The sequence below is a fragment of the Gastrolobium bilobum genome, unplaced genomic scaffold (assembly GCF_033153095.1).
Source record: "Gastrolobium bilobum isolate Gb01-03AN ecotype WA unplaced genomic scaffold, APGP_CSIRO_Gbil_v1 utg41191, whole genome shotgun sequence".
Classification (NCBI taxonomy): domain Eukaryota; kingdom Viridiplantae; phylum Streptophyta; class Magnoliopsida; order Fabales; family Fabaceae; genus Gastrolobium; species Gastrolobium bilobum.
In genome coordinates, this window is record NW_026896792.1 from 1 (window position 1) to 56,979 (window position 56,979).

A 56,979-nucleotide genomic window follows, 5' to 3' on the forward strand; every position below is an offset into this window, starting at 1 on the left:
TAATCAGCAAGAGACTCTTCCTTCTTCTAGTGGCTTGGATAATGGAGGTAAACATAGAAGACCTCCAGATGCTCTTACGTTAATGAGGAATTTTTATCAAACTCACAAGGATTCTATCCCTTTGGATAATTTGGATGTTTTGGGTGCGACCTCGGTCTATACCAATGCTCTTTCTAAGGGCCAGTTTCTGTTCTGATAAATTTAAGATTGTTTTTATGAATATTTTGACCTGGAATTGTAGAGGGGCTGGGAAAAGGAGTTTTCCACCTCTAATTCGAGATCTTTCTCATAGATACAATATTAAAGTTATGGCTTTGTTAGAAACCAGATTGAGTGGTGTTATGGAGGATAGAGCTATTCAGCGTCTTGGTTTTTCTGGTTACTTTCATCGTGATGCTGTTGGTTTTTCTGGCGGTATTTGGGTGCTTTGGAACACTGATGAAGTTTCAATGGATGTTCTTTTTTCTCATCGCCAACTTGTTCATACTAATATTTGTTGGGTAAAAGAAAATAGAGAGGAGTTCATGACTTTTATTTATGCAAGTCTGCGAAGATAGGAACATATTCAGCTGTGGGAAATTCTGTCTTCACTGTTTGATCAGTCCACGAGGAATGCGGCTTGGGGGATAGCAGGTGATTTTAATACTTATTTGTATGAGTATGAGAAGCTAGGTGGTAATGGGCATAACTGGAATAGCATGAGGGAATTTTGTGATTGTTTAGATGAATGTAGCTTGTCTGACATTGGCAATCAAGGTCCTATTTTCACTTGGCAAAGAAGAAATCTTCAGGAACGTCTTGATAGGGTTTGCGCTAATGAAAATTGGAACTTGGTTTTCCCTAACCGTGTGGCTTTCAACTTGCCTTTCTTTGGCTCAGATCATCGACCAGTGTTATTATGGGAAGGTCAACCTGCTATTTATCCGAGAAGGGAGCGTCCTTTCCGTTTTCTAGTATCCTGGTTAACAGAGAGCACTTTTCATGAGGTGGTTAATGGATGTTTGTCAAACAATGTAAACTGGATGCATGCTATGGAGACATTTCGGATTAATGCTTCGGAATGGCATAGAAATGTTTATAGGATTGCTCTGAAAAGAAAGAATGATTTGCATACAAGGATTAGAGGTATTGATAGATGTCTTAGTTATCAGTACAGTCATAGCCTTGAGATGTTGCAAAAGGATCTATGGAGGGAACTAGACAAGATTTATCTTCAAGAGGAAATCACTTGGTTTCAAAGATCGAAATTGAATTGGTTTGCTCTTGGAGATAGGAACTCGTGTTTCTTTCATTCTGTGACGGTTGCCAGACGTAGGAGGAATCGCATAGATACGTTGAAAAACTCGGAGGGAGTTTGGATTGGTGATCAGCAGGTTTTAATGAAAATGGTTGTTTCCTTCTTTGAAAATCTGTACACAAAAGATCCATGACCTAAACCGGCTTTTCCAGTTCGTGGCTTTTTTCCAGTTATTGAAGCACATGCTTTAGACACGATGAGTATTATGCCCAACAGTAAGGAGATCAAAGATATAGTCTTCTCTTTTGGTCCATACAAGTCGCCTGGGAAGGATGGGCTTAATGCTCTTTTCTTTCAATCTCAGTGGGATAAGGTGGGCGAGTCAGTTATCTCTTTTGTGAAAAGTGTGTTCCTTCATCCGGATAATATCAAAGAGATTAACCAAACTTTGATTTGTCTGATTCCTAAGATTGATGTGCCTGAATTATTTAAAGATTTCAGACCTATTAGCCTTTGTAATGTTACTTACAAGACTGTAACTAAGATTGTGGCTAATATGCTGAAATCTCATATGGCTCACATGGTTATGCCTAATCAATGTGGTTTTATTAAGGGTAGACAAGGAGCGGATAATATCATTGTGGCTCAAGAAACCATCCATTCCATGAATAAAAAGAGAGGAGGTAAGGTTTGGATGACTGTCAAAGTTGATTTAGAAAAGGCTTACGACAAGATTTCTTGGGAGTTTCTGAAAGACACGCTTGTGGATGTTGGTTTGCCTGAGAATATTATTTCTCTGATCATGTGTTGTGTCTCGTCATGTACAATGAATTTGTTATGGAATGGATCAACTACGACAGAATTTTCTCCTAATCAAGGTCTTCGTCAAGGAGATCCTTTGTCTCCTTATCTTTTCATCCTTTGCATGGAAATACTTGCTCATTTGATTAATGTAGCAGTTCAGGAGGACGTTTGGAAGCCTATCAGATTGAATAGAAGGGGACCACTGCTTTCCCATATATTTTTTGCAGATGATCTTCTGCTCTTTACAGAAGCCATAGAAGGGCAAACTGTTATTATTAATAAGATTCTTGATTGTTTTTGCAGGTGCTCTGGTGAGAAGGTTAGCAAGGAAAAAACAAAAGTCTTCTTCTCCAGAAACGTTAATCATACCCGAGTGCAGAATCTAAGCCAGTTGATGGGCTACTCTCCTACAAATGACTTGGGTAAATACTTGGGTATTCCTCTTCGTCATAGCCATGTTACAAAGAGTACGTTTGGCTATATCTTAAATCGGATGCAAGCTCGTTTAAATGCCTGGAATCAACGTACTCTTTCATTGGCAGGAAGATCAACTTTGGCTAGGTCAGTTCTTACTGCAATTCCTCAATATCCTATGCAAACTTGTATTATTCCTAGTGGTACGTGTGATCGTATTGAGAGTGTAACTAGGAATTTCATTTGGGGATCAACTTCTGAACGAAGGAAAGTTCACTTGGTTTCTTGGGAGACGGTCTGTTTGCCGAAGAATGTAGGGGGCTTGATTTTCGTAAAATTAAAGAGAATAATATGGCTTTTATCATGAAGCTAGGTCACCGTATCATGACTGATCGTAATTCATTATGGGTTTGGGTCCTTCGTAGCAAGTATAAGGTGGAGGAGAGGCTCATTCCAAGTATCTCGGCTTCAGTAAATGATTCTGGTTTATGGAAGGCTATTGTTAAGTATTGGCCTCAAACTCTAGAGAATTCTCGTATCATTTTAGGGGATAGGGTTCATACGTCTTTTTGGATGGATTCGTGGGTGCCAGGATGTCCTCAACTTGTTTCTCTGGCCGTTCAACCTATTCCTCCTATTATGACCCATTGGTCTACGTCTCAATTTGTAACTTGTTATGGTAATTGGGACTGGCCTTTATTCCAGCACCTTCTTCCTACTTCAGTATTAGACAAGATTCGTAGTGTGCTCCCTCCTACAATGGATTCTTCTCCGGACCGTGTTATTTGGGCAGGTAGCCAAGATGGGGTTTTTTCAGTGAAATCAACTTATAACTATCTCATGGGTACCTATCATTATCATCAGGATAGGATTTGGAAGGTAATTTGGGCTTGGCCTGGTCCTGAACGTATTAGACAATTCTTATGGCTTCTCTACATAGGTTTTCTTTTAACTAATGTTCGTAGAGTGCATCGTCACATGGCTACAGATGCAGCGTGTCTGAGATGTCATTATAATCTTGAGGATAGTTTACATGCCATTAGAGATTGTCCTGGTGCCAGGGAATTATGGGAGCATTGGGTTCCTTTTGATAACCGTAGTGACTTTTTCTCCATGGATCTTCACCTATGGATTCAGACAAATCTAGGATTAAAAGGTCCGTTTCAAACTGATCGAACTTGGCCTTTGTATTTTGGGGTGATAGCTTGGTGTTTGTGGGGGGAAAGAAATAAGGTGATCTTTTATCAAACTAGCACCTCAAAGTATGGTCTCATTAGACGCATTACCTACACTTGTGGTAATATTCAATTGGCTAATGAAACTCTTATTAAGATTGGTCATCAGGAGCTTAGAAGAGAGGAACGTCTTATTCACTGGAATTTTCCCTCTGAGGGTTATGTTAAACTTAATGTGGATGGTTACAACATAGATAGTGGGCAAAGGACTGCATGTGGTGGAGTCATAAGGGATGCTGCTGGGAACTGGTTAACTGGTTTTACAAAATTCCTTGGGAGTGGTATTTCTACTTCAGCGGAAATTTGGGGGTTCTTGACAGGTATGGATCTGGCTTGGCATAAGAGATTTAGGAGAGTCTTTGTGGAGGGTGACTCCAAAGTGGCTTTGGAATTTATAAGAAAAGAGTGTGACGTAAGTCATCCTCTTTCTGCTTTAATCATCCGAGCTCGTAGAATGCTTCAAAGAGACTGGATTATTCAGCTTAGTCATACTTATAGAGAAGGCAATTTTGTTGCTGATTGGCTTGCTACTCATGCACCTCATCAGGATGGACAACTGATTGTGCTGGATGTCCCTCCAACGACTTGTTTGGAATTGCTTCGTAATAACTTGAGGGGAGTTAGTCTCCCAAGATTGTGCCCAATATAGGGCTTTTTTTGACGTTGCTTTAGTTTTCATTGTATTTCAAAAAAAAAAATTTAATAAAATAATTTTGGCGCTTATGTAATTCTATTCGACTTGAATTGAATTAATTGAATAATTGATAAATTAATAAATAATATCAAACAAAAAATTAAAAATGATGCTAATTTTTTTCTTTTATTTTCTTTTTCCTTCTTATCCAAAAAGGATTATTGGTTACATTTTGCCTTATATTAATCACTTTATTGTCACTGTGGGCCACCACATTCATCACACTTCAGTGGCACCAGAAAAAAAAAAAAAAAGAGGCAGTCGTTGTGTCAGTGTGCATGTTCACAGCTACTACTACCAATGTGTGTTCAAATCAATATATGCCACGTTCGACCCCTAAGGGCTACAAGTCAACGTGACCCACTTGATTTGTCACGTGTCAAATTCTTACTGCACCGTTATAAGCCATTCTATAACAGCCTGATAGAATAGCACCCAGAGAGTGTGTAAGCGTGTGTGACTGTGCACACTATCTTACACTGCACCGCCTCGTTCTCTCCGTCTAAATAGCTTCCACTTCCTCGTTCTTCTTCGTGCATGTCTGCAAAATCGAATCTCAAGTCTCTGAATCTCTCAAATTCTCAATCTCAACACAAACACCTTTTGGTCTCTCCCTTTGCAGTTCCTAACTCTGTAATCTCTCTCTAGCTCTTGCATGTTGGTTTTTCTTGTGTTTTTCGAACAAACCCATATCAGGGATTTTTCTGGGGGCGAACATTTTTTTATTTTTGATTGATTGGTTTTACAGAATAAAGAAAAAATGATATGGGAAAGGGAAAAATTGGATTTTTTTTTCTTCCAACGAAGTTAAACCCTTATTGTGGTGTACGGATTATTGATGGTAGGATTTTTTTCATTTTCATTTTTAGTTTTTGGGTTTTTCGATCAAACTGACATAAGGGTTTTTTCTTAGATTAAGTTTGGATTGTTTTCAGAAAGGAAAAAAATGAAATGGAAAAGGAAAAGTTTGATTTTTTTTTTTTTTAAGTTAAACCCTTGGATTTTGGTTTACGGATTAGTAATGGGAATATTTAATTCTTCGGTGTTGTTGTAAATTTTTTTTATTAGTTTGTATTATTGTTAATTGGCTTTTGCTTCATGGTTTTCTGAAATTTCGAATTTTTTTTCCCAATTGTTGCAGGTGTTCGTTTTGCTGCCAAGGTTACATCACTGAAAGAGGGGTAATGTCTAGAAACTCTTTTCCTTTATAATTTTATGTATTCTACAATGAATAGCCATTTGTGTCTGCGGTGATTCTTTTTATGACCTTATAGTTATAATACTTTGGTGTGCACCTATAAAATTCCTTGATATTTAATGTTTTATTCAAACATATTGGGTTGACTTGCATTTGGGGTATGTGGTTTTGTTCTATTGCTTGAAGCTTGTCTTTTTGTTTCTAGTTTTTAAGTTTTGGGGAGAAATGGGGAGGGGCTGATCTTAATTTACCCAGTGAGAATGACAATTGAATTTAGAGTTTTTACAGCCTAATCCATTCTAAATAATTGGAAAGTTGGTAGGAAAATTTGATATCTAGTTTTTGATAATGATTTTGTCATATTTAATCTGGTTGGATGGAGGTTTTTGAGTAGTTTACTGTCATGTCTTAGAATTCTAGCTTATAAGGAATAATTTTTTAGGTGCATTTTCATTCCAAATTTTTGGTTTTGATATTAAAATCTAATTTGTACTTCATATTTTCTAGAACTGTTTTTCTTGGTTGCTTTAAATCAGACTTCTTACCCTATACAGTTCACATTCAGCAATCTAATTGCCGGAGTTGCTTTTCTTACAAGGAGTCAGATTTCTTTGGGAAATTTTCTGTTCTTTTTAATCTTCTAAAATGGATATAAACAGATTTTTAACATATTCTACTTCCATATGGCCCATCAAGACATGTTCTTTGATTCTTCCCCCTCGAAAATAGTGAGATTTATGACTTCTACATAAGATTCTTTCAGATTTCCATGGCAACCTTGGTATGCAATAAGTAATCCTGTTTTCATATATTTTAAGCAATGCTGTTCTGCAAAAGTCATAAGTTGTTTTATATAATGATTTAATTTCCAGAGTAACGTTTGACTTATAAAGAACGGTTAATGCTGTTGTGTAAAAGTCAAAGTTTCAGTTCATGCATTATTAATAAAAAATTTCAGCTATCATGCTTTAGAAACTGCGGGCACTCTTCCATGAACGTTTTGGGTGGAATTGTTGAAATTATCAAGTCTGCATTTCAGTTTGGGTATGAAGTAATTAAGTGTTTGCTGATGTGTCTTGTAACACCCCGTATATATCCGGTAGTGTTATCATTACATCGTATTAAGCTACGCTTAATTAAAAATGTGGAATATCTTTTTCTTTTCCAATTATGACGTCATTATACTTAGCCAAGTTGATTACTTAATCAATTTCATAAAATATCGCCTGAATGTAAATTGCAATAAGACATATACTGAAATACCTCAATATATAAATAAAGTGAGTATCTAAATCACAGATCTACATCACGTAGTCCGGACAATATCCTGATACATTATTACAACTCCAAATCAACTAAGACATAACTAGTCTATGTGTCATGGACAATCCCCATGCTCACCAAATCAACAGCGTCTCAACAAGATAATCATAAACATAACATGAAGCTCAAAGCATAAAAGCAGCATGCATATCCAGCATCCAACAAGTCGGCATATAATATCATCAATATCTAACTCAGCTCCGGCCTCCTGCCGCCTGAGGTCTCAACATTACCCGAACCTGAAATAAGCATTCCCCAAACGTGGGGTGAGATCTCTAAACTAGAAATCTCAGTAAGACATGGGGTCCTCAAGGATCTTCCACCCCAAGCTCACTTACATGTGCAATATAAGTTCTAAAAGCATTTATATCAATGTCAGTTCCAAAACTATGCAGTGCAACAGATATTCATGCCATGTGTGTCAATACTATTCTACTGGCCAGAGAAATGTAGGAATACGCCTATTACCCACACGTAGTTCAAGGAACACCGCTTGCACCTCACCCACAGCCTCACCGTCTTGTATGTACCACATACTCAGGCTTACCGTATAGGTGGAACACCACATGCATATCATAAAGGCACTAGCATATAACAGCTCAACAGCATTTTCAAAACATCAAAAGCATGTAACACAGCATGCATATAACCATACCCCCATGGGACATGGTGGAACCACAACATGGCTAAACCGAGGACACGAAAGCTTACCTTGCAAGCTCACTATCCAATGCCAAGAGTTCTCACAGCTCAAGTCCAACACACAGCAGATCACAATCTGATTTAGGACCAGCAAGTGTATCAACATACATAGCTCAAAAGCATTAACATAAAGACTACGTTCTCCTTTAACGATTTACGTCTTAAGGCTTCCAACGAAGCCACAAGCCCTTAATCACATGATTCTGACTTAGTTCATTAATTACAGAAGTTCAACTTCATCAATCTAGGGTCCACAAACCCCCAATAGCCTACTGTACACACAGCACAGCTACTGTTCTTCGAAATCCCAGAATATCCGGATATTCCTCGGGGCATATCCGGATATCCAATATCCGGATATCTCTTTGGCAATATCCGGATATCAATATCCGATATCCAGATCCCCATATTCGGATATCAATATCCGGATATTTCACGGGCAAATATCCGGATATTTCGCGACAGAATGCAGTTTCTGCATTTCGCGAAGATATCCTTCAAAGGTACCATTTTTACCGATTACAGAAGCCTAAACATGCATTTCTAGGTGTGTTTGACATTACCTCAAGTTAGGTTATCATCTTTTAACCATTACATGCATCAAGGTTCCATTTTTAAGCATAAAAACTCATGATCAAGTTGAGGTACATACTCAAGGCTTCAAAGCAGAAACAAGGGCTGCTCTTGGAGCTCACAACCAGCTCCAACAAACTGACTACACAAGACCAACGAAAATGCCACAAAGCTTGGCCCTTTCTTCACAAAGGAAGCTCCTTGAAGCTTCACAAACCAAGAAGATGACTCCACAACCCCCAACTCAACAAGACAGCACCTCAAGCTCACTAAGAGAGCAACACAACTCAGAACATAAGCTCCTCTCCCACTCACAAGTGACCATCACACCCAACCATGGTGCTAAGGATGAAGAAAAGAAAAGACTTAAAGCCAAAGGAGCCAACTTGCTCAAGAAATGGAGAAGAAAACCCAAAGGAGCAGCCAAACTGATCAGCCTCTCAACAACTCACGCATAGAAGTCTGTTTTCTAGGGTTGTGTGCCCTTAATAAGAGTATTTATAGGTCACTTAAGCATTAAACACACAGTATTAACTTTAATTGCTACGCTTAGTATTTTAATCCCAAACTTTGGATTCTTAACCTACTCAATTTTACAAGAATTATCATATTTTTATAATATTTTTTGGAGCACCTTTCCGGTACGCGCTTTTCACAGCCAGTATCAGTTTCTGGCACCAGTTCTTATTATTTTGACTTGAAACTCGTTTTACAAGTCTTACATATCATTCTAGTAATTATCATGCACTTATTATAATTTTCCGGGATACTTTTTCGGTACGCATTTATACCGATTAACAGAACCGGTATCTGTACTTTTCTTCCGAAAATCGACTTTCAACATTCTTAATCACTTAACATAATTATTAAAGCCTCTTAATAATTATTAGGGTTAATTATGGAATCATTTCCTAATTTAACATAATTAATTACTTAATTTCCTTAATTAACGGTGCGAGTTCTTACATGTCTGAACTGCGATTTCGGTAGAATATGTTTATTGGATATTGTCAATAATTATTAGCTTACAGCCTCATAATTTTCTTGTAGACTTCTACGATAGATTTTCCTTTTTCCTTTTTTTTTTTTTTTGCGAAAATTACCTTCCTGATATAGAATGATTTTGCTAATAGTAAAGACTGTTTTATATCTCTGAATAACAGGCTGTGTTGTCTGACTTCTATTCTACTAACCATCCTATCTTAAAAGACTTTCTTCTTCCTTTTTTTTTTAATAATTTTGTCAATATAAGTAACCATACTGTAATTTCTAGTAGAAAACATATTTGAAAAAAGGAACCATTTTCAACACACTATCATTCATTTGTTCAAGGCTTTCATTTTGTTTGCCCCTCATGGATGCATTTTTTTTTTATTTTTTTTTGTTAAACTTTATATGAAGGGTGAATTTTTTGAAATTTAGGTATAGCTTGCTGCCAATCGAATCCACTGCCTAGTTTTTTCCTTATTTTTTCTAGTGTTTACCCAAGTCTAGTTTAGTTACAACCTAAGTCTATGTGTATTTCACTGTATTGATAATTTAATATTGTTTTAAAAGTTAGGGGTATTAACTATTAAGGAAAGTTTGTGAATTAGAAAACGTTTACCCTGAAAACAACGATGATTATTGATGATTTTGACAAAACGACAACTATACAATTTATTCCATTACTTTTAGTATGAATGCAGGTATTGACTATGCTTCGTCCTACATCCGTTTTACGTTGTCTTTCTTTCTTTGTCTATATCTCCTTTTGTCACTTTTCGAAAACCTTATTTCTCTCTAATTTTTCGACATAAAGATAATTAGCCTTCGGTTCTTAATAGCAGCATTAACTTTGGTTTTGAAAAGAAAAGAAAAGAAAAGAATAGTCATAATTTCTGTTATATTTTATTTCTATTTAAATTATTTCTTGTCATTTTGATAAGTGTGTACATCAAGACCTGCCATTTATGCTGGGCTCATATTATATCTGTTTATTTTCCCTACAACCTATTAAGGTATTGTTTTTAATTTAATTCTTGCAATCACTTTTTGTTTTGAACTTTTAATTCTTTCAATTCCTGCCAGTAAGAGGTTGAAACCAACACAAGTTTTGCCTACTGTCCAAGTTCCCTACCAAGAACTCTAGATGAAAAATATAGAACCTCTACACTCTTTTATTTTCAATGCTCTTTTTCTTTCTGGTGTGGCACCAGGTTTAGATAATTCTCTCATAATACTGGTAATTTGTTTGTGTCAAGGTAGTTAATATTGTGCATATGCTCGTAAGATTGGACAATTTTACGAGTTTTGTCTGCCCCCCATGATCCCATTCATACCCTGGATTGAGTTCTGGTAGGATTGCATTGCATAACCGTGAGATTGTAGGATTGGGACGATTTCACCAACCTTGGAAAAACCTTCGTCCCAAACACCGACCCACCTGACTGAAGAACCTGTACTTTACCCAGTTTTTAATCCCATTCCATTTCTGTTCCTATTCTGTTCTGAAACCCTACGATCCATTTCGTGTTGCTGCCTGCTGCCTGCTGTTGCTGTTTCTGTTAGAAATAATATTAATTTATTATTATTAGAATAGTCTAGAATAGTCTAGATTGTGGGCTTGGCCCATTAGGTCTTTTAGTCTCTATAAATAGAGAGCCTCCTTGTACAGACTTACACACTTGAATATACAATATATTTCAGATTCAATTTGGTATCAGAGCTCTCGATCTGAGGGCTCTGCTTCCGCATATATATCTTTTCCTTTCTTTTTACTGCCGTGCATCACACCGGCAACCATCCTTTCACACCTAACCCTTATTTAGTCACAAATTTTTTGCCCTCAACCTCGTATCATCAGGAAAAAGATCGTCAGCCTCCGTTCATCGCCGGAAACCGCCACAAAACCACCGTCCGCCACTGTTCACCGTCGTCAGACTGCTTTTCCGGCGACTTTTCCGACGAACCACCACGCGATCAGGAGCGGCTCAGGGAGGCGACCCTGGCTGTCCAAGCCGCGTGTTGATCGGAGCATCCACGCGCCGGTGGAAGTCTCCGGCGGCCGAACCACTGTTCCGGCGCGTGAGCCACCGTCCGGCCACCGTTCCAGGCCGGACCACCACCATCTTGCTCGCTTCCTCACCCTCTTTCCAGATCTGGTCTCCGTTCGTTGTGGGTCCCATCCGTTTGAAAGATATCAGTGAAAAACCCGCTGTTTGGACACTTTTGTGCAACGTTTTTGCGCGATTTCTTGCTTTCTTGTAGTTCTTTGCTATTTTTTGGTCATCTCCTTTTATTTTGTGATGGAGGGCTCAAATAATGCGTCCAAAAACACGACTGGCATCATCTCCAGTACTACCCAATCTCCATTCTTTTCTCGGGCCACTGATTCCAATTGGAACAGTGTACGCGGTCGCAGACCTGGCCGCAGACAGAGGCCTCGTTGCAATTATTGCCAGAATCTTGGGCATTTTGAAGAACGCTGCTATAGGAAGTACCCTCATTGGAAGCCATCGACTGCCAACTTTGCTCAAACTGATGTTACGCCACCTTTAACTGGATTAGTAACTCTTTCAAGTGCCGACTATGAGGCACTTCTCAAGAAGGTTTCTTTTTAGCATCCTACTCAAGACACTGGTAATCATGTTGCTTGTTTTTATCAATCATCTCTTGGACCCTGGATAATAGACTCAGGTGCTACTCATCATCTTTGTGGTAATAAAGATCTCTTCACTTCACTTTCTTATTCTAATAACCTACCACCTGTCACTCTTGCTGATGGCACTAAGGCTCCTGCTCGTGGAATTGGGGAAGCCAACCCAACTCCCCTTTTAACTTTGAGTTCTGTTTATTATATACCTGGCATTCCTTTTAATTTAATCTCTGTTAGCCAGTTGATTCATTCTCTTTCATGTACTATTACCTTCTCTAAACAATTCTTTTCTATGCAGGATTCGGGTACGGGGAAGACGATTGGAGCAGGCGTTTTGAGTCACGAGGTCTCTACTATCTGATTGCACCACCTTCTCCAGTAGCCTGTTCTCTCACAGAGTCTCCTGAGCTAATTCACAGTCGTTTGGGTCATCCAAACCTCTCCAAGCTTCAGCATATGGTTCCCTTTTTATCCAATCTTAAGTCTTTAAACTGTCATTCTTGTCAGCAAGGAAAACACACTCGCTCCTCCTTTGCTAATAGAGTCAATAAAAGAGCTGATGCTCCTTTTTCTATTGTTCATTCTGATATTTGGGGTCCGAGTCGAACAACGTCTGTCTTGGGTTTTCAGTATTTTGTCACCTTTATTGATGATTTCTCCCGTTGCACTTGAGTTTATTTAATGAAAAATCGTTCTGAGTTATTTTCAATTTATCAAAAGTTTTGTGCAGAAATAAAAACTCAATTTGGTGCTTCTATTCAAATCTTGCGCAGTGATAATGCAAAAGAGTATGTGTCTCTTGAATTTTCTAAATTTTTGGATACACAAGGGGCGATACACCAGACTACCTGTCCCCACACTCCACAACAAAATGGAGTCGCTGAACGTAAAAATAGACATCTAGTTGAAACTGCACGTACCCTTCTCATTCATATGAACGTCCCACTCCGTTTTTGGGCAGATGCTATTATCACCTCATGTTTCCTTATCAACCGCATGCCCTCTTCTGTGCTAAATAATGATGTTCCCCACAATATTTTGTTTTCCGGAGCACCTTCTTATCCTCTGCCTTTACATATTTTTGGCTGTACTTGTTTTGTTCATGATCTTACTCCAGGTAAAGACAAGTTGACATCCAAGGCCTTCAAATGTATTTTCCTTGGGTATACACGTTTTCAAAAAGGGTATCGTTGCTATTCTCCTGATCTCAAGCGTTATATCGTTTCTGCTGATGTCACTTTCCTTGATCAGCAGCCTTTTCACTCTACTCCGTTTCCAGTGTCCCAAGTTGATCAGGTCCTTCCTGTTCCTTTTCTTGACTTGTCTTTACCAGCTGCAGGTGACCTTATTCCAGAGGAGCAACCAATTACCTCCATACCTGCAGATCGTCCTCTCCTCACATACCAGCGTCGTCAGCCTGCACCTCCTCTGACTTTGCCTCTTGATGACTCATCGCCCTTTCCCATCGGCTCTTCTCCTCCGGATCCTCCATCAGAGACTCCTCCCATTGCCCTTCGGAAAGGTATTCGATCCACTCGAAATCCTCATCCCTTTTATTCTTTCTTGAGTTATGACAGACTTTCTTCACAACATTTTACTTTTGTTTCTAGTCTCTCTTCTGTTTCCATCCCTAAAACCACAGGTGAAGCACTATCTCATCCAGGGTGGCGCCAGGCGATGCTTGATGAAATGCAGGCACTTCACTCCAATGGCACTTGGGATCTTGTTCGTGCTCCTCCCGGGAAGTCTGTTGTTGGTTGTCGATGGGTGTTCACAGTTAAAGTTGGTCCTGATGGCACTGTTGATCGCCTCAAAGCTCGCTTAGTGGCCAAGGGATACACACAGATCTTTGGTCTTGATTATGGGGATACCTTTTCTCCTGTTGCTAAGATGGCTTCTGCTCGCCTGTTTCTTGCCCTTGCCGCCATTCATCACTGGCCCCTTCTCCAACTTGATATTAAGAATGCTTTTCTACATGGTGACTTGCAGGAGGAAGTTTATATGGAGCAACCACCAGGTTTTGTTGCTCAGGGGGAGAGTTCTGGAATGATATGTAAACTTCGGAAATCTTTATATGGCCTGAAGCAATCTCCTCGGGCCTGGTTTAGCCGCTTTAGTTCAGTTGTTAAATCCTTTGGCTTAATCAGAAGCAAAGCCGATCATTCTGTCTTTTACCGGCATAGCTCTTCTGGCCAGTGCGTTTATCTCCTGGTCTATGTTGATGACATTATCATTACAGGCAGTGATCAGACCGGGATTGATCAGTTGAAAGAGCATTTATTCAATCAATTTCAGACCAAAGATCTTGGCAGACTTCAATATTTCTTGGGGATCGAAGTTGCACAGTCTAGGCGGGGCATTTCCATCTGTCAGAGGAAGTATGCACTGGATATCCTAGATGAGACTGGCATGTTAGGCTGTAAACCCATTGATACACCTATGGACCCCAATGTTAAGTTATTACCAGGACAGGGGGAGCCACTGCCAGATCCTAGTCGCTACCGCTGACTAGTTGGAAAATTGAATTATCTTACTGTGACAAGGCCAGATATCTCCTTCGCAGTCAGTGTTGCAAGTCAATTTCTTGATTCTCCCTATGACTCCCATTGGGATGCAGTTATTAGAATTCTCCGATATATTAAAAAGGCGCCAGGAAGAGGTTTATTATATACAAATAAAGGGAGTTCAGAGATCTCTAGTTATTCAGATGCTGACTGGGCAGGTTCTCCTTCAGATAGACGATCCACCTCAGGGTATTGTGTTCTCTTCGGAGGAAATTTGATCTCTTGGAAGAGTAAGAAGCAAACTGTGGGCGCCAGATCCAGTGCGGAGGCAGAATATCGGGCAATGGCAAATGCAACCTGTGAGCTCATCTGGCTGAGACAATTGCTGAAGGAACTCCATCTCTGTGAACAAAAGCCTATGAAGCTCATTTGTGACAACCAAGCCGCTTTGCATATATCCTCTAACCCAGTCTTTCATGAGAGGACCAAGCATATAGAAATTGACTGTCATTTTGTTAGAGAAAAGATCCAGTCAAGGGAGATCGAGACAGCATTTGTCAATTCCAATGATCAACTTGCGGATGTATTCACTAAAGCTCTTAGAGGTCCCCGAATAGATCATATTTGTAACAAGCTGTGAGCTTTTGATATATTCGCACCAGCTTGAGGGGGAGTGTTAGAAATAATATTTATTTATTATTATTAGAATAGTCTAGATTGTGGGCTTGGCCCATTAGGTCATCCCATTAGGTCTTTTAGTCTCTATAAATAGAGAGCCTCCTTGTACAGACTTACACACTTGAATATACAATATATTTCAGATTCAATTGTTTCATTCAATCTCTGTTGCTGCTGTTTCATTCAGTGGATATCTTCTGCTGTTGTTTTGTTCTATGCTTGCTGACTGGTTCAAACTGCCCCTGTTCCTGTTGATTTCTCTTCTGCTGGTTTGGTCTCCGTTTTCGTTTTATGTACGTGTGTATATGACCTTCTTATGGTGGTTCAATTAAATATTAGTAATGATCTAAAGCTTATTTTTCTTATATATATATATATATTATGTCCTAGGTAGTATGATCATATAATTTATGTTACTATCGTGTGATTTGTGTTTCCCTCCCTCTTCCAATCCTATGATTTGTATCCTATATATATCTCTTCCGCTGGTTGGTCTTGACTCTTTGTTTTAGTTTTATGTGTGTGTGATCTTCTTATATATATAAGAAAAATGAACTTTAAATCATTACTAATATTTAATTAAACGTAAGATTTTGTACCCTAGGTAGGTGTTACGATCGTATTATTTGTGTTTCCCACTTTCCCTCCCTCTTCCAATCCTAGGCAGGGTCTCGATTTTGACTACCTTGGTTTGTTTTATGCTATGTTGCAACCTTTATAGTTAGGATTTCAATATTGGAAATTATGATGATCTGATTATATAAATTTGTGGCCTAGCTTTCTTGTCATGCATTTATTGTTTAGTCATGATTTAGTAACACCTCTGTTCATGGTTATAGAAGTAAGGAAGATTTCATGTAAGTATTAATGTAATTATTATCTTATGTTGTACTTACTGCCTTTCTTGTATTGTGATGTACACCAGCCATGTTATTTTGGGGAAGTCACCCTATTGTCTGTCAACTGTCTTAGATTATTTTGAATAAAAGTAGGCAGGTAGCTAATATTGTCATGAGACTTATGATCTGAGTGTTTTGGGGAGGCAGGTAATCATTGTCAAGGTGCAGTTAAATATTAAGAATATTATGATCGTCTTATGCTGGGTTGTAATATACTCCAAGTAGCTTATAGACAGCTTTTCACTTTTTTTTTTAAATAGCTTTGACGTTTTTGTAGTTGACGCCGGAGTAACAGAAATACCAAGATGGACCAACAAAACCAAAATAACACTCCAGATGGTTCAGGAGATGTACCTTTGAAGCGCAAACGTGGTCGTCCCCGGAAATATCCAAGGCCAGATTCAGAGGAGAGTTCCTATATCCTACTTAGTCAAAGTAAAAAACAGAATCCTGTTCGTGTTGATCAAACACCAGTACCTCCTGGATTTGATGGGGTTAATGGAAATCAACACCTTCAAAGGGGTCAAGACCATGATTCAAATGATGCCATGGTGGGTCAGGCAGTTTCTGGTGTAATTGAGGCAGTATTTGATGCTGGATATTTGCTCAGTGTTAGAGTTGGTGATTCTGATACTACTTTGAGGGGGCTAGTCTTCAAGCCTGGACGTTATGTTCCTATTTCACCTGAAAATGATGTGGCTCCAGGTGTTCCAATGATCCGAAGAAATGAGATTCCGTTCCCTTCAAGGACTACTCAGTTTCAGACTCCTCCCCCAAAGGAAAGGAATGAACAGCCTCTGAATGTTCATAGAATTGAAAATCTCACAATGAATGGGTCACCATCAGTCTCTCAGGCGCCTAGAGTAGCAGGTAGTACTAGTAACCTGGTTTCCTCTTTAGGAAAGAATGTGCCTTCTGTGGCAGGCCAAACCACTCATCAACTAGCCCGAGGTAATGTGGTGCCTGTTGTGCTCGCACCTAATAATTTTTCAAATGGGATGCCAGTTTCTAATCAACCACCACAAGTCACCACCCAAGTTTCTCTAGGGAGTGGAGTAATTGTTACCAAAGAAATTCCAGTAGATGGAAATCAAGCACTTATTTCTCATACTCAAACTAGCCAGAATATGTTGTCAAGTGGCATGCAAAGTGAAGTTGTTCAGCACAATCAATCTTCATCTAATGTGCCAAAAGATGATGCCAAGTCAGTGAGTGCGCCTTTTGAGCAGCTTGTTACTGAAGTTGTTAAGAGGATCCAAGCTCCATCAGATGCCATGGATACTGATACTGACAACAGCAAGTCAGGTGACAATATAGTAGTGAAGGATCCCAGCAGTAGGCAGGAAGACAAAGTTAGTGACATGGATCAACCCGTCTTGATTAAGCCTCTGCAAGCAGTACAGTCTTATCCTCCGGAAAACTCAGCATCTGCTCCGAAACCTTTGGATTATACTGAAACTGGCAAAATGGCTGAACTTTTGCAGGTAAAACAAAGGATTGACTTATTTATATTTATTAAGCATGTTAAAGCTGTTCCTTTTGTGACTGACAGATCATATGTTCGAATTCGGAAAACAGCCTCTTTGCAAAGCAAGGGTTAGGCTGCATATAAGGACTGCCCTACCTTCTACCCTCGCTATTTGGGTACCCTCGCTATTTGGGGTTTAATGAGAAGTGGTGGTTAGAGGGAACTTGGGTGATGGAAGAAACCAACACTTAGTTACCTTTTAGTATGTTATGTGCCTAAATTGTGACATATGTATTGATGTGCTATAATGTGATAAGGTTTTGCAGAATAACAAAACAGAGAACCATGCATCCAAAGCAGCAGAGCTAGGATCTGGAAACAAGTTGGATGACATAAGGAATTTAGGAACGGAACTTGAAGATGGTGGAACTGTTCAATCAACAAAGCCTTTCTGAGCATTGAATGCCTGATATATATATAAAATTTATCATTAGTGGCTATTGTGCCAGCAGGTTCATCTGTCATAAAATTGGCTAATGTCTGGCATAGTGGAATATTTAGGGTTTCAAGTTCCTATCTCGGATTTTAAATTATTTTATGCTTGTTTACATTTCTATTTACTGTTTTTAAATTAGAGACCCCACCTTTGTTGGATGTTAGTTATTTTATTCACAAAGCAATTGTTGTCCAAAACTTAATTTAATGGTTATGTCATTTTATCAGGCTTTAGCATTGTGTCCTTTCTGGCTCCATTATTATATTTGTTCTTATATCATTCTAATATACAGTGTTGTTTTTATTGCTTCTAGTTTTTGCTTTGAAACAGCATTGTGTTTTGTGTGATAGTTTTGTTCCCCGAGGTCCATGGGACATGAGTTAGAGAATTCCGCTTAACAGGACTTTAGTTTTACCTATTATTAAAAAAACTTTGGTTCTCATTGTGATGTTCATTTGGTTGATGGACTAAAAAAGTAGTGAAAGACAGTTTTTCTCCACTGTTTCATTTACCTCAATTTAAGAAGGATAGTAGTTGCGTTTATGATGAAAAGATTTTTATTTTTTATTAGAGATATACTTTGTTTGCACAATTTTTATGCGGGTCTAAATCGTCCCTCTGGAATTTAAATATTACACACGCTGTATATTTTTAGTTAATGTTCTGTCTAACATTACTAGTGTATGAATGGGGAATGACTTTGGTGGTACACATACTCATCCTATTAAATAATTTGTACTTTTATTGATGTGCCGATTAGCTGAAAAAGTAGTAGTTTTGCTTGTAACAAAAAGAAAGAAAAAGTTAAAGAAAATAACCATTGGGAATCAAGGATGGGTGCAATGGATTAAGGATCACGTTAATACTTCACAAGGCGAGTTAGAATTAAGGGATTTTTCTTGATCTGAGTGGAATATCACGTCTAATTTCATCTAAATTTTTATGTTAAAAAAAAAAAAAGAATACACAGAAACACACTCGATTTTACTAACGATGAACCAAAACTTAACTTTGTTATTTATATGCAGTAAATTATGTCCCCACTGGTCCCAGTCTGGAGCTGTAAAGTAATTTTTTCTATCTCTATCGATTTAATTTTCTTTATTTTTTTTAGATGAATTATAGTTATAATTTTCATTAATTTATAATGTAAAAAAATTATTATCAATAAATCATACTATATCACCGTAAAATATAAGGTTCACTCTGCTAAATTAGGAATTTTAAATAGCATTTAGGCCGATATAGATGAAAAAAATTACATGAGAAGTAAATGATGAGAAAAACATTAGGAGAAAATAATTTTAAAATAAACCACATATAGTTCAATTTGGGTCTCTTATATTGCTTAGTTATTCTTTTTTTTTTTTACTATCACTTTTGTACCATTGGAAACTTGGAACGTATGTATTTTAAAGAGAGAGAAGTAAGGGGGAGAGACGAAATCAATATGACATAAAGAGAGAAACAATAATTGTAAATTTTTTTTTTTTGCTAGACACAATAATTGTAATTTGTTAAAGAGAGCGGAAGAGAGAAAAACAAAATCTAAACGGAGAAATAAATAGATAGAGAAGTGTAACTGTTTTTTTTTTACTTATTGTAATTGGGATCATTGATTTAAATCAATGTAAAGATAATAAAAAAAATAAAAATGGTAAAAAGATTAAATAGGTAAATAATATAATCGCCCCTTTCAACTTTACCAGAGAATATATAGAAGATAAATGTATTCCTTGTTGACATCTCCCTTTGAGACGGAAAAGAAAAGGGGAAGGAACACAAAAGTGATCTTTGAGTTGAAAAATTGGACATGAAACTAAGTCATGCCGTCATGGAATTAGAATGGGACATTTTAATTATATTCATGTGTCTGGTGTATACATTCGAGTCCAATTTTATAAAATTTAAAAAGAGTAAACACCCTTTTTAGTCCCTGGCAATATCTACGAAGTCCTTTTCAGTCTCTGGCAATAAAAAAGGACCAAATTGGTCCCTGAAAGTACAAGAAAAGGGCCACTCTACATATTTGGGAGTTGACATAAGGACTAACATGGCCCTTTTTTTGTAATTTCAGGGACCAATTTGGTCCTTTTTTATAGCTAGGGAATAAAAAGGACTTCGTAGATATTGACAGGGACTAAAAAGGGTGTTTACTCATTAAAAAACAAGAAGTTAATATTATATCCAATTCTTAATCTAGATCACGAGAATTATGAGTTTATCAAAAATAAAACTCAAAATCAATATTTTATATTTAATTGTTCATTGTCCTTGTCACTAACATACTATTGTCGTTGGAAAATTTAGACAACTATTGATCCATGAATTAGTCATCCATTTATCTGAGCATTTCACGGCACCCCTTAGCCTCTTAGCTCTTTCATTGGAGACTATCATCCATGAATTCTTAAAGATGAGAGGACCGTAAGACTGGATCATTTCAGAGTCAATTTTTTGATACACAAGATCCCTTTGCAGGGCAAGTGTAGAGCATACTAACTTTCTCATCCAGAGATTAGTAATTATAGTAAGAACATTGTATTAAGTTTTCGAAGAGAAGATAAAACTCTTTAGAAACTCATAGGGAAACACACAAGCTTTTATTTCTTTCAAACTCGGTATGAGGATACAAGTAGGGGTGTTCGCGGTCTGGATTAGATCGGTTTTAGAAGTAAAAATCATCCGATCCAATCCCTTCGGTTTGATCATATAATCATTCATTCAGTTTTGATTTTTTTTCAAATCCGATCCGATTCAATCCAAAAATTTTCGGTTTGGATTGGATCGGTTTTTGGTTCTTTGAAAATCCTAAAATTCATTTTATGATTATTGTGCAAATAACATCTTTTGTATATATTGGCTTTGTAATTTTTTTTTTTGAATACAAAAGTATTAGTAAACTATAATATAATTTTTTTAATTTTAGCAATGAGATATGAAGCTCTACAAAGATAAAATTTTGTTGATGAGATATGATTAGATTTTTTTCTTGGGTTTAGTTGATGAGTTAATGAGTCTTGAGTTTAGAAATTTTTAGGCTATGATTAGGGAAATACCCAAGTAGGTAGAAGAAAATTAATATATTGGATCGGTTTTCATCAACCCATCCAAAAACCGATCCAATCCAATTAAAATTTGCGGTTTTTAATCGGTTGTTGGTTTTTCGGTTTTCGGTTTATTCGGTTATCGGTTTTTCAGTTCGGTCACCGCGATTTGAATCAGTTTGGATCGGTTGATGAACACCCCTAGATACAAGCACACACAAAATTTCCTTTTATAGACAAGGAAACAAGATAACAACAAGCATAGTGAATTACCCCTCACCAAACATAATTATACAATAAGACAAACAATTTTTTTAAAAGGTGTATTATTAGCACACTCTTTAATTTACAACCACACGTGTTCTTGTACTTCTAAACATCATCAGTAGTGTCGATACTAATGGACAAGTCGAGAGCTTTCCTTTCTTCTGCGTGGACCTCACCATACATCTCTTTCCACCAAGGTTTGTCTGTTTTGACCTTTTCTTCAATTATCTCAATCACGACATCAGCATTTGGGTCCATGACATCATCATCTATTGGATCAATAATCAGATCAATTTGCATTGGATCTAAGCCTTAGCAAGCAACTTTTTATCACTATAGCTGCTAGCATACTCGTATCACTGTGAGTGCCCTCCATTTGCCTTTGTTGACAACATCATCTAACCATCAATGTCCCTTGTGTTCTCCATTATATTCCAATTTAATTTAGAATAATGATTCCATATCTTGATTCTGTGTCAAACCCAAATTCTTTTCTTAATTTCAATTCTAACAAAATTAAAATTTCAATTCTATCATCCAAGTGAACACAAGGAAACTAGACAAATCAATTACTATCTTCATGCACCTTGAAAACCTTTGTTCTAATTAGGCTGCCGGATTCCTCTGTTTGGTAAAACTACAATATAATTAGCATTTTATCTTGTAACACTTTGAATGAAATATTTTTTCTCCATCAATATAATTTAGTATTAGACAGCGAAACATACAATATCAACCTCAGCCAAAATCCTTCCTCAACTTCAAAGATATGAATTGAACCTTGCCTTCAAGTGAGGACTCACAAAAACTTTTTTGTCTCAGTAAAAGTATACCTCTAAAATATCTAAAAATGTTGCCACAACAAAGCTACTGTACACTTTATCACAGAGAAAGGGAGACAAATGAGAGGAAATACAAAATTTTTATAACAATCAATCAAAAGAAAAGAAAAAGAAAAATGAGCATTAACTCAAAGAGAAAGGGACATGCTCACTAACACTAGAATCTGTATGAATGAGCGTGTTTTCACGAAAACTTAGTGCCATAGAAACCATTTGGTCCTGGGACTGAAACAGGTCTTGTTACAGGAAAGCCAGGTTGCAAAAGTGGAATGTGGCTTTGAAGTGCAAAGGGTTGCTGCCCACTTGTTAGGACAGGTGGGGCCACACAAACTGGCATTGCTTGACCAACTGTGCCTCCTCCTGCTTTTGGAAAATAGAACTATTAGCACCAAAGAAATGCAGATCCAGATTTTTCAATTTGGATGCTAAAATTGTTGGGAGTCTAAATGCAGTTCCAGACTTCCAGCATAGCTTCAATTACCATACGTTATAACATCCAAAAAGTAAAATTTATGAGATGATTATAAACTGTAGTGTGACTATTTCCATATGCATGCTAGAAAATGGGATAAAAGATATGAGCCAATTCATTCTCATCTACAATAAATGATACATCTTAAGCTAGCATGCAGTGCCAAAAAACTACAATTGTAACTGCTAACTTTATAAAGGAAAAAATTATCAAGATAAGCTAAGTTAGTGGTATAACATCAAAACAAAGCTTCAAATCCCCTCCTTAAGGTCAGCTTGGTGCTATAAAATTCCCACTATGAGTAGGGTCCAGGGAGGAAGGGTCAGATTTATTGTGTGGATCTATAGTAGGTGGCCTTATGTTGCATTTTCAAGAGGCTGGTTACACGAATCAAACCTATAACCTCCAGGCCACATGGCGACAACACCAACCACTGTGCCAAGGCTCCCCTCCTCCTTCTATAAAGGCACAATATAAAGCTAAAAACCTTTTAGTCTACAGGGAAAATGTGTTTGTTATTCATTGGCAGCGTAACTGAAGTATTCATAAAGATGGAAGAAATAACTTTAAAGATATTATTTTTCCTTCGAACAAAATAATCAGGTTTTCACCTTGCTGCTTTGGAAATTGTACATGATTCAACATAGGGCGAGCTGAGACTGTTGAGATAGCCGTTGTACCGTGAATCAAATCCTTCAATCACAAAGTAAAAAAACTAAGCTAATGGTGATAATTATAATGTATGCATGTATTGTACTCAATTGTATAAAACTGTACAAGAGTCCTCTATTTAAAGAGGTTAAATGACCTAATGGGCTAAGCCCAAATAACCTTCTAGAATAATAAACTAATAATAATAAAGCTAATATTATTTCTAACACTCCCCCTCAAGCTGGTGCGTATATATCATAAGCACCCAGCTTGTTACATATATGATCTATTCGGGGACCTCTAAGAGCCTTGGTGAAAACATCCGCAAGTTGATCACTGGAATTAACAAATGCTGTCTCGATCTCGCCTGACTGAATCTTCTCTCTAACAAAGTGACAATCAATTTCTATATGTTTAGTCCTCTCATGAAAGACTGGGTTAGAGGATTTGTGCAATGCGCCTTGATTGTCACAAATGAGTTTCATGGGCTGTTGTTCACAGAGATGTAATTCCTTAAGCAATTGCTTTAGCCAGATGAGCTCACAGGTCGCATTTCCCATGGCCCGATATTCTGCCTCTGCACTTGATCTGGCAACCACAGTTTGCTTCTTACTCTTCCAAGAGATCAAATTTCCTCCGAGGAGAACACAATACCCCGAGGTGGATCGTCTGTCTGAAGGAGAACCTGCCCAGTCAGCATCTGAATAGCTAGACACTTCTGCATTCCCCTTATTAGTGTATAATAAACCTCTTCCTGGTGCCTTTTTGATATATCGAAGAATCCTGATAACTACATCCCAATGAGAGTCACAAGGAGAGTCAAGGAATTGACTTGCCACACTAACTGAAAAAGAAATGTCTGGTGTTGTCACAGTAAGATAGTTCAACTTTCCAACTAGTCGGCGGTAACGACCAGGGTCTGCCAATGGCTCCCCCTGTCCAGGTAATAACTTAATATTAGGATCCATAGGTGTATCAATGGGTTTACATCCCAACATACCAGTCTCATCTAAGATATCCAGTGCATACTTCCTCTGACAAATGGAAATGCCCTTCCTAGACTGTGCTACTTCGATTCCTAAGAAATATCGAAGTCTGCCAAGATCTTTGGTCTGAAACTGATTGAATAAGTACTTCTTTAATTGATCAATCCCAGCTTGATCGCTGCCAGTAATAATGATGTCATCGACATAGACCAGGAGATAGATGCGCTGGCCAGAAGAGTTATGCCGATAGAAGACAGAATGATCCGCTTTACTTCGGGTTAAATCGAAGGATTGAACAACGGAACTGAAGCGACTAAACCAGTCCCGAGGAGACCGCTTCAGGCCATATAAAGATTTACGAAGCTTGCATACCATGCCAGAACTATCCCCCTGAGCAACAAAACCTAGTGGTTGCTCCATATATACTTCCTCTTGCAAGTCACCATGTAAGAATGCATTTTTGATATCAAGTTGTAGAAGAGGCCATTGATGAATGGCAGCAAGTGCAAGAAATAGGCGAACAGATGCCATCTTGGCAACAGGAGAAAAAGTATCCCCATAGTCAAGACCAAATATCTGAGTGTATCCCTTGGCCACCAAACGAGCTTTGAGGCGATCAACAGTGCCATCAGGACCAACTTTGACAGTGAATACCCATCGACAACCGACAACTGACTTTTCAGGAGTAGCATGAACAAGATCCCATGTGCCACTGGAGTGAAGTGCTTGCATTTCATCAATCATTGCTTGACGCCAACCCGGATGAGAGAGTGCTTCACCTGTGATTTTAGGAATAGAAATAGACGAAATACTAGAAACAAAAGTAAAACGTGGTGAAGAAAGTCTATCATAACTCAAGAAACTATAAAGTGGATGAGGGTTACGAGTGGATCGAATACCTTTGCGAACGGCAATGGGAGTAATCTCTGATGGAGGATCCGGAGGGGAAGTGTCGACAGCAGCAGGCGGTGAGTCAGTAAGGGTCAAATCCGCAGGAGGAGCAGGTTGACGACGCTGATAGGTGAGAAAAGGACGGTCCGCAGGGATGCAGGCAAGGGGCTGCTCCTCCGGGATAGAGTCTCCTGCAACTGGTAAAGAAAAATCAAGAAAAGGAACAGGAAGAACTTGATCCACTTGTGTTATCTGAGATGGGATAGAATGAAAAGGTTGTTGATCAAGGAAAGTGACATCAGCTGAGACAATATAACGCTTGAGATCAGGAGAGTAGCAACGATACCCCTTTTGAAAACGAGTATATCCAAGGAAAATACACTTGAAGGCTTTGGATGTTAATTTATCTTTTCCTGGAGTAAGATCATGAACAAAGCAGGTACATCCAAATACATGTGGAGGTAGAGGATAGGAAGGTGCTCCTTGAAATAAAACACTAAGTGGAACTTCGTTATTGAGTACGGAAGAGGGCATGCGATTGATGAGAAAGCAAGAGGTGATTATAGCATCTGCCCAAAAACGAAGTGGAACATTCATATGAATTAGTAGGGTACGAGCAGTTTCAACCAGATGCCGATTCTTACATTCGGCCACTCCATTTTGTTGTGGAGTGTATGGACAAGTAGTCTGGTGTAATGTCCCACGTTTCTCCAAAAAATTAGAAAACTCAAGAGACACATATTCTTTTGCATCATCACTGCGCAAAATTTGAATAGAAGCACCAAATTGAGTATTTATCTCGGCACAAATTTTTTTATAAATTGAAAATAATTCAGAACGATTTTTCATTAAATAAACCCAAGTGCAACAAGAGAAATCATCAATAAAGGTGACAAAATACTGAAAACCCAAAACAGACATTGTTCGACTCGGACCCCAAATATCAGAATGAACAATAGAAAAAGGAGCATCAGCTCTTTTATTGACTCTATTAGCAAAGGAAGAGTGAGTGTGCTTTCCTTGCTGACAAGAATGACAGTTTAAAGACTTAAGACTGGATAAAAAGGGAACCATATGCCGAAGCTTGGAGAGGCTTGGATGACCCAGACGGCTGTGAATTAGCTCAGGAGACTCTGTGAGAGAACAGGCTACTGGAGAAGGTGGTGCAATCAGATAGTAGAGACCTCGTGACTCAATGCCCGCTCCAATCGTCTTCCCCGTACTCGAATCCTGCATAGAAAAGGATTGTTTAGAGAAGGTAACAGTACATGAAAGAAAATGAATCAACTGGCTAACAGAGATTAAATTAAAAGGAATGCCAGGTATATAATAAACAGAACGCAAAGTTAAAAGGGGAGTTGGATTGGCTTCCCCAATTCCACGAGCAAGAGCCTTAGTGCCATCAGCAAGAGTGACAGAGGGTAGGTTATTAGAATAAGAAAGTGAAGTGAAGAGATCTTTATTACCACAAAGATGATGAGTAGCACCTGAGTCTATTATCCAGGGTCCAAGAGATGATTGATAAAAACAAGCAACATGATTACCAGCGTTTTGAGTAGGATGCTGAGAAGAAACCTTCTTGAGAAGTGCCTCATAGTCGGCACTTGAAAGAGTTACTAATCCAGTAGAAGGTGGTGTAGCATCAGTTTGAGCAAAGTTGGCAGTCGGTGGCTTCAAATGAGGGTACTTCCTATAGCAGCGTTCTTCAAAATGCCCAAGATTCTGGCAATAATTGCAACGAGGCCTCTGTCGGCGGCCATGTCTGCGACCGCGTCCACTGTTCCAATTGGAATCACGGGCTCGAAAAAAGAATGGAGATGGGGTAGTACTGAAGATGATGCCAGTCGTGTTTTTGGAAGCATTACTTGAGCCCTCCATCACAAAATAAAATAAAAGAGATGACCATATTTGAAAATAGGAGAGGAAGGCGAGCTGTTCTGTCTCGGACTGGCCGAAAGTTTTTTTTTGTTTTTTTTTGCGTGAACAGTACCCGTACGGACACGTGAACAGTAAAATGTAAAACCGTACGAACGGTGAACAATAAATCTGTACGGACGTTATGAACAGTGGATCGTACGAACGATGAACAGTGGATCGTACTGGCGATGAACAATAAATCTGTACGAACTGTACGGACGCGGTGAACATTATTTTTTTATTTTTTTTTTGTAAACCCGCGTGAACAGTGTAGAACCAAGCGGGAGGGACGCACGGCGTTAGAGGAAGGAGAGAACGCCTAAGCAGTGGGCTTAGGGTTTTAGCGGAAGCCAAAAATCCCCAGAACAAAGAGCTCTGGTACCAAATTATAATGTATGAAAGTATTGTATTCAATTGTATAAAACTGTACAAGAGTTCTCTATTTAAAGAGGTTAAATGACCTAATGGGCTAAGCCCAAATAACCTTCTAGAATAATAAACTAATAATAATAAAACTAATATTATTTCTAACAGTGATCATATTACAATAAATATTTCCAGAGGAAAAAAATTGCTTTCAATTTGATTTGGCTGACCATGTAAGTATAAAATTTTGAGATTTAGCAGAGTGTAGCAGTTACTCTTGATTCAATTAACAAATAATAAGATACATCCATCCGTTTTCTCAGAAGACGTGTCCCCTTTAAGGATCCATAGTACACTTGAAAAGCAGCAATACTCATTATCCACTGGGAATTCATTTATGTTTTATTAAATCTTCTATGGAAGTAATTTCTACTAGTTTTGACTCATCCTTCCTTTATTAAGATAAATAGAAGAAACACATTAGCTGAAAAGGGTTATAGGCATGCTATCTTACATGCGAAACTGGATGAACATAGATCAACTGCCCGGAGCGTCCAACCGCAACCTGCACTCAGAAAGAAAGACAATATCTCGTTGACGGCTTATTCTTCAGCATATAAATAAACTATCTCCTAAACCAATTATTAGAATTAACAAAACTCAAATTAGATGGCACATGAGATCTTTTGGTACTTACGGCAGGAGAGCTTGGCTGCAAATAAGCATGTTCAGACAAAACAGGAGTGTAATGTGTAGCATACCGTACGGGAGGTGCCCTATGTGCCAGTGGTCCAACAATCTGTTGCCAAAGAAATGGGAAAATAACTAGAATGAGTACCTTAAAAGTATATGGTTATTGACAGTACCTGCATTTATGACATTTGGTATCAAATACACATGCTCATGCCAGCACGGATGCACACAATATACAGAATATCAGTAAATTTATTAATACATACAGGTTGTGAAAATTGAGAACCACTGCCACCATTTCCCACTGTCAAATTACTATAATGTGCAACCTTAACAGGCACCGAAGGTCGAGAAGCAAAAGTATTGAATCCAACTTCTGGTTGAACAGTAGTAACAGGTACCGGAGGTGAGCTATTTGGTATGTAAACCATGTTTGCAGCAGTTGTTGAAGAAGGATTTACAAAAGATGGAGAGAAGATTTTGGCTGCTGGGTTGAGCTTAAATTCCTAAAAGAATGTCAAATTGAGAAAAAGTTAAAAAGTATATCAACAACGATTTAGAAAAAGAATAATCATATTGTCTCAAAGGTGGCACTAGCTATTCTATAATGCTGCACAGGAAACCAAAATAAAATTTGTGAAGATTTAAATCAATACTCAAAAGATTTTAAAATGATAGATGACACATCTAACAAACAAAAAAAGAAAAGATAATGGATCACAAATTCAAAATGTTTAGGAATAGTACAGCTAACAGTTTGGTAGATGTATAGATAAGGTTAGTGAAGACCTGATGGATGATGATCCATGACAACATAGAAGTTTCCAAAATGACTTTATTTAATAAAATGCATCTAATATGCTTTTCAATGATGAATAAATCCTCCATCTACATCTTTTTATCAGGAGTTGTTTAGCCAGCAACTGTTGATTGAAGTTACTACCTTAGCATTTCTGGAAGAATGTGTACCCCTTGGAGCAGATATTTCAACAGATTTTGCTGGCAAATTATGTGACTCTGAGATGAGATCCACACCTTGGGTGGAATTTGTAGAAGCAGAGTCTGCTGAAGTAGACCTTTCATTACACCGACTGTTGGCTTTAACAGGCACAGGTACATTGTTGCAGAATAGCCCATTATTAGAAGGACTTGATGTCATATCTGTGCTTCCATGCTCAATAGCTTCCACTTGGACAAGACATGCATCAACTGCAATGGAAGTACAAAAGAGATAAATAAGAAGGGAAAACCCTCATCCTGTGCTAGGAAGAGGGAATTTAAGTAATACAAGGTGAGAGACCACAGGCCATGTCTCAAATCAGATTGGAGAGGAACAGGTGTTGGTTAACTAGAAAGAAAAGAGGTAACATTACATGAAAAGCTGAAGAAAAATGAACAAAAATAAAATGTTATCTTTTTCAGTAATTACAGCTTTGCAAAAGGGTATTGTGAAGGAGGAAAAAAATGCCCATACATAGAAAATTTCTTAAATAAATATATATATTGATATCAGGCTAACAAACAAACATGCTATATTGCACATTGTTTAACATACAAAAATTGCTAAAGAAATGCACAAAGTACAAGCTAACAAATATGTTGCATCATTACAAGTTATGCCATTTTGGTCGTTGGTGACTAAGGATAATTTTACATGCAGTAGAGATTGGAGAAACCTGACTCACTTTCATGGCTTGAATTGAGGCTTTGAATCTTTTCATCCTGTGCAAAATCACAGCTTTAGAATTAAAAAATTCAAAACACCAAAATGTCTAGAAAACCTACTTAGAATTACAAGCTATGCATATGTCAACATACAATTTTTCCGTTAACAAACTCAGATTTCTGTCTGCAGTCATCAGCTTTCCCTTTTGACTTGTCTTCTCCATCCTGTCTGTCAATAAAAAGTTGGCAGGAACCCAAGGATGAAAGAAAATAATGTCATAAATCTGTATTTATAAAAAACTTCTACTAGCAAATGAAAAGTTCTCATATTAAGATTTTTTACAAATTACAATCATACCATGATACCATCCCTTAGTAGCACAACATTTTATCTGCATGTTTACAGATTAATTGTGCCCCAGAAAGAAAAGCCTAAAGTGGAAACATCATATATAACACAAATGCAATAATTTAAATAAGCAAAATTTCATAAGTCCACTATAATTTAAGCTTTTATGATTGGCAATAAAATTATCTCAATATTTATTTAGTAAAAAAGTTCATTCTCTTTCAATTGTTCTTCTCCTTAAATTGGGTGAGTTAGAGGTGGGGGAAATTAAGGGGCATGGTAAGGAGGAACTCTAGAACAGTATTTGAACAAGTCTAGTGAAATCATATATTACAAAAAAGTACATCTAATTTATGTAGATAGCACTACTTAAATATCCATTTTCAAGTCAACAACAAAACAAGTACTCCAAGTATGTACATGATGTGGGAACATCGTTGGCCTATGAAGAAAATAAACATAGTTTTGACTGAAAATCATTTTCAATGCAACAAACAGTTGATTCAAGTATGATACCATTAAATTTGAAAACCACTTTATAAATTCAATGGTGACTCCCAATATGTCTAAGATAGGATTCCATCGGAAAGAGATAAAAATGGAAAGAAAATAGAATATTGTATTATTTATTGTAATATAAAATCATTAATATGGTCTTCACCTAACTGCTTCAACTTTTGGGTTGAATTGATTCTTTACAATTTAATGACGGAAATTTCAAAGCATTCGAGAGGTATCTAATCTTTCCAAATTCTATTCTCTCAATAGTCTCCCCATAACTGCTCTATTCTTCCCTATTTATCACAAATTCCTCATAAATAAAACATCAATCATCCTTAATTACATAGCCAATCACCCATATGCAATCCCATAACTACACAATCCATCACCCATAATTATAAAATCAATTACCCATAAATCAACTCCATAATTACATAATCAATCACCCATAAATCGATCCATTAAATATTGAATCAATCACCCATAATGGTTGATACCAATAATTAATATTGAATCACCCATAATTAATTGGGGTGTGATCTCCTAGATCTCTCCTTGCACTAAAGGAGGTTTCCTAATGATGGAACCAGAAAAATAACACTGAAATTATAGAGATAATGGAGGCCATGCCTCTTTTTACATACACTCATATGCAGAAAATAAACCCCAAGAAACCTCAATTCCCCTTCAAATCAACAGACCTAGGCTCAAAAGTTCCCTAGAGGTCTCCTAATTTTCCCACTAATCAAATACTAAATTCATGCATGCCTCACTACACACACACTCAACTTTTATCCTACTCACTAGAATATTCTAGAATAACTAATTAACTGACCCATTAATTTTTAGGCCCATTAATACTTCCCCCTCCAAAATTCACCTTGTCCTCAAGGTGAAGAAGAGGATGTGAAAGAACTTCCTCCCGAGTCCCATTGCTTGTAGCAACTAGACCACATTGGAAGTTTCAATTCCATTTTCTTTCCATAAACCTCACCGCACAACTTCAATGAACGGCTGGAAATGAAACCCACAATACTATGGACACTCAACCAGAAAGTCTTGCTATCCTCTCTATCTTCGCCGTTGCAGAGCTGCCCTTCCCCTTCTAGCTCAAGTTCATAGATACCCACCAGCATGACGTGGATGTGCTGCATTAGACCCACGTTTAGAGTCCCTACGGTTTGGGCTATAGATTGCAATCCCACTGCATTAGACCCACTTCGCCTATTTGTTCCTATTGGGCTTGGTTCGGTGCATCCTTCATTAAGCCCATTACTTGTGTGATGATTGGAGTTGTTATTCGCCCTATTAGTGGCAAGGGTTGGATGCATGTGGGTCCCTTCTCCAATATCTGCTCCATATCCATTATTCCCTAATGGGGACATGACCGGACCCTGCACCGTTTCGCTTTCTTCCACCAGATGATGCGATTCCTTGAGACAATTCAGATCAGTCACCATATGTAATCTCCTCTCTGCTTTGATTTCCTCCTTTTCTTGTTGTTGTTGTTCTTCATCTTTTTCTTTTTCCTCTTCTTCAACCTCTATCTTGTCTTCCTTTTGATCTCCTTCCTCTTCTCATACTTCTTTCTGAATCTGTTGAAAATACTCTGTTTGACTCTGTTTTCTGGTTTCAGAAACAGAGTCATCTTCTTCATTTCCTTCTTCTTCTGTTTTTTTTCTTTTGCTTCTACTTGTGCGATTTCTTTTGTATCTTCTTCCTCTGTCACTTCTGCATCTTCTTCTCCTTCTGCAACTTCTTCATTTTCAGCTTTGGCGTCGTCTTCTTCCTTCGCTTCTGTTGTCGCCTCTTCGTCTCCAGCAGCTTCTTCTTCTATATCTTCTTTTCCTTCTTCTGCATTTCCTTCTTTATCTTTTTTTTTTTTTTGATTTCTTCTTCTGCTCTTTTAATCCTTCCCTCTTCTGATTGTGTCTTTTTCTCTCCTTTTTTTCTTCTTTCCCTGCTGCTGCCTTTTCTTTCTTTTTCTGGTTTTCTTCTTCTTCATTTTTAAAATGCAGCGACTTCATCTTCTCGTTTTCCAATCTCCGTGTTCTCAACCACCCAATTGTTTCATCTAACACCTTCATCATTTTTTCTAAACCTTCCTTACGCTCAGTTATTCTTACCATTTTATTTTTCTCCTAGATCTGGACCAAAAGCACCCCCTAGATCGGACGTGCTTTGATACCAAATTGATAGAACCAGAAAAATAACAGTGAAATTATAGAGATAATGGAGGCCATGCCTCTTTTTACATACACTCATACGCAGAAAATAAACCCCAAGAAAACTCAACTCCCCCTCAAACCAACAGACCTAGGCTCAAGAGTTCCATAGAGGTTTCCTAATTTCCCCACTAATCCAATACTAAATTCATGCATGCCTCACTACACACACTCATCTTTTATCCTACTCACTAGAATATTCTAGAATAACTAACTAACTGACCCACTAATTTTTAGGTCCATTACCTTACAATACTCACGCCCAAAAGATTCACCTTGTCCTCAAGGTGAGAGTCAAACCGGCAGAAATCCCTCCCCCAGCATCGCACTACGTAAAATGTAGGGATCAACTTATGTATGAAGCATAATAACCTCCACTGGGATCCCATTTCTCTTCTGCAACTTCTTTCATGAACTCCTTCAATATGCCAACATGAAAACTATTATACGTTAAAAACCTTGACATCTACAACTAATTCATGCCATTCAACATGGTGCCCATCCCAAATGAACTACCACCAACACGCTCAAACCATTGCAAATGATGATTCAAGATTCACATATCTTACAATATTCCCAGCTCACAAACTACCCTTGTTTTCAATTATTTTGTCAACTTATTTTAGTTTTGACTGGCTAGATGAACTAAGTATAGATTGCTTGTAAGTATTTTTTTCCAGAGAACTTCCCGTTACGATCATCTCATTGTTAGAAGTCTCTTGTTCTACAAATGAATCTTCACCAAACCTAGGATATTCATCTAATGATGATTTAGTGGCAGTGGTGAGCTTTAGAAGTGGCTGGGTGGTGAGCTTCAGAAACATCTTCATGGGTGGTAGGAAAAGTTGGACCAACAACAGCACCTTCCTATCTTCCCTTGTAAACCAAAAGGAATTAGAGGTGGTTTTGGTGTGGATGGCAGGTTGGCTCCCTCCACCGATGGCGTTCGTTGGCGTAACCCGCACTCCTTTCTGTAACATCCCGAGCGCCGGTGCGAAAAGGCATGGACAAGGAGCGGCTCCTGACAGCCTTCCAGCTGGGGGTTACATGAACGAATGAATCGAATCGTCACCCGAAAGAGAGGGATTCCAAAGACTGTGCAGGTATGAGGCTGCACAGTTTGGGATAGCTTATAAGAATTAATTGGTACTACTTATACTAACAAGATGCATCTGCTTTTCAGTAGCCCGGAACGGAAGAACTCCATAGTTAAGCGTGCTTGACTTGGAGCAATTCTGGGATGGGTGACCTCCTCGGAAGTTTTCCCGCGAAGTGTGCGAGTGAGAAAAAAGCACACTGAAAAGTCTCGTGTTAGTATGTGCGGATAGTCGTTGATTCTTGAAGCGGTCGGGCGTTACAAGTGGTATCAGAGAAGGGCCTCTCTTCCGGTACGGTGTGGTTCGAGGACGAACCAGGAGGAAGCTGGTGGGCATGTAACATCCCGAGCGCTGACGAGGGCGGGGAGTGATCGCCGGTGCGAAAGGGCATGGACAAGGAGCGGCTCCTGACAGGCTTCCAGCTGGGGGTTACATGAACGAATGAATTGAATCGACACCTGAAAGAGAGGGATTCCAAAGACTGTGCAAGTGCGAGACGAGAAGTTTTCCCGAGAAGTGTGCAAGTGAGGAAAAAGCACACTGAAAAGCCTCGTGTTAGTATGTGCGGATAGTCGTTGATTCTTGAAGCGGCCGGGCGTTACAAGTGGTATCAGAGCAGGGCCTCTCTTCCAGTACGGTGTGGTTCGAGGACGAACCAGGCGGAAGCTGGTGGGCATGTAACATCCTGAGCGCTGACGAGGGCGGGGAGTGATCGCCGGTGCGAAAAGGCATGGACAAGGAGCGGCTCCTGACAGGCTTCCAGCTGGGGGTTACATGAACGAATGAATCGATTCAACACCCGAAAGAGAGGGATTCCAAAGACTGTGCAGGTATGAGGCTGCACAGTTTGGGATAGCTTATAAGAATTAATTGGTACTACTTATACTAACAAGATGCATCTGCTTTTCGGTAGCCCGGAATGGAAGAACTCCATAGTTAAGCGTGCTTGACTTGGAGCAATTCTGAGATGGGTGACCTCCTGGGAAGTTTTCCCGGGAAGTGTGCGAGTGAGGAAAAAGCACACTGGAAAGTCTCGTGTTAGTATGTGGGGATAGTCGTTGATTCTTGAAGCGGCCAGGCGTTACACTTTCACTCATTTCGCATGTGTTTGACCATTCATGTATGACTTATCTTCTTCCTTGTTGGCTTCCTTTTCATGCGCGCATCGAAGAGATCTTCAATCTCCTTACTCTCTTCTTCGCCAAGCTCATGCCTCTTCTCTTTCCGCATCTCCTTTTTAGACTTTGGTTGTTAAGTTTCTATTTCGTCATCACAAAGATATATCGCACTCGGTCGAAAATGCTTGAGCACTACCTTGAAGAAACCCCACCATGTCCTTTCAAGGCTTTTGTGGCTTTAAGAATCTTCTCGACATCATTTGCTTTTTGTACTGTAAAATGTTGCTCAACATTGATCAGCCACCAATAGACTTCTTCCCCGTCAAATTCCGGAATCATCTTTAATCTGATACCAAGCTCCTAAATCAAGAGATCCGATACCAATGGATAGGATTTAACTGGAAAGATATAAAAATGGAAAGAAAATAGAGTATTCTATTATTTAACGACAGAAATTTAATGGCGTTCCAGAGGCACCTGATTTCTCTGTTTCAAGGATTTCAAGAGGCACTTGATCTCTCCAAATTCTACTCTCAATAATCTCCCCATGACCTCCCCCTTCTCCCCTATTTATCACAGATTCCTCATAAATAAAAGATCAACCACTCCTAATTACGGAATAAATCACCCTTAATTACATAGCCTATCACCCATAATGTAATGCCATAACTACATACACAATCACCCATAATTATAGAATCAATTACCCATAAATTGACCCCATAATTACATAAACAATCACCCATAAACCGATACATTAAATATTAAATCAATCACCCTTAATGATTAATACCAATAATTAATTGGGATATGATCCCCTATATCTCTCCCTGCACTAAAGGAGGTTTCCTAACAACCTATAATATATTTTTTTCTTTTTTAATTTTTATGGTAAGAAACTGAGAATTAGAGAAGAATTTTATATTATTCCAGTTTCTTTTGTTCTATCATGAAATACATTATTTTTAACAAACTGCCAGTAAATATGTCGCAAATAAATACTAAAGCTTACAATGTGTCAACCATACACTACTAGAGATAGGCAGACAAGATGACTATGCTATATGTATTTTATTTATTTATTTATTTATTCATTGGTGAACCTATGCTATATGTATTTTGCTAGCTTAATAAGATGGCAAATCCCTAAGCAACCTGCAAACTCAATTTGTGAGTGTTTGAATGTATTAACAAGGTTCCAAATATCGGAACTATTGATTCTTAATGTAAATGCAAATGGAAGAAAAGCACATTCACTTATTCAAATCAAAATTTTACAGAAAAACTAAATTAACAATAACATCCTTTAGAGGATTTGTTCTTCTGCATTAAAATGCATAAACCAAAAGCTAAGATGGCCATTGGCAAGCAAAGAATATACAGTCAATGCTTCTGTCGGAGTTGGTTATATAACATGATAAAAAATTAACTTGAGTATGCTACTATGCCTAACACACATCTCTCTATCCATGTGAATGAATTTAATAGAAGATAGTACCTTGATTGATTAAACTGTTCTGCATCCATCAAAGGTCTTGTATGATTCCCTATCTCACATGAAAGACTCTCGGAACAACAAACACTGTGCACAACTGCTTCCTCATCATCACCAGTTATATTTCCATCAATGCCATCTGCAGAAAGCATTACTCCCTATGCACAAAGCCATGTGTACATTAAGCATGTAGTTACATTATAATCTAGATTTGTTTGGACTCATAAAAGACGCATTGTAAGAATATGACTTACCTTAGCAACAACTTGCACAAGATCACCTGGTAGAATCACTAGCGTATCTACCAAGCCCTCCTTTCCCACATTGGTGTTTCCCTTTCCCTTCTTAATCATCCTTGCTTTCTTCAAAACAATACCTAAACATGGCACAAAGTAAGGGAATGCTCATGAGTTTCGAATTATAAAACATCAACGTCACCTTTATCCAGAACAAGTAGGGGTCAACATTTTTAAGTATACAACAGATGAACTAAAATGTAAATAGGGTTCTACTCAAAATTAAATAATTATCCAACAAGATCAATCTTATGATTTTCTTATTCCCAGCAGTTAAAGAAAATTATAGCAGAAACAAGTCCATTAAATAACCCCAAGATTCAATAGTAAAACAAATACAATTCGAAGAAATTTTTTTGATGAATGAATCACTAATTCAATGCCAAAAATTTTCTCAGCTAATAAGAGCAAAACAAAATGAATGACAGCCAAAAACTATCGACTGTCTTAGGATCCACAATCATGTTTCAGCAAACCGGTTACTATTACCAGGCAGTGAAAGAAACAGGAGCAAAAAAGAAGAAGAAGAAGAAAAAAAAAGCCACCCCAGATGAAAATTACACATGATTATTGAAGGAGGGTCATGGGAATTGGCCAAAATATGAAATTTCTCAAAACCCATTTGAGCTTCAAATGAAATCAATGCAGAAGAAAGAGAGATAGAAAGAATATTCACCATAATCGGCGTCAACAGAAGCAGTGTGGAAGATTCCAGAATACACAGAACCATCCTTAACGTGAACATCAACTGGGAGACCAATGATGCACATGGTGGCGAAGAGCAAGGCCTCGTTAAATGATGCCCAAGATGAAGAAGAAGAAGAAGTGTGATCCTCTGTGAACAATTCCCTGCTTCTGCAACCCATCTCGAATACCTTCTCTTTCTGAGTGTATAGAAGCTTCTTCTTCTTCTTCTTCCGCTGCTGTTGCTATGAATGAAAGAAAGAGATCTGGGAAATGCAAAAACGAGTTTGTTCAGAGAAAGAGCACAACATAACACTTTCCTTATGTTATTCATGAAGGAAAATAATTGTCTTTAATTGAAGTGAGAGAAAGAAATATTTAGCAAATTTTTTATTAAACGTGGGTCTTAATTTTTTATGGTAATAATAAAACAGAATAATATTTTCGTAATTATTACAGAAAAGTTATCTGTATTTATTTTTAAAATAATTTTATTTTAAGATTGAAAAATTAAATTATTATAATTATTATAATAATTTAAAATTACAAAAACACCATGATTTCTGTTCTAAAATAATATTGTGTTAAATTTACTATAAATAATTTTATTTGCAGTAATTATAAAAGAAATGAACTCATAAAAAAAATAAGATGCGTCCAATTAAATGACACAGCTTTTTCTTGATGAAATGTTTCTTTGTTCTTTCTCCAACCTAATTTACGAGGATTCTTCGGTTTGCAATATGACCACTATTTCGTACAATAATTCAACTAGTGCCCAGTTCTTACCCTTTGTAAATAAATACATGGATATACAAAAAAAAATAAAAATAAATACATGAAAGGATGAACTTAATATTTCCTAATTTTTTTTTATTATTATTATGATTTCATCGTATCTAATTATTCACGTGAATAATAAATTAAAAAAAAAAGTCACGAAAGAACTAACTATTCACGTAAATAATAAATTATAGTCATACAAAAATAACTGATAATAAATATATAATTTACAGTCATCTCTCTCGAAAAAATAGAAGATTCCGATAAAAAGAATATATACAACTTACATCCGTATAACTTTATATTCTTTTCTCGGGTTATAAAAAATATTCTGATATTAAATTAGTGAGCTGTGTAAAGGTGGGAATCTCCACACTAAAAAGACAAATCTCCCAACTCATATTTATATATATAGGGTAAATGAAATGTTATATCATATGATGTATTATAATTTTTCTATACACACAATTATATGTGACCCTTATCCTTTGATTTTTCTCTTTTTTCTCTTCTCTTTTCTCTCTTTTTTTAATTGTGGGTAAGAAAGTTATGTTATATAATAGGAGTGTGATACCTTATTGGAAATGTAATTGAGTCTTAAACAACATACTAAAATATGATAGGCTTGTATCCACTAAACCTCTCGCAATGTCCAAAGACTGAACTATGTTCGGTTATGCAAAAACCGTAAAAATGAGATTTATGCTAAGTGAGTTTATGGGAATTCCTTAGTGACTTGAGAGAAGCATTATATAATAGTTAGGCATTTATTGTAATTATTCCACATTTAGATTTTAGTTATGATCACAGCTTTTATCATTACGTTTTATTATTGTTTTTAAATGCTTACGTTTTAAATGTTTTTAAATTTACTCGCATTTTTAAATAAACTGCTGTGATTGTAACTGCGCTTAATATCATAATCAATGTTAACAATACCGGTGTACAACGGGCTATTATATGTACAGTCTCATACCTGCACAAGCTTCATGATTATTTTACCTGTATCGATTCTATCTGTTGCTGCAATTAACAGCACTGATCTATCGAGATATGATCATTTGGACCATTCTGAACAGAAACTTATGGATAATATAACGGCTGTAATTTGGACAAATCTAGGGAATAATCCCACATCTTTGTAATACTTGATATCAAATAATCTAGACAAATAATATATCTATATTTTCTGACTCAGAATTCATCAATGAATTCCTACAGAATTTGGCTCAGTGCCAATCCTTAACATAATCAAAATTGTTAACTTTAAACTTACAGCAGATAAATACAGATATCTAAAATACCTCATATACTGAACTATATGGCTCTATGCCAATACAAATAAACATACAGAAACTAATATCCAATACATACCAAAGTATATAAGGCTACACATGCCTCTCAAAATGAATATCAAATATAAACATGCGTAATCATTATTCATGCCTCAAAATGAATATATACACATATAATAAAACATCTATTCCAGCTCTAACTCTAGCTACTCTGCACAGGCCTCTTGTCCTGAGATGACTAATCAACAACTGTTGGAGTACCTGAAATGAAAGTCCCTAAATGGGTGAGATTTCAACTATCTCAATGAACTCAGGGTTTATGGAGAAGTCTCCACCCATGAGTTCACTTCTTGTATGAAAGGTTAGATACATAGTATAGCATACATCATACAAGCATAACTAAACTCAGACCATAAGTCTTTACAGATATCTCTGAGGACCTATGTCTCTCTAGAGCAACCAGAGCCAACCGTTAATAGGAGTACTCATGGCTATATATGATTTGTTCATTGGCTAAGAACTATCATATACACTCATATACATATATTCATATTATATCATATCACATCATATTATCACCTACATGAATGCAATACACTAAGTATCCAACATCATAAACATCAACACATAGATATACCATCAAGATCATTAAATTGGTAGAACAAACATAGAGGAAGAATCCTCCTAATCCAAAAGCTTACCTCTTGTAGCTTCTATAGCAAGCTTACTTGAACACAAGTAACTAGGTCAAATCCTCAGAACTCTGATCTGGAATCACTGTATCTCTTGATTCACCCCTGTTATCCATATATATATATATATATATATAGGGATAGGATCAACTTACACCGGTGTAAGAATAATAAATCTTACACCAAATCTTAACCGTTGATTTCCGTGCATCCAATGGTTGAGATTTATTGGGAATTAAAAATTAATTAATGAGTGAGACCTAATAAATCTTAACCGTTAGATGTAGAAAATCAATGATTAAGATTTGGTGTAAGATTTATTATTCTTACACCGGTGTAAGATGATCTTGCCCCATATATATATATATATATATATATATATATATATATATATATATCAAATTTGACTTTAGCACATCCAAATATATCACAAGACTTATATCTTGTCAATTCCACATTTCATGCCCATACCACAAGTCAAACCTAGACCCTAATAATTGACATTCTATCACATAATGTTAAACTTGTATACAAATATCATCAATTAAAGATTTAACTCCTTAAACGCACTTAAAACTTACTTCAATTAAGTTTCTAGACTTAATTATTAATTAACTTCAATTCCAACCATAATAAACCCTATATGGCCGAACCCTAGTAGGTTCTTAACATACATTTCCCAAGTTTTTACTACATCATTCTATGTTCCATTTAACATTTAGCATGCATCACAAACATACACTTAACTTAAACTTCAAAATCATTAGTCGAATGACTGTTTTAAGTGTCAAATGACTTTCATACATTCAAACACTTAATTTGATAATTGCATTACACTTTACTACACACCAAATCTACTTAGTATCATTCCATATAAATTACACACTTTTGATACCCTATTAAACCTCAAGTGGCCAAAATGCCTAGGTTAGGTTTTTATAACCTTTTCACATTCAGACTTTAACCAATGACCTCAAATACTTAGTTAATTATTGAATCCATGTTTCACATACTCATTTAATCAAACAAAATACAAACCCTAATTTTTACTATTCATGGCCGAATTGGCCTTTTGAAGAAATACCATCTTGCATGCATTTTCTTAGCTTGTATTTACTTGATTTAACTTGAAATAAATAGATAACAATAAACAACATCAACAACATATAAACCCTAATTTATTTAGTGATGGCTGAATCATACATATCACCAAATGTTTATGAACTTCATTATATTTTCATTACTTGCATCGTTAATGTAACATCCCGCATAATTATGAACCTATATGAATTATAATCTAGAATGCGAAACATGCTTGAAATTTGAATTAAATTTTATGTTAGAGTGGAATTAATTTAATTAGGAAAAAAAATTACTCTAATGGAAATTATTAGGAATAACCATGTATATTTTCGAAACTTAAATTCTAGTACATAAGATGGGTGATCTTTAGGAATGTATTTAAAATACCATGAATTGAAATTCTAAGCGTGTATAGGATAGAAATACTCTTAAGCATCCCTTATAAAAAAACTCTAGTCACAACTTATACCTACATGAACTAATATGGCTTAAGCAAATTATTGGGTTTAAATTTCTCTTAGGGCCACGGCCCAAGTCCTTGGGGAGAGGGGGTTTTATGATCAGCCCTAAGCCTCTTTTAAAATCATCCATCTAATTTTCATGAGTGAAATCTGAATGAAAAATCCTTATTGGTCCAATTCTTCTGCATGTGTGCTCATTGGGCGAACAAAAACACACCATCCTTTCCCTATGCTCCTTCCACCGTACACACAAGGGAGAGGTGGCAAGTCTGTTAGTTGTGGTAACTTTGGCTGAACCTTAGTGCAGAGTGTGTGGCCATAGTGCTATTTTTTCCTATGCGTTGCAACAGTCAGCCCTAGGATACTTGTTAACCCCTGCTGAGAACCACTTGCAGCCCCCATTGTCTCCCAAGGCCGTGAGCTCCGTAGGAGAGCACCAAGAGTCCAGATTTCAATTCATCTCTTTCATCACTCTACCTAGACCGTGAGCTACAAGAGAACAACGGTCACATAAGTTTCCAAGGTCATTCTCCTTCTCTTTCGACCGAAGACACTTAAGCTAGGATGGTGAGTTGATTTTATTATCTGACCGATTCTAATGGAGTCCGTTTCGCTCATTGTCCGTTCTTGTACAAGCCGTGGCTGAGTTCATTCCCCTTCGCATGCAACCGGATTCAAGCTCTTAAAATTTAGAAATGGTTGAAGGGAAACTTCAGGGAGCAAAAGGTCCAGCAACGGAGGGACTACTCCTTCCTTTGCATGCGGCTGAAGGCACGGTTCCTACTAGTGAAAATGGCCATCCTAAGTTCTGCACTATCCTCCATTACACGATAGAAAAAGTAAGCCCTCCCTAGCTCCTTTTTGGTCTCTGGTTTCAGCGCATAGGATGTTGGAGTGAACCGTTCCCTATCTTATTTCTGTTTTAATTCTTTGGCATGGTGAGAGACGGTGATGATACTCCAAAATTTGGTGACTGTTGTCTGCATCTATTTTAAGAGAAACATGGTTGTGTGGAAGAAGGTACAAACTAAACTTTAAGCCTCCTCTAATCTTATCTGTTCGGCTGTAGCTATATTATAAGAAGATGCATTTTGTCATTTTTCTCTTAGTGTTTTAATCGGCTGTTGCTTGTAAATTTAAGAGAATCATAGTGTCCTTTTGTTCCCTATTCCTGCCCTTGCGCTGCCTTAAAACCGAATGTCCTCAAGTATAAGAAAGCTATAAATTAAACCTTTATTTGCCCCTTATTAGTTCGGCCCCCTCATGCATGATAGGAGGACATTCTATTTTGGCCAATTTCACTTCCTTAATTCTGTAATTTTGTGCAGCCTTAGGACTGGATGCTTGTGAGCCAAAAATGAAACTTTGAAGCTGGAAATATAACTCCTTAATATTGATAGACCGGTCCTTGGGTTATAGAAATTGGTTAAACTTGCTTATGATAAATCTGTATGTACAACTGGCTTAAGACCTTGCCTCCACAATCGTAAGTCTTATAGAAAATGCTATGAAAATAAAGTGATCTTGTGCACTTGATTCTGGCCAAACCGTGTCAATATGGGCAGTCCCCTTAGGGACTTTGCTACTCACTAGCTACCCTCAGTGTTTTGTTAAGAGATGTAATTATTTTTGGTAGTCTTTCTGTTCCTTAATTTTTGGACGCTGCACATATGTTAAGAAGCTGTAGCGTCTTGCTTTCCCCTTGTTCCTTCTCGGTCTTCATGCTCTTGAAATGGGGTTTTAAATTGAGGAAAGTAACTAATTGGTATCAGAGCAGTTTTGATTCAAGGTGTCTGTTTTTAATGAATTGTTTGCTGTTTGTGCCTGGTTGTTGAATGATTGTTGTTTGAAAATGTTGGTTGTTGGTATAGTGTACTGAATTATTACTGGTTGTATATAATTGTGAATTGGGTGTTTTGCTGCGTGTTAGAAATACATTGTTTCATTGCTGACTGTTGATTATAATTATTGAATTGCTTGCTAGCTATTTTTGCATTATTCTTTGTGTTAATGGTACTTGTGGTGTCTGGTGTTAAGTATGGTTATGCACTCCTCCATACTAGGGGTGAGCCTGATCAACTCACTACCACGTACGATGTGTGTGCACAATCATGGTTATCGCGGGATACACTTGTGTTTGAACACTATGTGTGAAATAGTGAATTTCTACTTGAACTAACGATTAATTATAAATTCTGTCTCCTATGGATTATAAGGAAGGTTTACATATATACAGGCTTGATGTGAATATTTTGTGATGGTCTGAGCTGTGAAGTATAACATGTAAAATTTAAATAATGACTGCTGGTGTGTACTTTCTCTTGAACGTGATGTTGTTTTCCTGCATGTGTGGCTGTGTGTATAGTAGGATGGTAGAATTTATTATTCTTCACTAATCCTGTTTTGTTACATAATTGCGTAAGTAGTTAATATGATCAAGAATTGTAGCAGTGATTTAATTATGAAAATTGATGTAGGGATAGGTCACTTACTTAAGTGGTTCCGGTTAATGCTCTTAGAACGTAGAATTAGTATTAATTAAGGCTTTAACATGTGGGAGCACTGTCCGTACAAATCTTCTAATGGTGAATTAGCACTAGACATCATTCTTGAGAAAGAAGCTGTTAAACAAAGTGAGTGATATTTGTCATTCTAGTTCCTACGTGTTAGGTTGCTTTGTGTGATGTAACTATTTTTGAACTTGCATCTGGTTATATTAAGTCTTCTTTTTGGTGACTGTTGAAGTTGTGGGCCTAGATTTTAAACGTTGCAAGAATACTGCATGAACAAATAAAGAAAGATTATTTGAATTAAATTTAAAATAAATAAATATGCTGGACTGAACAGATAATTGTGCATGCTTTGAATGGTCTCGTTTCACTGAATCTTTATTTTATTTTGTTTCCTTTGACTGATTCGTTATCTTCATCTGTATGCTCTCAATTTTTGTCTCCTTCTCGATGCCTTGTGAAACTTTTCCGTTATCAAATATCAAATTATCCAACGAAATAAAACTGGAGAACCATAGAAGCCTTCCTAGAATTTAAAGTGTTATGCTGTCATGAATACTAGTTATCTTTATGGGAAAAAAAATTTATTATTTTAAAAGGGTGCATCAAGTTTATATCATGAAAGAACCGTGCATGGCTTCTTGGTATGTGTGATTTCCCTTGAGTTGATTTTCGGATTTGTCTAATTTTATTCTACAGTCTATCCAACCCCCTGTTATCTTTACGATGACGTGTCTATCCTAGGTCTTATTGAATTTTGACTTGTCTACAGTTATAGAACTCGTATGTTGTCGAATTATAAACCTCATGTATAAAAAGGGAAGAAATTTTGCGAAAACATGTAATTATTGATTTTTGGTAGCACCTAAAAATAAACCAACGGAAGTTGAATAAGAGAATACGTATATGTGTTACTGCTTTATTAAATTCATATTAAGAATAAAAATGTGTGTTTACAATCATGTTATTTTTTAGATCCATAACTTACCTTCATTATGACATGACTACTTGTGGGTGAATTATCATTTATTTGTAGGGTGATGTAACACTATGTCCTGATATTGTATTGTTATTGAAATTATTTCTAGGACATGCATTGAAAGGAAAATTTTTATATATTAACTGAATATTTGCTAGGAAGTACGCTTAACACGTTGTGCCTCATAGTGGCATTTGAATTCTGTTTCTGTACATCCCTACTACCACAATTATGTTCCACTCTAGGTTAACATTCATTAATAAGAATTTTCTTTACTTTCTGATCACGTTTGCTGTGAATTGTTAAGTTATTTGTATATGTCAATAGAGTTAGTACTCATGAAATTCTCCTGATGTGACTGCATAGTACTTGAGCATCCAATCTATATGTTGAGCATGGATATAAAAGTAGAATTAAACTGGAGCGTCTTAACACTATTAAATTATGATTTAATATGCATGATGTGTCGTCTTTAACCGTGATTCTACTGTGTGAATTTCTGCTTAAAAATTTGAGTTGTATTATGAGACCACCATATGCATCGTGATGGTTTTGGGATTGGTGTTCTTTATTTTATGTTAGGCACGAGGTTTTGTATCGTAGATTTTATTTTTAAATGTTACCTTAACTATAGCTAGAAACCTTGAAAGTAAGTATTGTGAACTTGAATTATGAAAACTTGGTCAGTTTTAGTGAGTTATGTTTGATAGCTATGTTGAGATTGCAATATGTGTTATGAGTGGAAAATTCATATCATGATTAATTGGATTTAAGGGAAAATTTAATTTTGAAATGTCGAACCTTGAACTATGCTCATCTACTATATGTTTCTGTAGCACTGAAATTTTTCTATTTGGAAACTGAATGTGACACTTTTCTGTTAAAAGATTAATGCCGAACTAAATCATCCTTTTATTTAAAACAGCATGAATAACTCACTTTTTAGAAGTAAGCTGGTATGGAAAATTTTCTGTCCTTGACTGTGGTAATTACTAGTTGTCTAATTGTTTATTATTTTATATATGTGTTACTCGAAATAGTACCACGAAGAAATTTTCTGTTACTTGCATCAATTGTGGGAATCAAATGTGAATGCCGATTGCTGGATGTGAAAATTAAAATTTTTGGTAGGCGCGTTTATTTGGGTTAGCAGCTGTTAATAAAAAAGAAAGAAATAAAATGCATTGTTTAAGTTCTTGTTTGTAGGTCTGATGTTTATTTGAAATATTTCAACATGTCATGGAACATTATGAGTGTCTTTAAAACATTCTCACTGCATAAATATCTTGCTGCATGTGTATGTGAGTAGGCAGTCGTTGGAATAACCTTGAATTGTTGTTGTACATGTATAGGATTTTGTTTGTTCCTTGTATATTAATTCCATTATAGCTAGGAACTTTTAACATAACTATTGAGAATTCACTCTATTAAGACTTTGTATATTTTGGTGAGTTATGTAATGGTTGTATTGAGATTTTTCTTCGTGTACCAATAATTGAAATGCTCGTATCATCGTTAATGGATCCCCTGATCAGTGAAATCAATTACATCTGAAGTACCTAGGACAGCGGAAAGCTCGAGGAAGTTTCCTCGTATGGGTGTTTTGACGAACTATATGAGAGGTGCCATTAACATGATATGAGTGAATAATCAGGTAGAAAATTTGTGATTTGATGAAGATCCTTTTATTGAAATGTTGGATGTAAAGCGTGTTGTTTTGGTTATTAAATTTCTTGCAAGATTATTAATGTGAATTTTGGTGCTATTGATTATTGCTTGGACCCAAGGTATGTGTTAGGCGGTATTACCTGATGTGACTATTGACTAGTGTATGAATTGTGAATTGTTGCTCACATGTGCCTTATGATTATTCTGCCATAAATGATGAAATTATTCTGCCTATGGAAATGTTATGATTATGGAAATTCTGTTATGAAAGGAAAGAATGGCTTGGCAGTATGGCATCCAATGTACATGAAGTATATGTTATGAAATGATGATATATGCATGCACCGTACATCATACCGCACTTGTCTTTCTGTTTGTGTGTGACAGCATAGCATGGCATGCATGTACCAAATTCATGTTAGTCTTGAGTCTTAGAATAGTTATATATAGGACCATGTGATTGAGCACGCATCATATAGGCATCCCTTGATATCAGGGTACTGGGACAGTTGGCGTCAGTCCGCATAGGCCACAGTGGAATTCCCTAAATGATGGTGCCGTGCATGGAATTTCCACTGTGATGGCACGTGCACGACGGTGCTATGAGCATGATGAAGGCGTTATATACGCAATATGATATATGATGAAAAGGATATATGATGAAAAGGTTATATGATGAAAAGGATTTCGTGTTTGAAGCGACTGTTTATAATTTTATGCCTAGTTTAATACTGTTGCATTATTGGTTTTGTTGCCACACTACTGGGATTTCTCTCACCCCTTTGGGGCTGCTATTTTTACAAAATGGCAGGAGGACGAAAGAGCATTCAAGGACTTGGACTAAGTGGATAATTGCTGTAGATTCTGCTGTTTGAGCATGATTTTATTACTGCTTTATTTTATGGATTTGAGGAGTTTGTTTTACTATTGGACTATGGCTTTATCGATGTTTTATAATTTTTATGACCAGCAAGTATTTTGGAAACAGATGTTGAAACGTTTGCGAAAAGGATTTTGACATGTTATTTAAATGCTGAGTTTTGAAAAGTCTTTGCGAGCACTTTGTAAGTTGTCGTACTGGGGCTACGGACCTCCGATTTTCTTATAATTTATAGGCACGCGTAGCCCCAGGTGTCTAGATTCATTATATATAAACCTTTCAAAGAAATTTTGAAAGCTCGATTTATTATGAATTTTACCATCCAGGACGTTTGTGATATTTTCAAAGTTTTATCTCTTACTTTGCGAGTTATGTTTTGAGGGGCAAACGAACTCAAAATCACTATTATTTTATATGAACGTGAAGCCCCAGATGTCTAGTTTCCAGATTACAAAGAATATTTTTTTTGAATCGTTGAACTGGATTTTATACAAATTTTTAAAGACAGCAAGGTCTGCCAGGAAATTTATATTTTTAGTAAGTTTAATAAATTTTGAAAGTTACTCTGATTTTTTTGTAACGAACCTAATTTCAATTATAAGTTTTAAGTTGCAACATCAAAATGATTTTTTTTCAGTCTCTAAAATACTTTTAAAGAACTCTAATTCTCCTTAGCAAACAAATCTCTTGGAGGCCTACAAGGGAGGGTGTTACACTAATTGGTATCAAATTAGTTACTTTCCTCAATTTAAAACCCCACTTCAAGAGCATGAAGACCGAGAAGGAACAAGGGGAAAGCAAGACGCTACAGCTTCTTAACATATGTGCAACGTCCAAAAATTAAGGAACAGAAAGACTACCAAAAATAATTACATCTCTTAACAAAACACTGAGGGTAGCTAGTGAGTAGCAAAGTCCCTAAGGGGACTGCCCATACTGACACGGTTTGGCCAGAATCAAGTGCACAAGATCACTTTATTTTCATAGCATTTTCTATAAGACTTACGGTTGTGGAGGCAAGGTCTTAAGCCAGCTGTACATACAGATTTATCATAAGCAAGTTTAACCAATTTCTATAACCCAAGGACCGGTCTATCAATATTAAGGAGTTATATTTCCAGCTTCAAAGTTTCATTTTTGGCTCACAAGCATCCAGTCCTAAGGCTGCACAAAATTACAGAATTAAGGAAGTGAAATTGGCCAAAATAGAATGTCCTCCTATCATGCATGAGGGGGCCGAACTAATAAGGGGCAAATAAAGGTTTAATTTATAGCTTTCTTATACTTGAAGACATTCAGTTTTAAGGCAGCGCAAGGGCAGGAATAGGGAACAAAAGGACACTATGATTCTCTTAAATTTACAAGCAACAGCCGATTAAAACACTAAGAGAAAAATGACAAAATGCATCTTCTTATAATATAGCTACAGCCGAACAAATAAGATTAGAGGAGGCTTAAAGTTTAGTTTGTACCTTCTTCCACACAACCATGTTTCTCTTAAAATAGATGCAGACAACAGTCACCAAATTTTGGAGTATCATCACCGTCTCTCACCATGCCAAAGAATTAAAACAGAAATAAGATAGGGAACGGTTCACTCCAACATCCTATGCGCTGAAACCAGAGACCAAAAAGGAGCTAGGGAGGGCTTATTTTTTCTATCGTGTAATGGGGGATAGTGCAGAACTTAGGATGGCCATTTTCGCTAGTAGGAACCGTGCCTTCAGCCGCATGCAAAGGAAGGAGTAGTCCCTCCGTTGCTGGACCTTTTGCTCCCTGAAGTTTCCCTTCAACCATTTCTAAATTTTAAGAGCTTGAATCCGGTTGCATGCGAAGGGGAATGAACTCAGCCACGGCTTGTACAAGAACGGACAATGAGCGAAACGGACTCCATTTGAATCAGTCAGATAATAAAATCAACTCACCTTCCTAGCTTAAGTGTCTTCGGTCGAAAGAGAAGGAGAATGACCTTGGAAACTTATGTGACCGTTGTTCTCTTGTAGCTCACGGTCTAGGTAGAGTGATGAAAGAGATGAATTGAAATCTGGACTCTTGGTGCTCTCCTACGGAGCTCACGGCCTTGGGAGACAATGGGGGCTACAAGTGGTTCTCAGCAGGGGTTAACAAGTATCCTAGGGCTGACTGTTGCAACGCATAGGAAAAAATAGCACTATGGCCACACACTCTGCACTAAGGTTCAGCCAAGTTACCACAACTAACAGACTTGCCACCTCTCCCTTGTGTGTACGGTGGAAGGAGCATAGGGAAAGGATGGTGTGTGTTTTTGTTCGCCCAATGAGCACACATGCAGAAGAATTGGACCAATAAGGATTTTTCATTCAGATTTCACTCATGAAAATTAGATGGATGATTTTAAAAGAGGCTTATGGCTAATCATAAAACCCCCTCTCCCCAAGGACTTGGGCCGTGGCCCTAAGAGAAATTTAAACCCAATAATTTTCTTAAGCCATCTTAGTTCATGTAGGTATAAGTTGTGACTATAATTTTTTTATAAGGGATGCTTAAGAGTATTTCTATCCTATACACGCTTAGAATTTCAATTCATGGTATTTTAAATACATTCCTAAAGATCACCCATCTTATGTACTAGAATTTAAGTTTCGAAAATATACATGGTTATTCCTAATAATTTCCATTAGAGTAATTTTTTTCCTAATTAAATTAATTCCACTCTAACATAAAATTTAATTCAAATTTCAAGCATGTTTCACATTCTAGATTATAATTCATATAGGTTCATAATTATGCGGGATGTTACAGTTAATAAACCACTCAATAACCCTAATTTCATCTTCATTATAACACGAACACATAGACCTCACACTTTTAACATACATAGCCGAAATATGCAATAAAAGTTAGGTCATTTATCTTTGCATTTTTCGAACATCTTTGATGCTCTCTTTTACTTTAAATAATCAATCAATCAATTTCCAACACAAAACCACTTCAAACAACAACATCAAAAATCCATAAAAATCCATGGAAATATAAAGCAATCCTAGATTCATAAATCATTTTTCAATTGATTAAAATGACATCAAATACCTTGGATAGCTTCCTTTAGATGATCTAAGGATTTTCCAACACATAAACCAAGCAAAAGCACATCCAAACACTCATTGGACAGCAACTATATTAAGGCTTTAGGAGAAGATATATCACTCAAAACAAAACCACAAAGTGTATAGTTTCTAGGGTTTTGATCACAAGGTCACTAGCTATCTTTTTCATGTTCAAAGTTTAGTGAAATAATGGCTAAATCATAAAGTTCTCTCAAGCTCTTCCTCGTCATCGAACCCTCATCTAAGCAAGAAGAAAGAAGAGGAAGAAAGCATTAAATTAAAAGCAAAGAAAGAGTAGACATCCTATATGCTTCCAAGATGACTTAACGTGTAAGTTTTCTTAACTTTTTGACTTTTACAACAACAAATGAATATCATTGGCTATCAATTCTTTGTGTTAACTTTAATTTGCTGCACATGTAAGGAAAACAAGAGAAAAGTAGCGTGGAATGCATCAATGAAAGGAAAGAAACCGACTTGCAAACGAAAAATATCACAAAGCCACTAATTTTGACTTTTCAAAGCTTTTTGTTACTTAATATTCCTATTGGTTTTCACTTTACACTTCACATTCTCGAATTTTTTACCAACATACTCACAAATGGATGCATCATGGGTATAACATGGCAAAGAAAGCAAGACAATTCAATTTGACCAAGAATTAAACTTCGTTGTAAAGTTTAAGCTTACTTAAACCTAATTTTGACTTTGAATTTCCTTAATCTTTGACTTAATTCTTTAAATTATTCTACACCTCATCTAATTAAATTAAACATACTTTAAGAACCTAAACTCAGCAGACAATTTAACTAAACTGACAAAATTCAGTTCAGACATAGTTTTATCAAATTACCAAAATACTACCCCTATCATCACCAAATTGACATCTATGTCTCTCAATATAACTCATACTATTATTTAGGTCCTAATTAACTTATTAGACATAAATTGTATCATCATATTCATTATCATGATAATTTCATGATTTAACTGTCAGAATTCTCTTAACAGACACTTAATTCTCACACTGTCTCACTTTAATCTTTATTTAACACATCTTAGTGATGATGGTTGGTATATGTTACATCATGTAACATAACTTTTGGTTTACCCTTATATGTATGTTGTTTTTATATGTAGACTTATATACTTGTTTATACCTATTTCTTATGCATTTGTTTTTATTATCACTTAATCTCAAATGCAAAGTAAACGAGCAGTGTAAACAAACTATTCATTTGCCTATATATATTCAGTGTTTTAAAATCTTGCCTTTCCCCATGGTTGACTCCACCGGATCACTCTCTCTGAGGGTTGGGATCAGCAATTAAACCCTGCATGCACATTGACCCCTCTGACCCCCAAAACCCCCCAGTTGAACCAGTGACTCTCTATTTAGAGAGGTCGGGGGTCACTGTATTTTATTTTAAAAATATTCTTACCCATGAAATGACGTCGTTTGGTGTGTAAAAAACAAAACAAAACAAAAACTCGCTGTTGCTTAGATTTAGAGCTAGATTTGAAATCTAAATCGTTCTTCTTTTTCTCTTTCGATCTTCTCTCTCAGGCCCAGACTTATTCTCCCTGATCCAGTGATCTCCTCTGCCTCTCTTCTGCCGTGGTGGTGGTTCCTCCTATCCTCGTTAGTTTTCTCTCTCCCTCTCCTCCGTCGTGTTGGTTCTTCTCTCCCCACCGTTGATTTATCGCGTTGTCGCCTCTCCTCTGTCGTTCTCTTTTGGGTAAATGATCTACTTTCATATTCTATTGTAGATGCGTGAGAAGGACAAGGAGGACCAGAGTTTGATGATATAAATTTTCATTAACTTTATTGGAATATGTGTTTTATACTTTAATAGTTTGATACTTTGATTAGTTTGTGTAATATTGACTTGTGGATGTAATTATATGAATTATATTAAGTTATTTTGAATCTTTGACGATTGGTGGTTTGATTCTTTTTTAAAATTTTTCATATATGATATATATATTTATATTTTTTTAATGTAGAAAATTGGATCAGCGAAGTGACCTTTTGACCCCCCGGTTGAACTTGTGACCCCTGACCTCGGCCGAGTCGATAGTCGGGCCGAGTTTTTAAACATTGCATATATATATATATGGGTTTATCGTTTCTCAAGCTGCTTGAGATAATCTTATCTCCAGCTACTAAATCATAACCGTTCAAAGATGGATCAATGGTGATAAAGGAAGAGAGAGAAAAAGAAAATCATAACCATTCAAAGGTGAATCAATTAATATAAGGAAATAAATAAATAAAACGACATAATTTTGGGGTAGCCGGAGATAAATTTATCTCAAGCTGCTTGAGAAATGTTTTTCCCTAGGATTATATATATATATATATATATATATATATATATATATATATATATAAAATCCTAACTGTTTCGCCAATCGACGATTATAATTTATCAAAAATTACTAATAATTAATAAGTGTGATTCAATAAATTATAACCGTCAGATTGGCGAAAATCAATAGTTAGGATTTTGTGTCAAACTAAAAAGTTTGATACCAGTGTTAAAAGATCCTGCCTATATATATATATATATATATAGATTGGATATGATCAACTTACATTGATGCAAGGATATTAAGTCTTGCATCAAATCTTAACTGTTGATTTTTGTGCATTTAATGGTTTAATTTATTGGATCATATTTATGTTAGACTTTTATAATTATTATGAGCTATAATCAATTATTTTTATTTTTTTATTTTTATGAAATGGGGATAAGTCATGATCTATATCGGGATGCAGTATAAAACTCATTTAAATAAGTGATCCTTTAGTTTGGGCTAGGACATATGTAACACTGATTAGTTTAGATAACAGTGTAGGTCTACCCCATAAGCCCATGATTAGAGGAGACTAGGTTAATAAGTCTGGCTAGGTCCCCTATGCATTCACGATACGTTAAAAAATAGTTACTCCACAACTTGCCCCATCGACAGTTGCGATCAGAGAGTGGGTGTGAACTGCAGAGGAAGATCCTGGTCTTTCAAACATTGCAGGAATATTGGAGCAAGATAGAAATCAAGAATCATGTCTTCAACATGTAAGCCTAATCCTTTTGATGTTCTAATTTCATATAATCCTATTTTGTTATTTCTTACACTTGGTATCAAAGCCTACATTATATGATTTAGAACCCAATTATTTGTTATTGGACAAGATTGCATATTTTACGATTTTGTTTCCCTCAATTATTCTTGAATATTTAACTTTTAAATTCATATTTATTTTATATTTTTATTGGGAGAATTTATGGATCCAATTTTTAAATCGCTAATTTTTTGTAGATTATAAAATAGAACTTCAGGGTATTTGGAACAAAAAAGACATGACATTGGTTTCAAAACTTATATTCATAATAGTTATAATAACTCTAACCTGTGAATTGTGTGAAATTAATGGATTAATCATGATTAATGGAAATTAATTGGATGAAAGGCCTAATTAATGAAATAAAGCCACTTTTGGGCAATAATGCAAATAATGAGAGTTTCGGGGTAAAAACGTTATTAGGCAAAAATTACTCAGAACTGGTAAATAATGTAGTGAGACATTATTAAATGACATTGGTGAATTTTAGAATCAAGTAAAAAAGGATAAACAATGAATTATTGATGATTTAAGAGGAAGGGGAAAACTTGTAATGTGTCAAAATAGATATTTTGATGTGTTGACTTTGTGGTCAAAAGTGATTAGTCACTAAATACTCTTAATTTCAAGACACTTAGGCATTCTTTCTTCTTCTTCTTCTTCGTGGTTTCTCTTCTTGAAATCGAACACCATAGCCAACGGAGCTTGATAATCACTTTGATATTTAGCCACTTAAACACTCGGTGGTAGAATGAAAAAGGTGTAGAATCTCCTTGTGATAATAACCTAGTAAAGAAACTTGGTTGAAAACCATTGAGTTGTGAGATTTTCCACCACAAAAGTGGCACCCATTTCTTCTGTGAGGAGCTAGGAGAAGTGCATTGCTTCACTTGATGGTTGTGAAGCTTTCCTAAGTTGATTTTGAGGAGATTGATGGTAAGAAATCTTCATTTCCTTCAAGTTTAAGCATTTTTTAATGTTAGGTTTCCATGGAAAATGTGGTATGAAATGATGATGCTGGAGAACGATCTAGACATAGTTTATGTTAGAAAGTATGTTAAGGAAGGTAAATAAACGGTGAAAATGAGTTGAAATAACCATTGTGACCATCTTTGATATTTTCGAAATTAGACATGGAAAAATGTTGGATCACTTGGAATACAAGTAATCCAACACTTTTCCATGTCTAAGAAATTTCTTTTCTCAGTCATGTTCAACTTCGATTGATACAAGATATTAAAATACATAAACAATAGAAATCCAAAGGTTACAACTTTTTCATTCCAAAAAGAAATTAGCTCATGTTCAAAGACATGGTTGAAAATACATACAAAGTCTTAACCACTTGAAATCCCATAAACCCGAGATTTAAATTGATGAAGACGAACAGGAAAAAGAGAAATTACAGACTCAAGGTAAAAACACAAAAATTGAGACTCAATATAACAATGAAAAAATAAAAATGGAGACTTTGTGGACAGTTGCTCGTGAGGAGACTTGATGGAGAAAAGAAAAGACTAGGGAGTTGTTCTAGAAGTTAAAACTTGCTTGCCAAAGCTTTCGTTGCCTTCGTTTGATCCTCTATTTATAGGTGGGGGAAGACAGTGGCATTCTTGTGATTACTTCAAGTCGTTCCCTGCACCATTGGATTGAAGATGTTTCTTTCTTCCCTTAGTCACACGATGGGCTTTGATTTAAGGTGGATAAGATTAGAGATGAGCTGTCTCATTTGCTTTTCTTTTCCAAGGACGATCTTCTGACACTCAGACACGTCCGACAACATTTTGCTTTGTGGTGCGCGTTTCTCTGCTGTACTGCACGCGTATATCCTTTTTGTCTACTTTTCAGTGTGGTACTTGCAAAAAGCAAAAAACAGATGTTAGTGGAATCAAAAAGTAAAAGTAATAGACAACTCATCACTCTTTTCTCACTTTTTCACGTTGGCAGTCGTTCCCTTTCACAAGCCAATATTTATTGCAAACATACTGTTATTTATAATAAATCTTACTAAAAGGGGGCGAAACGACTGACACTCTGCATTAAAAATGCTGCAGATGAGAACGAAATTTTGTCCCATCAAATACCCTAATACTTAACTATTGTTCGTCCTTGAATAACCTCTTGGAACTAATCAATCTATTCATATAGAAACAAAGCAACAACTACAAGTTAAAAATCAAGAAACAAAATTCACAAAATAATATATTATTGTCATAGTTCGTAAGTCAAACAAGATTTCAACCAAAGTCATGCAAGGTTGTGTAGAATCTCATCCTCATCAAAACCAACCAAGAATTTTCTTGTGAGGAGCCCTAGATAGAGAGATCTTCCTCCTCAAAGTATTTGAGCAATTTTCCGATTTTGGTAGATTTGGAGATTTTTGGGTGTTTTGGAGCTTGGGGTTCCCTCCTCCTAGTATTCTAAGGTGATTATGGTAAGAAACCTACACCCATTACATGTTTTCATAGACTTTTCATGAATCTAGGTTTTGCCACGAATAGTATTCCGAAAATTTGACGGTGTATATGTTTAGAGGATGATTTTGACATGGTTACCTTTGTTACATGTGTTTAAAATTGGTTTTGGATGAAGGAAAATGAATTGAATGTTCAAGTAACTTATGTTAGCAAATCTAAAATTTTGGAACCATGTAGTTTTCGAAAATCAGATTTTAGGGTGGTTTTAATGATAAATTATGTTGTGTTGTGTTTTAAAGTTAGTCCTACTGACGTTGTGGTTGATAATCACCGATTAGAATCAACGTTTGATCAAGATTTGATTTCTTGAAAATTTACCAAAGAGGTAAGTTAATGCTTAGACTAGAAAATAGATGACTAGCTATGAACTTGATGCTTTAGCATGATAAATAAGTTGTTAATTACAATTTCACATATTTGGCATATGTGCTTGTGATAATAAACGTGCTTGTTGGGATAGTGATATAATGCATTGAATTTATTTGCCTTGTTTGCCACACAAGATGGATAATTC

The 56,979-nt window shown here is 36.6% G+C and overlaps 3 protein-coding genes across 11 annotated transcripts; 2 read left to right on the forward strand and 1 right to left on the reverse strand.

The window, feature by feature from the left end:
- Window positions 1–241: 241 nt before the first annotated feature.
- Window positions 242–1,430, forward strand: LOC133302012 (uncharacterized; the record flags this gene model as incomplete). Its single annotated transcript, XM_061501722.1, has 2 exons — window positions 242–500; window positions 603–1,430. Coding segments are annotated over 2 exons (1,087 nt in total), but the record flags the coding sequence as incomplete, so codon positions are not given.
- Window positions 1,431–4,893: 3,463 nt separating this feature from the next.
- Window positions 4,894–18,098, forward strand: LOC133302017 (protein METABOLIC NETWORK MODULATOR 1). 4 transcript variants are annotated; one of them, XM_061501732.1, is made up of 4 exons: window positions 4,894–5,017; window positions 5,526–5,565; window positions 16,176–17,382; window positions 17,684–18,098. In XM_061501732.1, the coding sequence occupies exons 3-4, from the start codon at window positions 16,204–16,206 to the stop codon at window positions 17,819–17,821; spliced, it is 1,317 nt and encodes a 438-aa protein (XP_061357716.1). In that variant the 5' UTR covers window positions 4,894–5,017; window positions 5,526–5,565; window positions 16,176–16,203; the 3' UTR covers window positions 17,822–18,098. The 4 variants fall into 4 exon arrangements, with proteins under 4 accessions (XP_061357716.1, XP_061357719.1, XP_061357720.1 ...); XM_061501735.1 differs by having other exon boundaries at window positions 17,693–18,098; XM_061501736.1 differs by lacking the exon at window positions 17,684–18,098 and adding an exon at window positions 17,451–17,658.
- A 3,178-nt stretch (window positions 18,099–21,276) lies between these two features.
- On the reverse strand, window positions 21,277–37,742 carry LOC133302014 (uncharacterized). Of its 6 annotated transcripts, XM_061501727.1 has the most exons (13): window positions 37,417–37,742; window positions 36,699–36,820; window positions 36,448–36,602; window positions 29,813–29,888; window positions 29,671–29,716; window positions 28,938–29,203; window positions 28,261–28,500; window positions 27,999–28,100; window positions 27,816–27,866; window positions 26,090–26,248; window positions 23,102–23,183; window positions 22,175–22,381; window positions 21,277–21,647 (listed from the first exon to the last, which is right to left on the reverse strand). In XM_061501727.1, the coding sequence occupies exons 1-12, from the start codon at window positions 37,604–37,606 to the stop codon at window positions 22,203–22,205; spliced, it is 1,668 nt and encodes a 555-aa protein (XP_061357711.1). In that variant the 5' UTR covers window positions 37,607–37,742; the 3' UTR covers window positions 21,277–21,647; window positions 22,175–22,202. The 6 variants fall into 6 exon arrangements, with proteins under 6 accessions (XP_061357711.1, XP_061357713.1, XP_061357712.1 ...); XM_061501729.1 differs by lacking the exon at window positions 21,277–21,647 and having other exon boundaries at window positions 21,937–22,381; window positions 29,680–29,716; XM_061501728.1 differs by lacking the exon at window positions 21,277–21,647 and having other exon boundaries at window positions 21,937–22,378.
- Between the last annotated feature and the right edge of the window lie 19,237 nt (window positions 37,743–56,979).

Coding starts and splice junctions, on each gene's coding strand:
- LOC133302017 (XM_061501732.1), top strand. CDS start 16,204: ATGGACCAACAAAACCAAAATAACACTCCAGATGGTTCAGGAGATGTA. Junction 17,383..17,683: donor AAATGGCTGAACTTTTGCAG/GTAAAACAAAGG, acceptor TAATGTGATAAG/GTTTTGCAGAATAACAAAAC.
- LOC133302014 (XM_061501727.1), bottom strand. CDS start 37,606: ATGGGTTGCAGAAGCAGGGAATTGTTCACAGAGGATCACACTTCTTCT. Junction 27,867..27,998: donor TGCAGCCAAGCTCTCCTGCC/GTAAGTACCAAA, acceptor TTCTGAGTGCAG/GTTGCGGTTGGACGCTCCGG. Junction 23,184..26,089: donor TCTCCAAGCTTCGGCATATG/GTTCCCTTTTTA, acceptor TTGTGATTGAAG/GATTTGATTCACGGTACAAC.